The 72,089-nt window shown below is 38.6% G+C and overlaps 1 protein-coding gene across 1 annotated transcript; it reads left to right on the top strand.

Annotated features, from left to right (window-relative positions):
* The first annotated feature begins 18,108 nt into the window (after window positions 1-18,108).
* GRPR (gastrin releasing peptide receptor) lies at window positions 18,109-64,519 on the top strand. Its single transcript, XM_021007471.2, has 3 exons — window positions 18,109-18,957; window positions 56,918-57,269; window positions 64,111-64,519. The coding sequence occupies exons 1-3, from the start codon at window positions 18,542-18,544 to the stop codon at window positions 64,501-64,503; spliced, it is 1,161 nt and encodes a 386-aa protein (XP_020863130.1). The 5' UTR covers window positions 18,109-18,541; the 3' UTR covers window positions 64,504-64,519.
* The last annotated feature ends 7,570 nt before the right edge of the window (window positions 64,520-72,089 follow it).

Genomic DNA, 72,089 nt, shown 5'->3' with positions numbered 1-72,089 from the left:
GAAAGCAAAAATAAATAGTCTGTGTCCTCAAGAAGCTAATATTCTACTGAAGCATTGTAACACATTGACAAAGAAGTGGAGATAGTGGAGGATAAAAGGGCCTGGTGTGCTATGGTCCATTGGTTCACAAAGAGTCAGACGGACTAAACAAAGACAGCCCAAAGTAATTTCAGTAGCAGGAGAGCACTAATAAATGAAAGCATCAAAAATAAAAAAAAGCACTTGTATGGGAGGTGGCACCAAAGCCGACCCCTGATGGAAGCTCGGGATTCTAAGAGGTCAAAGTCAGGAGACGCCACCCTCTCGGGGTGAAGGACAATCAATCACCCCTGCAAAAAGCACACAGGTGGGAGGGCGAATGTCAGGAAACAGCAAGGTCCAACATTTTCCAGAGCATACAGCTTTTAAAAACAGGTCCAATTGGAGCTGACATGATTGACTACAGTATCTTCTTTTTATATTTATCATTTTTTTAAAATTTGGTATTGATTTTGACCTTTGCTCTAGCAACTAGTCAATGATCCAACTGCTTACAGCAGAAATGACTCCCATATCAATGACCTGTCATTTCCTGTCCATTAAGAAACGATCAATTTCTTTTTTTTTCCATGTCTTTTGCTGCTTCCCACATTGAGCACCTTCTGCGGTGAAGAAATTATTCGTGATTTATAAGCATGAGGCTTCTAAGTAGTCACAGGATTATAGATTTAGGGTTGGGGGAGACCTCATAGGTCAACTGGTCCAACCCCTCATTTTACAGATGAGGAAATTAGATCCCCAAAAGTAAGTGACTTTCCCAAAGTCCCACAGGTAGTAAATGACTGAGCTGGGATTTGAACCCAGACCCACTGACTCCAGATAGAGCATTCTTTCTATGGTACTGATGGGGTGTGGGCCCAAGCAGAGATCTTGGCCCCTTGCCCCAAAGGGAATCTGGCTTGCACTTGTCTACAGGACCCAGCTCCTCATCTCCCTTTGAAAGCCTTAGCCCTACCTTTTGATCTTATTCAGATGTGCCTTCACCCCTTGCCCTAAAAGGAATCTGGCTCCCATTTGACTACAAGCCCAGAAAACCCTTAAAGTTTTAAGTTCTTTATCGATTCCCCTCATCTCCCTTTGAAAGCCCTAGCCCCACCTTTTGGCCTTATTCAGATGTCTTTCAAACTTCTTCCTTCCAGTTCCCTTCATTATCTATTCACATTGTCTATTCAATCTCTCAGACCTTCCAAATCTGAATTCTTACCTAGACCCTTTCCCCAGCCCCCTCCTCTGGCCACCCAGAGTCACTTTAGTATATATAAGATCCACCCTGGCCCCCATTCAAATGCTGAGAATCTCTCATGCCCAAAAGGCTGAGCTGTTCTCATGCCAGCTCCTTCTTAAGGGAGTCACCTGGTCTACATGATTTATCTCTAATAAACTTTTCTCTGGCTGGAAGAAGATTTGAGTTGAATTCATTCAGGCAGGGCTCACATCGCCATCTTGGGGTTCCAGCACCCCAAACCTCTAGACCTCTTCAGTACCATGTTATGTACTCTATAATCCTTGTCTGCTTTCATTTCTCCTTTTTGTCATTGTTCAATTGTTTTCAATCATGTGTGACTCCTCATGACCCCATTTGGATTTTTTTGGCAAAGACACTGGAGAGGGTTTGCCATTTTCTTCTCTAGCTCATTTTACAGAAGAGGAAACAGAGTTAAATGACTTACCTAAGGTCACACAGCTAGGCAGCGTCTGAGGCCAGATTTGAACTCAGGAAGACATCTTATTGACTCCAGGCCTTACACTCTATTCTCTGTGTCACCTAACACTGAATATTTTCCAGCATATTTGATGTTCTTTCCTGTATACACCTTTGCATTGCAGTCAAAAGTATAAAAGTGAATGTTAACTTAAGTTAGGGGATATTGTCAAGTTCTCCAAAAAATTGCTATAATTACTCTTTACCCCCTCATCATATACTGATAAATAAGCTACAAATATCTTCATGATGTTTATTTCCTTTGCTCATCCTGAACACTGGACTGTGAGCTCACCATGTGATATTATATTTGTCCACAGGATTAAACCTCTATTTCCCTTTCCAAGGGCAGTCTGCCTGCCACCTTTATATTCAGCTCAAGAGTGTTAGGTAAATGTTTAACAGCAAGTTTTGGGGGGGGAAATGTGTATACAGAACACATTTTTAAGTTTAATTTGAATTATTATTACTTTCTCCATCACTTTCTTAAGTCTGGACATATAACAAAGCAATATTTGTAATGTTTGTTGACTGAAGCCCAGATTTATAATGCTTGCTGATTTTTGAGGTGTAAATATACATACTGAAACTACAAGTCAGCTCTCCCAAGCAGGCTCAAGCTGGCCCCAGCATACCACTGATTTTAATTACATTTTTCTTTATATCATCTAGTTTTCTGGTTCTATTTGTAGCATCAGCTCCCCCCAGGTTCACAAGTGACTCTGAGGCCTCTTGCTACTTTCCAGGCTTCCCATGCTGTTTGGATATAACATCCCCCTTTTTCAAATCCACAGTTCTTGAGACACAATCCAGTGATTCTATAGGAAAAACAGCCAGATGACAAGTGAAATCAGAGAAAAAGCCTCTAGTTAAAATAGGATGCAAGGTGAATTACAAGGAATCAGATCAGGTCACAAATGTTTTTAAAGTTATTCTTTCGGTGAGATGGAAGACCACCAGGCCTTGTCATCTGCTGTGCTACTGCATCCTGAGGTCCTCTGGGCCTTTCCATTGGCCCCTCCCCTATTCTCCAGACTCCAGAGCTCTACCATCTGCTATACTTATGCACCCTAAAGACCCCTGGACCATGCTATCCACCCCATTGTTGACCTCTTAGGACTTGTAGGTTTTTACATCTGTCCTGCAACTGAACTGATTTAGGTATTGACTCCACTAATTAGAGTGTGAATTCTTTGAGAACATGGATTATATGTCACTTCCATTTTTTTCTTTCCCACCACTTCCATTTTCTTTTTTTCTTTCTTCCCTCCTTCCTCCCTCCCCCTCTCCCTTCTCTCTATCTCTGCCTCTCTTTCTCTCCCTCTGTCACTTTCTATCTCTCTTTGTCTTTCTGTCTCTCTATCTTTTCTCTATCTCTGTCTGTCTGGCTCTTTCTCAAGATTAAGTCTCCCTCTTTCTTCCATGTTGTTTCTCACCTCATCCATTTTCTGATAAAATTGTTTTCACCTCCTTGCATAAGGGGGGAGATAAGAGGAGAGAGACAAAGACAGAGAGACAGAAAGAGACACAGACATGGAGAGACAGAATGAAATGGACAGAGAGAGATAGAGGAACAAGGACAGAGACAAAGACAAAGACAGAAGAAGGAAGGAAGGAAGGAAGGAAGGAAGGAAGGAAGGAAGGAAGGAAGGAAGGAAGGAAGGAAGGAAGGAAGGAAGGAAGGAAGGTGCTTTTTTCCCCCTTCTATGTGAATGGAGGTAATTTTATTTACTATAGATGTAAATAACGTAATAAGTATCTAGAGATAGATATATAACACATAAATCTGTTGTAAGCTATTAAAGCTTTGCACTAATATTTTGGGATATCTTATATACACACATATGCAAAATACAAATGAAGCAATAAATACACAAGTGGATATGTAATATTAACAATTTTATTGTTCCATCCCATGATGCAGATCCTAATGCATCAATTTGTCTATATAGATTCTTATCTATATCTTCACATAAATTAACCAGAGTGGATCCACACAACATGTTAAAACCCTTCCTCACTTTCTCCTAAGGCTGATCAGCTGTCATTCCTTACCCTTACCACATGACCAGCCCATCTTTTCCTCCTAGTATATATTTGCCTGAAATATAGATAGATAAATAGATATAACTTTATATAATACACACATATATACAGATATATGTATATAAACACACACATATATAAGGTGTTTATGTATACACACACACATACATACATATATATATGTATATGTATATGTATATATATATATACACACACACACACACACACACACACACACACACACACATAAAGCAACAGATGATAGAGATAGATAGATAGCCAGACAGATAAATAGGTAGGGGGATAGATAGATAGATAGATAGATAGATAGATAGATAGATATTTGGAGGAGATGCTTGGCAATTCTACACACACATATATACAGATTTATGTATATAAACATACATATATGTATATAATCTGTGTGTGTACATACGTACTATATATAAAGTAATAGAGATACAGAGATAGATATTTGGAGGGGATGGCTGGTAATTCTGTCATAATTCACTGTATATTTACTGAATGCAACATCTTCACAGAGGCAGCCCTAAACTCTGGGCATTTGGCCAGTCTTTCCACATAAAAGCACCATTCCTATCCCTTTGAGGTTTAGGGTAAAAGAGAAAGAAGCTGCTTTTGTAACTGTCTTCTGTATTACTAAATTCAAAAGAGCAAAACTCTTGCAGGGCCAAATAATAATTGATAAAAGGAACATTTACAAAGGGAAGGACAGGCTTGGCTATTTTTGTAGAGATGGGAAGAGATCTGTCCAACACAGAAGAGCTTAGCCTTGCTGCTTTAGAAAGGATCAGTAAAGTAGTGGTGCAGAAAGGAGATGGCAAATTAGGAATGGGGCACAGAAGGGGATGGAAAACGGTACATCAAGCTCTGTCAGAGTGCTACATTTAACCATCTGAATCTTTGCTAAGAGATCAGCAGGAGAGAGAGTGAGAGGGAACATGCTCATTGTTGCTGGGAAATAATCACCCTGAAGCCTAGCAATATTTCTGACAAGAAGTTGCATATTTTGCTTCAAATTTCTGTATGGATTTTTTTTTCCTGTTTATTGAGAGAGGAAACTCAGCCTGGATCCTGTCAGTCTTGGAATCTGATGGCTTTCTGCTTTCCCTCTGCTTACTTCAATTTTGAATTAATTATGTATGAAAGAATTTTGATGGAGGCCAGGAGCTGAGCTCAGACCTGAGTGTCCCGTTTAGGAGTTGATATTTCTGGGTGCAGCTTACAAGAAATTTGGGGAGGGAAAAAAAGGCACAAACACACTGTCGTCAAAAACTTTGTTCCTATGGATATGATATATATGTCCATATACACACACATATAAACCCATACATATATACACATATGTGCACATACCCATAGACATATATGTGTGTGTGTGCCATATATAATAGCATTTATATAGCACCTGTCATGTGCCAAGCACTGTGCTAAGAGCTTTACAAATATTAGCTCATTTGATTCTCACAACTCTGGGAAGTAGATGCCTTTATTATCCCCATTTTGTAATTGAAGAAACTGAGGTAAACAAGTTAAGTGACTTGCCCACAGTCACACATCTATTACACATGTGAGGCTAGATTTGAACCCCAGTCTTCTTGACCCCAGGCTCAATATTCTATCCACTATACCATCTAGCTGCCCTGATACATATATACATGCGTGTATATATGTGTGTGTTTGTGTGAATGTATATGCACATGTGTGTATGGCATAAAGATGGCATGTGTATATATGTACAGATATGTTTATGACATATATACATATATATGGCATAGGGATATATTCTAGGAGTTGTCTCCCTGGCCTCCTCAGGAGAATAAGAAAACAGAGAAGGAGGAGGATAAATAAGAATGACCTACTGCTCTTCCTATATCCCATCTAGGCAAGGCAAGTTTTATGTCCTTAGAGGTTTAGGTCAGAGGTAGAAAGGACTTTGGAGATCATTTAGTCCAACACCCCAATTCCACGAGTAGCATCTGAATTTCTCTCACACATGAAATCCCCCAAAGCTACCTGGACGTTCTATGACTCAGCACTTACTCATAATTACAGCTCATGAATCCCACTGATAATGTCAGAACGGGTATGTCAGTTCAAAGCCAAAAAAAGCGTAATCAAACTGCACAGGGAAAAAGGCAACAAGAAGGATTCTCCCTTCCCATACGTACATTCTCCCTCGTATATCCATACATGGGGAAAGCAATTATGGGCACCTGACTGTAGCAACTCATACCTCTCACAGTGAAGATGCAGGTCCTCTGGGGATGTCATTGTGCTATTTTCTACTGCTGGGCAGTGCTTTGTCCATGATGCTCTCTGTTAGGCATCACATTTCTTCCGGGTATTGAGACATCTCTATCTTGCTGTGCTTAGCACCACTGTTCTCCACTCCATCTCTGGACGGCCTCCAGATGCGCTGGTCCCTCAGCTGCTCTCTGCTACCATCTGCTGGCTTTCAGCTATGCAGCCTCTTCAGGGTCCTCTGCTGCTCTCTGTTGTGGTACAGCTGGTTAGTAGCCAGATTCTTGTCATGAATTTTCAAGGATTTCCACATAAGACCATCACATCAGAATTTAGCCAGGCAGCCAGACACAGCAAACAGACTCTTCAGCTTAATATGAAATTTTTCTTTGAACTGACTCTTCCACTGTTCTCACTGAAGGTCCCTGGCCCTAGCCAATTATCTGACTTGTCAGTTGGAAAATTCCTTTCAATTCCCATGAAAACCTTGATTTTCAGTTTGTATACATTCAAATCATTTCAAGGCCTCCCCGCAACACACCTTAGAATGGCTTCCCTTCAGCTGTTATGCACCTTGTTAGCATGTGGAAAAACCAAGGAACAGCATTATAACAATGAGGTAGAGCCACCTGGGTTAACAGCCTCTGCCTTAGATCCTTGGTAATACATGCCTGCCTCATACCTACTGGCAACAAAATCATCAGTCTTCATATAACATTCTTGTCAGTAGCAAACCTCTCTGGGCTCTCTTCAACAAAATGGGAACATTATTTCTCCAGCTTCTTTCACGGACGCTCCCCCCACCCTACTTAGTGATGCAAAAGCTAAATCCTAAAGTGCACCTCTTTCATATTAAGTGGACCTGATAAAGTTTCAGGAATGTTGCCTGATCTCCATCAGGCCCACAAGGCCTCTGAGCACTAATCTGATGCTCTGGTGAACTGGCAAGAATTTTCTTTCTTCACAATTATCTCCAACTCCCAACCGTTTTTCATTCAGTCATTATAAATTACAAAAGTTATTTTTTATCTTTTTCAACATACCTGACTTCATTACAAAGGAATCCCCCCCCCATAAATGTCATTAACCACAGCCTTGCCATTGCATAATCATAGGGAGAGTGTGTAGGGGAGAAGAATGAGAGAAGAGAAAAAGAACAGAGAGATTTGAAAAAATTGCATTTGGGGAAGTAGAGGTTACTACTAATATCCATGATGCCTCTTCATGGAACCTAGCCTTCTCTTAGGACATTGATGATGGAGATTTGAGCTCACTTGTATAGATGGGAAAACTGAGACACAAGAAATTCAGTGATTTACTAACGTCACAAGGCAGGTTAAAGAATGCAATCTTAGTCTCTTGAATGCTTCGGCATATGAACTACAAAGTCAGCTTTACCATAAATCCAGCCTAGTGCTTGTTTTGTACATTTTGGGGAGAGGAGGTCATGTAAAATTCCCCTTCTGACTGGATGATTTTATTCTATTAAAACTTTTCTCTTCCACCAAACTATATTTGAGATTCCCTTCAGTTTAGACTTCGTAATATGATCCCTCTAGCCTCCATCCTGGTTTATTTAGTTTCTTTTACCATTTCCTCTCTTTTTTTCTTCTCCTTATCTCCAGTCGTCTGACAGCTTTGGCTTCTCTGAATTTAAGTTCTGAAATTCTGGTCTTCTACCTAATACACTTCCTTATGAGGTCTATATCTGCTTTAAAATTTCTTTATTTTGTTTTGTATCACTTATACGTCTCTGCCTCACTAAAAGCCATTCCTTAAAATAGAGGATACAAAAATAAAGAAAAAAATCAGTAGAACTAACCAACACATTGACCAAATCTAAACTTACTTACACCAATCAAATCCCACACCCACAGCCCCCCACCTCTGCAAACAAGGGAGGGAGTTGCATTCTCATATCTTTTCTTTGGCACCAAGCTTGGTCATTTTAATTTTCAGTTTCATTTGCATTGTGGCTGTTGTTCTTTCTAATTATATTGTGGTAATATATACTGTTTTCCTGGCTCTACTTATTTCATTTCACATCAACCCATACCACATCTGTTTTCATATCTGTCCATTTCATCAGCTACATACATAGATGCAAAATAAAGTTGGGACTAGTCTCTCCCACACTATATGACTCTACTATGTGATGTTTCAGTTTGGAATTTTTTTTTCCCTGAAGACTAAGTTCTTTACTTTTTGGTCCTCTTTTCTATCATTATAGAAGTCGATAACACCTCTAATGTAAGGAGGGAAGAAAAGAGAAGTAAAAAAAATAAGCTGAACATTTCATGCTTTGATGCTGTCATCATATTCTTCCTTCTTTGTTCTCCCTACCTAATTAAAATCTGACATCTCTCCATTCTGACTCATTTTAAGGATTACTGCAAGCTTTAGCCTAGCTTTCCCATTGTTCAGGTTCTATGAGGAGCCAAAAATCTGATATACATGCAATGTCTGATGTACATTGGGTTTTTTCTTCCCACAACATGACTGATCTTCTCAAAACTCTTGGTTTGATACTCTATGATTTTAAAAATTTTGATTTCATTATTGGCACTTCTGAACTGCAAAACTCCCAGTAACTCCTTGTTTTTACTAATCTGATAATTTTATCTTTCTTTTTTCTTTACTCCTTTACTTTCCCATTTTCTTCTGTTCAACTGTATTGATTAATGCAACGTGCCTAACCACAAATTCATTACCTTCCTGCTGAACATCTACATACTGACCATCTCTCAACAAATCAAACTTGAACAATGGCTAACAAGGGTGTGGTCTTAGATGTGGCCAATTTGAGCTTCTGATGACTGCAGAATTCCATGGGCTTGGGGACCTAATAGATTTACTTTCACATGACAATTAAATCAGTTAGAGGTTTGGATAGAATTCTAACTGCCTTTTGTCCCTTTTTGTGTCACTAAGATGAGGAGTTCTGTGAACTTGACTTCACAAAGGCAAATTCTGTCTGTTGGTTCCCAAGTGGGGGATAAGTAAAGGAGAGTGTCAAGTTTCTAATGACATGGAGGAGGCAAAGCTATCTTTACATAATTATGGGGAAAATTCACTTTTAAGAATAGAGACCCAGGGGCAGTTAGGTGGTGCAGTGGATAGAGCACTTGCCCTGAAGTCAGGAGGACTTGAATTCAACTAAGCCCTCAAATACATAACATTTACTAGCTGTGTGACCCTGGTCAAGTCACTTAACCCCAATTGCCTTGCCAAAAAAAAAAAAGGATAGGGACCCTTTAGCCTACTTGGTGACAATGTTGAGTTTCTAGAAGATAGTGAGGAGGAGTCTTTATTCAAGCTCTGTTTAAGTAGAGGGAAATCTATCACCAGAGGCTTCTAAAGGAGCAAAGATTTGGTATTATCCCCAATTTAGTACTCACAGGAAGGGGAAGATTTGGGGTAGTGGGCTGGAGAAAAATGAATAGGTGATATGATTTGGCATGTACCAGTATCAGCTCAGGAATATATTGCATTCAAAAACCTTATGGCTTAGTTTTCTTGATCCCTAACCTGTGAATAGGGATTGGTGAATATGTGAAAGATGTTTGCACTGCTATGGCCCTACTATTCCTAGAACTACTCCTATTCATTGTCACTGCTTGGTTTTGAGGTGCTTGCTGTGAACTTTCCTTGAGATCATCTCGCTGGATGAAAAACATTTTCAGAAGACTTTTATATATATTTTTTTGTTTTTGTATTTATTTTAAAACATCTTCTCTGGTGCTACCTATGTTAGGCTTCTGCTCAAAGTCAGAATTTCTTTGTAATTTCTCAGTAGCCTGAAGGCTTTCTCAGTGGTGGAAGGTTTCCTGCAGAATGTTTGATATCTTACCCCCAACGAGCAAGAGTGGTAGGAACAGCATCTGTTTGTTGGGATTGGGATGCTTTTTCCTTTAAAATAAAAGGAGTTGTGGTATGTGATTATGATGGAATACTATTGTGCTATAAGAAATTACCAGCAGAATGAGCTCAGAAAAACCTGGAAAGACTTATCTGAACTGATGCAAAGTGAAATGAACAGGATCAGGAGAACATTGTACATAATAACAGTATGAGGATCAATTGTAAATAATTTAGTTATTCTCAGCAATAGAATGATTCAAGACAATTCTGAAAGACTTATGACAAAAGGAGCTATCTATCTCCAGAGAAAGAACTGGTGGAGAGTGAATGCAGATTGAAGTATGATTTTTCATAATTTTATTTTCCTTGAGTTTTTTGTCTGTGTTTTCTTTCATAGCATGACTTACATGGAAACATGTTTTGCATGATTACACATGTATAACCTATGTCAAATTGCTTGCCTTCTCAATGGGGACGGGGAAAGAATTTGGAACTCAAAATTTAAAAAAAAAAGAATTTTGCATTTTAATGCAATTGAGAAAAAGAAAATATTAATTACAAATTAAAAGAAAAGAGAGAAAAAAATGAAGGAGCTTGTCCTTGTGATTTGGTTGGCTTAAAGGATTAATGAATGAATGGTTAGTATTATTTTCTTATCACCCTAGGCATATCAAGCCCAGTCTATAGAAATCTCTTACCTCAATGGCTTAATGAAATTTCTTCTGTCTTGTGGGACATATTCCTGACCCAGTAGTGCTATAATCATGAATGTATAGAAGTAAGAGAACAGTACCTATATTAATTAGCAATTCTATCCTTTTAAAATCTCTTGTTGCAAATAAATTCCTTTTTATTTAATTTCATGGTCCATAAGTATTTCATTGCATTTCAGTTGTTAACTTGAATAAGTTGAGTAACTTGAATGGCCTGGTCAGAATCAGTCTCAGAACAATAATGATACTTCATAAGTGGTCCTATTTAGCCTTTTTCATTCTTTCCTTTACCCTGCCCACTGATATTTGTATGGAAAAACTTATAGTATTTGAGGGAAAAGGGCTGAGAGTTGAGTGAAGTCTCAGAACTTTTGACCCACAAAAGCCCTGTGAAATATGTTGGAAGGGATCTTAGATATCAACAAAGGGCATCTCCAGAATTTTTCAGGTAGAATTCAGGTTGACTATAAGGACTCAGCTATAATTATAAAGGATTTTCTAACCCTTAGTCAAATAGAAGCTTAATGAAGAGTCAGTGATATCAGGTTCCTAGCTATTAGGAAGAAGTGAGTTAAAAGAATAGATAATCTTAGTCTGAAGTTACTCTGTCTGGCTCTTACTTTCTCCCACACAGGAACCAAAATAGCCAAAAGTTGTCTCAAAATGATAAAACTCACAAGCTGGTAGCAGAGTTAAGCTCAGGAATCCTGAAACCAGGATGTTTCATCAAGGAGTAGGTCAAGAACAAAGCAATGTCCAAAGTGGAATAGGGAAGCAAGATCTAAAGAAAAATATAGAAAAAAGAAAAGAACATTCTTCAAACAGATGTCTAAAACAGAGCAGTATTATGACATTGCAAAGGAGCAATAGCAGTCCCATAGTACAAGAAGTATCAGTTGCCAGACTGCACATGTGCCTTTGCTACACATGTTCTCCATATCTATTCCATCCACACATGTGACTTGGGCATAGCATACACATCTATTTACATATGTTCCTTGGTCACACTTATTCTCTGCCCATCCTTGTTTAGTCTTTTATCATTCATTTATGTTTACCTTTTTATGGTTCTCTTCACTCCTGTGTTTGAGCTTAAAACCTCCATAGCTCTGGTCTTTTCATCGGGAATGTTTGGAAGTCCTCTGTTTCGTTAAAAGTCTGTCTTCTCTTATAGCATTGTATTCAGTTTTTATGGGTAAATTATTCTTGATTCTAAGGTTATATCCTTTGCCTTGTGGAATATCATATTCCAAGCTCTTTGATCCTTTATATCAGTGCTGCTAAATCTTCTCTGATCCTGCCTGGCTCCTTAGTCCTTGAATTCTTTGTTTCTGGTTGCATGCAGTACTTTTTTCTCTTTGACCTGGAAGCTCTGAATTTGAGCTACTTTGTTCCTAGGAGTTTTCATTTTAGGATTTCTTTCCAAAGATGACCAGTGTATTCCTTCTATTTCACTTTTCCCTCAGGTTCAAAGGGATCTGGGCAGTTTTCTTTTAAGATTTCTTGATCTAAGCTCACAGGTCATAGCATTCAGATAGTCTAATTACTCTTATTTTTTTTTCTACTTGACCTGTTTTCCAGGTCAGTTATTTTTGTTATGAGTTACCTTATGTTTTCTTCTATTTCTTTAGCCATTAGACTTTTTCAGCCTCTGAATATTTCTCGTTGCATCAAGGAGGCATTAGCTTCTATTTGGTCTACTTCAATATTCAGAGAGTTGTTGCCTGGGCAAGATTTTGAACATCTTGTGCCAGGCTATTAATTGCCTTTCCAATTCTTTCTTCCCCAGCTCTCATTTCTTTTCCAATTTTTTCCACTCTCATTCCACTTAGAAAATTTTTTTTACTCTTGCTTCATTTACTCCAGGAATTCTAGTTGAATTTATACTTAAGCTGGGTTTTTCTCTGAGGCATTGTTTGTAGATATTTTGTAGTCATTCTCTCCTTTGTTTTTGTGTTGATTGTCTTTGCCACCATAATAGTTCATTAGAATGGATTTTTTTTTGTTTGTCCACTCTTTCAGCCTACTTCTTGACTTCGAATTTGATGTTGGGGATGGGCGGCTTTCTTCTGCTGCTTTTTTGAAGAACTGAGTGTTGTGTTATTACAGAATCTCAAAGACAGACTGGGAACTTGCAATCTTGCAGTGCTCCCAGAGTGGTCTGATCCAGTACAAAGTCTGTTTGCTGCCCCCTGGTCTGAGCTCTGTAAGTTCCTGACCTGAATTTGGGTTAGTGCAAAAATAGTCTTCTACTGAACTCTGCCCCTATCAGCCGGCTGGAAAGCTCTGTTGGTTCAGAGTGGCAGAATTATAGGCTCCCTTTTGGGTTTTTCCTGCCTTGGTTATTTCTTTGTAGGCTGGAGGGAGTGAGATTCTGTTCTCAATCTGAGGCCTGAGTCACACCACTGTTGCTGCTGCCAGCTTCTGGACTTCTGCCTTCTTTGGTATACAGCCTAGGGACTTCTTCTCCAAGAGCACCACTGCCCAATGGAGGTACCTGGTGATGGTGCCCTTCATAGTCCACCTTGGGTCTGTGACTCAGAACAGGGTAGTGGGCAGCAAAGCTGCCGGTTAGCACCTGTCTCCTTTGCAATGTCCCAGAATGGGTCTGATGATGCCCTTTTATGGGTCTGGGACCTTTTCTTGCCTTGATGCACAGTTTTTCCTTGCACATTCAAATGCTCCATTCAAGGCCTGCTTCTGGCCTGACCCAGTCCCCAGTGTCCCCAAAACCTTTCTGTCTGTCTGCCTATGTTGAGCTGGAGTGATCAAAACACTTTCTGGATTCTCTCATCAGGATTCAGTCCGGTGCATTTTCTAGATCTGATGGGAGAAGTTTGGGGGCAGGAGCCAATGCACCGCTTCCTATTGCCATATTAGCTCCACCTCCCAAAACGATCTTTTTGTAACTTCCGTGCACTGGTCCTAGTTCTGTACTCTGGGGCCAAGAAAATCAAATCGAATCCTTCTTCCATGTCCCAGCCCTTTGATGCTTCAAAACAGTTATTCCTTCCCCCTCCAAGTCTTCTTTTCTCCAGGTTTAACACTGCCAGTTTCTTCAAGTGATCTTCGTGTCCCATGGCTTTGATTCCCCTTCCCTTCTTGGCCCCCATTCTCAAGTGCACTCAAGCTTGTCATTATCACTTCTAAAATGTGGTATCCGAAAAAGAAGAGATTTCTGATATGCCCTCTTTCTAGGGCAGAGTAGAACAGTCCATCCTTCACTCTGCCTTCCATAATAATCACTGACATTTCTATAGTACTTCAAGATGGCAAAGTGCTTTCTATACATTAACTTATTGGAGCCTTACAACAATCTTGTGAGGTAGGTCCCACAGATATTATTCTCATTTTACAGATGAAGAAACAGGCTGAGAGAGGTTAATTAATTAGTCCATGATCATATGGCTACTAAAAGTCCCAGGTGGGATTTCAAACTGGGCCTGCCTGACTCCCAGAGCAGCTTTGTATGTTACACTTGTATGTTACATGTAGAGCAGCATCTCAGTTCTTTAGTTTGCCATATCATAATGATGAAGCCTGTTGACCTTGCTGTTTTCTAAAACCTCAAGGTTTTTTTCAGATTAAAGATTAATTTCTTTTTTTTTAAACTTTTGTTTTTAAAACTTTGGGTTCCAAATTTTCTCCCTTCCTCCCTCCCCATCTACCCTCATTGAAAAGGCAAGCAACTCGATAAAGGTTATACATGTGTAGTCATGCAAAACACTTCCATAGCAGTCATGTTGTGAAAAACTAAGTATATTTCCCTTCATCCTATCCCTCCCCCTATTTATTCTATTCTCCCTTTTGACTCTGTCTCTCCTTAGAAGTGTTTGCTTCTGATTACCCCCTCCCCCAATCTGCCCTCACCTCCATCATCCTCCTGCTCTCTTGTCCCCTTCCCCCTTATTTTTCTATAGGGTAAGATAGATTTCCATACCCAATTGAACGTGTATGTTATTCCCTCATTAAGCCAAATCTGATGAGAATAAGATTCACTCATTCCCTTCACCTTCCCCTGTTTCCCTTCTACTGTAAAAGCGTTTTCTTGTCTGTTTATGTGAGATAATTTGCCCCATTCTACCTCTCCCTTTCTCCTTCTCTCCATACAATCCTCTCTCACCTCCTAATTTTATTCTCTAGATATCACCCCTTCATCTTCAACTCACTCTGTGCCCTCTATCTATCTATCTATCTATCTATCTATCTATCTATCTATCTACATACATATAATTTTTCCCTCCAACTGCTCTAATCCTGACAAAGGACTCATGAGTTACAAATATCATTAAAGCTTAATTTGCATCCTAAGCCTATACAGCTGATTTTTTAAATCTAAGTTTAGGACTTTATATTTATTTCTGTTAATGTACAACATTTCAACCCTTTGAAATCTTTTCAGACCCCCATTACATTGTTCCTTTCAATTTTATATCTTCTGAAAATTTGACAAGCATAAAACATATATTTTCACTGAAGGCATTGATAAAAATGCTTCAAAGAACAGGGAAAAGGACAGAAATACACCACTACCACCACTGCCACTACACACACACACACATACACACATCATGGTAATACACTAAAGTTATCTCAAAGGCTTCTGGAAGGAAGGAAGGAAGGAAGGAAGGAAGGAAGGAAGGAAGGAAGGAAGGAAGCAAACATTTATTAAGTGCCTACTATGTGCCAGGCACTGTGTTATGTGCTTTCCAAATATTATCATTTGATCTTCACAACAACCTTTGGAGGTAGATGCTATTATTATCCCCATTTCACAGTTGAGGAAACAGACAAAGATTAAGTGACTTGCTAGTGGGTGTGTGAGGCTGGATTTGAACTTGGCTTCTCCAGGTCCGTACTCTATTATCCCACCTAGCTGCCTATAAGAATCCTATTTATTTTTCAAGGTCTGGTTCAAGCAGCCTGTGCCTTTGTGATTGTAAGTACCCTGACTTTTCTGAAGCTGTTCCACACCTTGCTCTGCCACAGTGATTTCTCCCACCTCCAAGTCTGGTAGCATTCATTATCCATTCCACTCATTTGTCATCTACTGTCTGGCTTATCAGTTAACTTTTCTTTGTGCATGTGTATTGTGTTATCAATTAGACAGTAAGCACCTTGAGTTCAGGGAGCTTGTCTTATACTTTATATTTGGCGTAGTACTTGTCTTGATTCTCCATACAGAAATGGTGTTCAGTATGAATTTGTTATCTGGTTGATAAATATCTTCCCTCTATTTAATTTGGTGATATCATAGAAAAAGCACTGACTTTGGAGTCAGAAGACCCAGATCATTTAACATCTCCAGTCGTCAGTTTCCACATCTGTAAACTGGCATCCAAGGTGTTTTTCACCTCTAAATAATGATTCTATGATCCTCTTCTCCCTCTCTTCCTCCCATATAATCTCCACAGTTTCCATCTACCAAGTCACATTTGTCCTCGATTTCAAATCTACTACGAAGTCCAATTGTGTAAAGGGATGGAAATGATTGAGCTCCCTCATGAAAATTGAAGCAAAAGTAACATGGAGCAGAACATGGAGAGAATGATGTTGGACCAGTTTTTCCTTCTCATAAGTCACAGTGTTTGAACATAGTAACCACTTGCTTACGTATGCTCTATCCTATACATATGCTGAAGGCACATAAGGGTCATCTGCTGAACAAACACCTAGGTGTGATTGACCCTGGCAGCATCTGGCACGTCGCCATCATCATGCAAGGAGAGATTGTGTCTAATCAGACATTGTTCCTCTCCCTTCCCCCACCCGAGGGTACTGAATAATATTGATGACGACTATTGCCACTGAGGCGTCAATCCTACACTGGGCAGTGCAGCAAGTGATATGCACTCACGTAGCAGGCAACAGCTGTTGATTTTGTTCTGGGTATTTGAGCAACAGAACTGTGACCTGAGTGTTTATAGCGTCATATTGGAAATTCCCAGGACAATAGTTCCTGTGTTTTCCTGATGGACGCATTTCCTCCAATGGACACAATCTCCAAGAACTTGCTTCTTCTTCGTTCACGGTTGCTTTTGGTTCAGGATGCTAGAAAGTGAGGTTTGCCATAGAAATCCTTTAACAAGAATCTAGCAATAATTGATGGGCTGCTGAAGAACTTCAGGGGATTGTTTGCTCTGCACAAATTCTAAAGATTGAAATAGGGTAATGTAGTCCACTCATGTGCATAAATCACTGAGGAAAGAGCTAATTAATAATATACTTGTCAGGCTAAAGTAGATTAGTGTGTTTTTAGGCATGATTGAGCCCTGCCCTTGGAATCAAGCACATCTGCATTCCCACTTAATAATCTTGTGGCTATGGGCAAGTCACTTAGAGTCTTTTGGTCCTCAGTTTTCCCATTTATAAAATGGGGGTAATAATACTTGCACTATCTATTTCACAGGGCTGTTGTAAGAAAAGCACTTAGTGAAATAAAAAACCTTTTAGGACTGTGAGCAGTGCTTATATTTTTCTGTAAGAGAATCCAAATCTTTTTTGCTCTTAAGTTTGTATCTGATTGCTGGGGCAGCTAGGTGGCCAGTGCATAGAGCATCTGGAGTCAGGAGGACCTGAATTCAAATCCCACCTCAGACATTTACTAGCTGTGTGACCCTGGGCAAGTCATTTAACCTTGATTGCAAAAAAACCCAAAAAAAAACAAAAAAAACTAACAAAAAAAAACCTTAACAAACAAGCAAATAAGAAAACTAAAAAGATTATATCTGGTTCCCAGCACAGGGATCCCATGATAAAGAGAATTTCTTTCTTTGTGACTACAGAACAGGGTTGTTGTAGACTTTGATATGTCTTAGAGCATTTCCTGGGCTTTCAGAACATTAGCTATTAAAGAGTTAAAGCCCTTTCCTGTCACCCTTTGCCCTTAGCTTTCTTGAGGCTGCAGTATGCAATACTAAGAATGATAAACTATGGAACAGGTGCACTTGGCACATTTATTTGACAGAATTACTAGAGTTCTCTTGTAACATAAGTTTCCAGTCTCTAGTAAACTGAAATGGAGAAGGGAAAATGAGTGGACTCTGGCTTTCCCTCAGGACCCCTAGAGAACTTAGAGTGTCTCCCAGATGGTTTCCAGTGCTAAGCTCAGGTAGGCAGTCAACATTTATTGAGTACTGACTGTATGGAAATCATGCTGATTCCATGCTGATCAAGGCTGAAGGTACTGCTGTTACCATAAAGATAAATCAAAAAGGGGATCTGTTTCATTTCTCTCCAAAGAGCTAATGCTTCCCTGGAAAGGGACAGTGGATTGGGCAGTGAAGAAATTGTCCAGTAGGTGGCTGGCATTCTCTAGTCTAGAAGTAGCCCACAGTCCTTTCCAATTGTTCTACTGAGCAGTCTTTCTAGTGAGAGCTGTCACGTGCAGTCTCCTGCCTATAGGATCCGAGGCTTTCCAAGAGCAGTTTCTTTCCCTCACTTTAAACCTGTCTTTTTTAAATACAGGGAGAGACGGAGGAATGAAAGCAGCAGTCAAAAGTTCTGGCATATTGCAATCAGGCAAACTCAGGCTAGTGCCTAGACTGGAATAGCGTACAGAGGAGGTAAACTAACCAGATTGAATTCTGAGCATGTTCTCTGTTTTTTTTTTTTCCTACCCTGGGCTTTCCTCGGATTTTCTTTTTCTTTTTTTTTTCTTTTTTTTTTTTTGACAAACTGACAGATTGATCTGCTTGGTTAGATGAATCTGAAGAACAGAACAGATTCAGGATCAAAAGCCTGGCTGGCATGTCTCAGATGCCATGGTATGTGAGGACTTCTGCCTAATAATATTTTTATTAAAGAAGATAAATTGCCCAGCATAAAACTTAGCCTCTCTTCCATCCAAAGGCTATTACCACAACAATTTCTTCTTCAGAGTATCTAAGAGCACGCTTGAGTGGCACGAATTTAAATGATGGTGCCAAAGGAATGCTTTCTCATGGATTTGGAAGAAGACAACTTCAGTAGTTGCAACATCTCTAACCACAGTGAAAACTTCACTCTGAGGAATGACTGGTTCAACCCAGGATTCCTATATATCATCCCAGTTGTGTATGGGCTCATCATTCTGATAGGACTAGTTGGCAATATTACCCTGATCAAGATCTTTTGCACAGTCAAATCTATGAGAAATGTGCCCAACTTGTTCATCTCCAGCCTGGCTTTGGGAGACTTGCTTCTACTCATCACATGCGCCCCTGTGGATGCCAGCAGGTATTTGGCAGACAGGTGGCTTTTTGGCAGAATTGGTTGTAAACTGATCCCCTTCATCCAGCTCACTTCAGTTGGGGTATCAGTCTTTACACTCACAGCTCTCTCTGCAGACAGGTAAGTGTCCTACTGAAAGCCCAATCTCAGTTTTCGATCATTGTCCTTTTGTTAACTGCCCCCACCCCCGTAATAGCAACTTTCCTGTGTTCATACTAAGTCTTTTGGGAGTCGAGGCTCACTGGCAATTGGGCTGTCTCTTCAGGGTTTACTTCTGAAAGTTCATTGGTAAGAAGTTTCCAGGAGAAAAAGAGTAAGTAATGGGGTGGAAAAGGGGGAGCATCAGGTAAATATACCGTCTTCCAAGGAGACATCAGAAATAGGACTGAGAGAGATGCACATTTAACAGTGGGTTGAACTGATGTATTTCTTCTATGTCATTGCTTTTAACCTCACTCCCCCTCCAAGTTTCTAAGAGAAAACTAATAAAACCTGGCACAGTTTATATTTTAAACAGAATATTCCTTCTTAGAATGTTATTATGATGATATATTATATTAAATATTATATATTATAATAAAATATTATTCTTAAGAAAAGCTACAAAGGAGGAGGTGGCTTGATATCCTTTCTTTTCCAGCATATATTTTCAGACAGAGCTAAGAGCACAAATAAACTAGATTTCTTTGAATTCATTTCTCCTGGACAGCTTGACTTTTTCTCATGGCTAAATTCCAGGGTGAGTTTAGGTGAGTTGAACAGTTTGCACAGTGAGATCTGCTATATGGATATCTGTAGTGAAACTTCACACAAGTTTACGTTTTTGAGAAAGGGATATACAAGTTTGAATTCTGTTTTGCTTTTGTTGTTCAGTTGCATTCTACTCTATGTGACCCCACGGGCTTTGTCCATGGGGTTTTCTTGGCAGAGGTACTGGAGTGATTTCCCACTTCCTTCTCCAGGGTGTTCTATTTCATAGACGAGGAACTGAGGCAAATAAGGGTTAAGTGACTTGCCCGAGGTCACACAGCTAGCAAATGTCTGAGGCCAGATTTGAATGTAGATCTTTCTGACTCTAGGCCCAGTGCACTACCCACCACACCCCCTACCTGTGTCTTGGTAGGAGTGACTAATTTTATCATGTTTGTTGAAGTGCTCCTATGCCCACGGCCTCTGGAATTTAGTCCAGCAAGGTGCATCCTTCTGAGGAAAACTGAAGATGTGAATTTTTTTCCCCACAGGAACTCTATAGGAATTGGTATTCATGCAGCAAATATTTATTGAACACCTAATTAATATAGTTGAGAGAGGTACTTTAAGAAACAGGTTAGGAAACATATATATAGTATACTCAGATTTACTCTTTTTTGAATGGCTTAATGGACTTTGACTAATTAAATATCTGTGGAGAATAGTAACCAGACTTCTCAGAATTTCAAAGTCTGAAATCTTTTTTCTTCAAAATACTATGAGTAGGGCATGGTACCAAATGAAGAAAAATGTTGGTGTGAGGTTTATGGGAAATGCCTTCTAATTTTACCTCCAAATCAAATCTCAATGATTCTGCAGTTACAGAAGTTTGATATACTGAAGAAATAAAAACAACAGGTTAAATAAGAGAGATGGTTCACTTTGTAGATTTCTATCAGAAGGTGCCCTACACGTGGTGCTGGGTTCTAATTTTGTAATCTAATTTGGATCCTAATTTGTTATCTGGCTCTGTGAAGTTTTGTGTAAATGAGAGAGAATGTTGTCTGTCTGGGTAAAGGGATGGACACTGTTACCTGAAATATACTGCTTAATCTAAACAGTAATTTAAAAAAATGATTAAAGAACAGAGGAAAGGAACCAAAGTTGTGACACTTTCCCTTATAGGACAAGGTTTCATTTCTTTGCAATGTAACCACTCCTGTGCACTGTCCTGCTGGGCCTGAATGAGCACAGATGATTTTAAATGTTGAGACCACAGCAGAAAATCTCTTTCAATCCCCCTGCAGAGTTTGTGGTTGAAGGCTGAGGGCCTTCATGAGATGTTAACTACATACAGGGAAAGAAGAGAATTTGCCACCTAGTTGGGAAGGGAATTGGTGCAGCTGCCTTTCTTTTTTTTAAACTCATTCGTTGTTTGCTGAGTAAAACCAAAGGGAAGGGAGAGAATGAGAACAAAACACTGAGCTGATCTCCAGGGTGTCAAACCTTGGCAAACTTTGTCATCGGCAGAAATGAAATCTTCCTTCAAATGTATCTTGGGGTCAAGAAGGAGAAGAAGCCTTAGGTGTATACAGAATGTGGGGTGTGCCTACGTGTGCCAGGACACCCATCTCACCCTCCATGTGTGCCTAAGGAAGAAACTTGGCTCTTGCAGTGTGTAAATGCTTCCCTCTATCTGGAATAGAGGTGGAAACCCCAGTAAGGACAGCTGCTGAGAATATCATTAGCATGGCTATTATGGTAAACAACATGCGGTGAGCTTCAGAGTATACTCTCAAGCTCAGAAACCGACAGAAAAATGTTTTTGTGGTTGTGATTGTTTAGTCGTATCCAGCTCTTCATGACCCCACTTGGGGCTTTCTTGGCAAAGATACTGGGGTGGTTTGCCATTTCCTTCTTCAGCTCATTTTACAGATAAAGAAACTGAGGCAAACAGGGTTAAGTGACTTGCCCAGGGTTACACAGCTGGATTTGAACTCAGATTCTTTTGACTCCTGGCTAGGCAGTCTACCTACTGCACTACCTAGCTGCCTCATAAGGGAGTTAAAGGAGATTATTTACAGAGTACATATTTTAACATTTTATTTCCACCTCATGCAGTTTCTACGTCAGAGATCATCCTTGTTTGCCGCCCTCTCTCTGCTCCTCCAACCTTGAATTCTGTCCCTGGGACTCTGGGCTAATATAGATTATCTCACCTGGAACCAGGCCTCATAGCACATCTCAGCCAGCGACACCACATGTTGCCATCCCTTCTCCTTTTTTAGCTCCCTTGTAAGTATTATCTTCCCTTGTTAGAATGTAAGCTCCTTGAGGGCAGGGACTGTCTTGCTTAGTTGGATTTGTATCCCAGTGCTTGGCACATAGTAAATACTTTATAAGTATTTTTTTTCCATCCAGGTATTTAGTTAATTAACTAGCTACATTTAATGAGCACTTGTTTTTTATATTTTTATATATTTTATTAATTTATTTTGATTTATCAACAATCCCTTCCATAAGCTTTTGAGTTTTAAATTTTTCTTCCCCTTTCTCCCCAAGACAGCACTCAATCTGATATAGGCTATACATATACCTTCCTATTAAACATATTTTCACATTAGTGATGTTATGTTGTAAGGAAGAATTAGAGCCAATGGGAGGAACCACCAGAAAGAGGAAACAAAACAAAACAAGAAAAAAATAGCAAATAGTATACTTCAATCTGCATTCAAACTCCATAGTTCTTTCTCTGGCTGTGGTTAATATTTTCCATCATGAGACCTTTAGAGATGTCTTAGATCCTTGCATTGCTGAGAAGGGCTCAGTCTATCAACCTTACTCATTGCACAATGTGGCTGTCACTGCGTACAACGTTTCCTTGTTCTGCTCACTTCACTCAGCATCAGTCCGTACAAGTCTTTCCAGGCTAGGGTCACACAGCTAGTAATTGTCAAGTGTTTGGTCTGAGGCCTTATTTGAACTCAGGTCCTCCTGACTTCAGGGCCGGTGCTCTATCCACTGCACCACCTAGCTGCCACTTGACGAGCATTTCTCTTTTTTTTTTAATATAAATTTATTTATTTTTAGCTTTCAACGTTCACTCCCACAAGTTTTTGAATTCCAAATTTATACCTCATCTCCCCCCTCCTCCCACCCCAAGATGGCATGCATTCTGAATATCCCTTCCCCTAGTCTGTGCTCTCTTCTATTTCTCCCCCCTTCCCTTATCCCCTTCCCCTTCTATTTTCCTGTAGGGCAGGATAGACTTCTGTACCCCATTTCCTGTGTTTCTTATTTCCCAGTAGCATGCGAAAACATTTTTTTTAAACATATGTTTTTAAAACTTTAGGTTTCAAATTTTCTCTCTTCCTCCCTCCCCACCCACCCTCATTGAAAAGGCAAGCAACTCAATATAAGTTGTACATGTGCAGTTACGCAAAACACATCCATAGTAGACATGTTGTAAAAAACTAACTCTATTTCCCTTAATCCTATCCTGCCCTCCCATTTATTCTATTCTTTCTTTTGACCCTGTCCCTCCTCAGAAGTATTTACTTCTGATTAGTCCCTTTCCCAGTCTGCCCTCCTCTCTATCATCCCCCTGCTCTCTTATCCCCTTCTCCCCCTGTTTTCCTGTAGGGTAAGACAGATTTCCATACCCAATTGAATGTGCTTGTTATTCCCTCCTTAAGCCAAATCCCATGAGAATAAGATTCACTCATTCTCTCTCACCTTCCCCTGTTTCCCCTCCACTGTAAGAGACTTTTCTCTTCTAGTTTTTTTGTGAGATAGTTTACCCCATTCTACCTCTCCCTTTCTTCTTCTCCAAGTATAATCCTCTCTCATCCCTTAATTTTATTCTCCAGATATGACTCCTTAGCCCTGTGCCCTCTATCTATCCATCTACATATACATACATATAATTTTTTTTCCTCCAACTACCCTAATACTGACAAAGGTCTCATGAGTTACAAATATTTTGATGCGCATTTCTTAATGAAGGATGTCACACTCCATCCTTGCCAAAGCCTCAGTGGCTCACAAATACTAGGTGCCTTCTGAATGTGTGTTGAGTCAAATGACTTGTTCACACAACCAGAAAATGGCAGCTCCAGAATTAGAATTTAGGTCTTTAAATTATTTAGCTCGGTGCTTTTCCTATTATTTTGTATTATCTCTACCTCCCAGAATCCCTAGTTTCCTCCAAAGCTACTCAAATGCCATATCCTGCATGAAGTATTTAATCATCGGTTGTTAGCCCCTTCTCCCCTACCCCCACCCACAATAAGCTGGGTTGTATTTATTTATATACACATACACATATGTGAGGGGCAACTAGGTGGCATAGTGGAAAGAGCACTAGGCTTAGAATCAAGAAGACTCATCTTCCTGAGTTCAAATCCAGCCTCAGACACTTACTAGCTGTGTGACCCTGGGCAAGTCATTTAACCCTGTTTGCCTCACTTTCTTCCTCTGTAAAATCAGCTGGAGAAGGAACTGGCAATCCACTCCAGTATCTTTGCCAAGAAAACACTAAATGGTATCATGAAGAGTCAGACATAACTGAAACAATGGAACACCAAAAACACATCTCTGTATATGTGTGTATACATGTAATCTCCGGTTAGAGTGTAAACTCTCTGAGTACAGATACTGTTTTATTTCTGTCTGTGTATGCTCATTGTCTAGCACGATACCTGACACACTGAAGGGCTTCATGCTTGGTGATTAATTGATATATATTTTTTTAGACATCATGTCAATTAGTTATTTTGGATTGTGAATCTTACCAAGGCAAAGAACATAATCCTAGGGAAATAGTTTTAAAGATGAATGGGCTGGCTTGCCAGTAGTCTCCTAATATTTCATATCATTTGGGTTTGCATCATGGGAATGAGATCAACATCCATAAATGAGACTCTAAGCTAGATATATTCATGTAAACTTCAACAAAGTTCAACTTCAGCCAATGTTTAGTTAGTGCCTAATGTTGGAAAAATACTGTGCTAGGTAGTGGGAAAGAAACAAAGATTTTATAAAAGAAAATTTTATAAGATGTAGTTCAAAAAATACTTATTGACTACAATGATCCCGCCTTCAGGAAGCTTACACTCAAATTAGGCATATACGACACAAACATATAAATAGCAATAACAACAATAATATTTATTTAACATTTTAAGTTTTGCTAAGTGTTTTACTTTCATTATCTCCTTTGACCTTCAGAACAGTCCTGTAAGGTAGCTGGTTATTAGTATCCTTATTTTACACTGGAGAAAAACCAGGCTGAGAAAGGTTAGGTGACTAACGTAGGGTCATGCAGGTAGAAAGTATCTGATTAGAATTAGAATTTGAGTCTTCCTGACTCCAAATCTGGCACTCTGCAAAGAGATACTTGAAGACTATGGATGGTGTAAAAGACCCAAAAGGAAAGGGATTGTGGCTACCTAGAAGGATTGGGGAAGGTTTGTTAGAGGAAGATGCACTTAAGTTAGCCTTAAAGGACAATTAGGATCTTAACAGATGGAAATGGAGTAGAAAATATTCTAGGAATATGGAAAAGTGTGAGCAAAGGTATTGAGGCTGGAATACATGGTGCATTGCAGAGGGTAGCAAGTGGTTAAATTATCCTGGAATGTAAAACATGTGAAGGCGAATAGTAGGTGAAAACATGACACAGATTAAGGGGCTTTAGATTGTGAAATGCCTAGAATCCCAAGCTAATTGTTTTGTGGCTATCTTGCATGCACTTTTATGCGTGCATGTTTGTCCTCCTTAATATAATGTAAGTTGTTTAAGTGAAGGGACTGTTCCATTTTTGTCTGTGCCTGGCACACAGTAGGTAGTTAATAAATGCTTATTGTTTGATTAATACTGAATTTTATTTTGTAGGCAGTATGGAGCTATTGAAGGATTAGATTAGATTTATGATTTGTAGATGATTAGATTTTATTATTAGATTTGTATATCAGGATAATTATTCTGGCAGTAGTATAAAAACTAGATTGGAGTGGGGGAACAGATGAAGCAGGAGGCCTGTTTTTTTTAAATATATTTTTTCAATTCAATTTCATCTTTTTTTTCAGTTTCAAATTCTCTCCCTTTCACTCACCCATTAAGAAGGCAAGAAAAACAAAATCCATTACAAATATGTAGAGTCATGTAAAACACATTTCTGCCTTAGTCATATTAAAAAGAAAAGAAAATATTCTTCAATTTGTACTCTGAGCCCATCAGTTTGTTTTGTTTTTTTTTTTTGGAGGTGGATAGCACTTTTCATCATGAGTCTTTTATTATAGAGGGTTACTAAGTCTTTCACAATTGATTATCTTTACAATATCATTGTTACCAGTGTAGATTGTTCTCCTGGTTCTGCTCATTTCACTTTGCATCAGTTCACACAAGTATTCCCAGATTTTTTCTGAAACCATGCCTTTGTCATTTCTTACAACACGGAAGCATCCCACCACAACCATATACCAAAATTTGCTCAGCCATTCCCCAGTTGTTGGGCATCCCCTCAGTTTCCAATTTTTTGCCACCACAGAAAGAGCTTCTATAAGTATTTTTGTACATATGTCTCCTTTTCCTTTTTCTCTGATCTCTTTGGGGTATATACCTAGGAGTGGTATTGTTGGGTCAAAGGGTATGCACAGTTCAAAAGCTTTTTGGGCATAGTTCCATATTGCTTTGCAGAATGCTTGGAATAGTTCATAGCTCCATCAACATTGCATTGTTCTTCCACATTCTCTCCAGAGTTTGTCATTTTCTATTTTTGTCATCTTAGCCAATCTGATTAAAACAATAACAGTTGTTTTAATTTTTATTTCTCTAATTGTTAGTGATTTAGAGCATTTTTTCTAGATAACTGTTGGTTTTGGATTTCTTCCTCTCAGGAAGCCTATTAAGAAGCTATTGTTAATAGTCCAAATAGTGAGGGCCTGAAATAAAGTGGTGGAAGTGATGCTGTAGAGAGGAGAAGACACATGAAAGATTGCAAAAGGCAGAAATGGCAAGGCTCAACAAGCGATTAGATGTGGGAGGTAAGAAAGAAGGAAAGATTGTATACAGCATGAAAGTTGGGAATGTGGGTGACTGCATGGTGCCAGTGACAGAAATAAGAAAGCAAAGATGATGTTAATTAAGTTGGCAGGGAAAAATAATTTCATTTTGGACATGTTAAGTTTAAATTGCTCTTGTGCTATCCAGTTGGGGATGGTAGTTTAAGATGTAGGTCTGAAACTTTGTAGAAAGGCAGAATTAGGAGTCAGCTACATATTGGTAATGGTTGAAGTCATGTTAGTAAATGGGTTCATGAAATTTGGGCAGAAGAAGAGACCAAGAATAGGACCTTGGGAAAAATATCAATATTAATGTAACAGAGGAAAAATGGTTAGAGAGATAGAAAGAGCTCCTGGAGAAGGGTGTCTCAAAATTCAAAAAGGGTATTCAAAACTGCAAAGGAGGTTGTCAAAAGCAATAAAAGAGGCAGAGAGGTCAACCAATCAACAAGCGTTTATGAAGGGCACACTTTGCACGGATACTGTTTAATATCCTAGAGACAAAAATACAAAGAATGAAATAATCCTTACTTTTAAAGAGTTTACTTCTATCATGAGGACTGAAGAAAGACCCTTGAATTGGATGATAAAAGGGTAACTGGTGACCTTTGAGGGAGCAATTTCTTTTTTCTTTTTTTAATTTTGCACTTATGCATAAAAATGAATACTTCCATACAAAAAATGGAATAGGAAAAAGAAGATTGTATAGGAAACAGGCATATCCAATATGCATTCTGCTTTTTTTCAAGTGTATAATGATTTCAACATACTCTTTTCAAAGCTGTCTTGGTTGTGTTTCCTTCTGAATATCCTTCTGCTCTCTTCTATCCATTTTCTTTTAAATGCTTCAGTGACCCTCTTTTCTTGCTTTTTTGGGGGCAATACTATTGCTGGCCCTCTTTTTGTTCCCCAAAACACCCCTCCTTCAATTGAAAAAAAAAACAACTCATAACAAATCAGCACAAACAAAATAAATTCCCTAACGGCCACATCTGGGGCAGCTAAGTGGAGCAATGGTTAGAGCACTGGGCTTGGAATCAGTAAGACTCAACTTCCTGAGTGCAAATCTGGCCTCAGACACTTACTAGCTGTGTGACCCTGGGCAAGTCACTTAGCCTTGTTTGCCTCAGTTTCCTCATCTATAAAATGAGCTGGAGAAGAAAATGGCAAACCATTCCAGTATCTTTTCCAAGAAAACCCCAAATGGGTTCACAAAGCATCAGACACGACTGAAATGATTCAACAGTGGCCACATCCAAAAACCATATGCTTTGTCCTGCACCTTGAATTTATCACTGCTGTGTTAGGAGGTGGTAGCAGGCTTTATCATCAATTCTCTGCAGTTGTCATTGCATTGATCAAAGTTCTTAAGTCTTTGAAAGTTGTTTTTTCTTTAAAACATTGTTGCATAAATTGTTTTCCTGTTTCTGCTTACTTCACTCAACATCTTCCCAGTTTTCTCTGAGACCATCCCTTTAACCATTTGGAGCAATAATTTTGCATTGCATTTATATACTGTAATCTGTTAAGATATTTCCCAGGTGATGGGCACCCACTTAGTTTCCAGTTCTTTGTCACTATAAAAAGAGCAGCTATAAATATTTTGTACATACTCATCCTTTTCCTCTTTATTTGATTTCTTTGGCATATAGGCTTAGTAGCAGCATTGCTTATTTAAGGAGTATATACATAGATTAGCGACTTCTGGAACGTAGTTCTAAAATTCCTTTCCGGAATGGACAAATTCACATTACACATTTGTGCTGCACATATATATGTCCCACAGCTTCTTCTCTCCCCTACTCTCCATGTCCTCATCAACCTTTCATGTTTTCACCATCTATGCACATCTGAAGGGTGAGATATGAAAAGGGTTGTTTTAATTTGCATTTCTCTAATAATGATTTGAAACATTTTTTAATACAGGTATTACTAGCTTTGCTATTTATTTTTTTTCCTTTTGAGAATGGTCTGTTCATTTTCTTTCATTATTTATTTATTGGAGAATCACAGAGAGAGCAGTTTCAATACAGTAATGTAGAGGGCAAACTAATTTCCAAGGACTAAGGTGTGAGTGAGTGATGAGGAGATCATAACAAGCACAAAATATTTTGCAAAAATCTTTCTATGATAAAATTATTTCTGTCAGGGCTGTATGTTCCATCAGGTTGTGCAGAACTGTTCCAGTTGGAACAACATTGAGTACTTGTCAATGCTCCAAGGACATAGTCTATGAATATTGCCCTTAAAAGAGTTAAGGAGGCTTACAAACCTTTTATGTTCACACCCAGACACACACACATGCACACACTTACTCACACAACGTGCTCAGATGCCTGGAGAATCTGGCTTATGATATTTTAAAAACACATAAATAAACTATATTGTTTGTCAGATACATGGTTTCTTTTCAACTTAACTCTCAGGAGTTTAACCAGATGCTTTCTTCTAAATCCGAATTAGAGTCATAAACCTGTATCATAGAAATTGTGGAACATCGTGGAAAGAGCACTGGTTTTAGTCACAGAATTTGGGTTCAAATCTTGTGGGACTTTGGGTACCTCATTCAACCTCTCTTGGCCTCAGTTTCTTTATGTGTAAAATGAGGGGTTGGACTAGATGGCCTTTAAGGTCCCTTCCAGCTCTAAATCTCTAATCCTATTAAGTCTCTTGTTATTCAGCCCTGTCTAATTCATCGTGACCCTATTTGGGGTTTTCTTGGCAAAGACAGTAGAGTGGTTTGCCATTTCTGTCTCCAGCTCATTTTGCAGATGAGGAAACTGAGGCAAATAGGGTTAAGTGACTTGCCCAAGGTCATACAACTAGTAAGTGTCTGAGGCCAGATTTGAACTCAGGTCCTCCTGAGAACAAATTTTGCATTGTATTTATGTACTGCAATCTGTTAAGCCAGCTCATTGGCTGGTGGTTTATCCAATATGCCGCCTAGCACAAATAATGCTTCATTATTCATCTATTCACCTAGAACAAATAATGCTTCATTATTTCCTATGGTATGCAATACATTATTCAACAAAAAGCAAGAACTTGATGAATATTTGTTGATTAATTGATGACTCTGTCAGTTCATGGAAGCATAAAATTCTATCCAGCTTTCTATCCTCATTCATTCATTCAACATATAGCTCTGAATCACTCTCTATGCTTAGTGAACTGTGCTAGATTCTGGGAAAACATGAAATTTAGATGACTCCATCCTGACCTTCTTGGAGCAGCATGGTCAAACAATGATGGGCAGCAATAGCATTTAAAAAAAAAACACAAATGATGAGACAATGGTAATAATAACTGTTTCTCACAGTTGCCTAGGTCCAGAAAAACTTAAAAATAATGGGGGTTTTTTTGCAAATATCACCCTGCCAAATGGTTCAGGCTACATGGAATAAATAGATTTTTAAGTATACAGTTCTGACAGAGAAGATCAAAATCATGTGGGACTTTTGACAAAGTCAAGTAGTGATTTGTATCAGGACCATCTCTTCCTGAACTCCATCAAAAAAGGATGAGATGAGATAATGATAATGGAGAAAGAGAGAGAGAGAGAGAGAGAGAGAGAGAGAGAGAGAGAGAGAGAGAGAGAGAGAGAGAGCATTTATTATTTATTAAGTGGCTACTAAGTACTAGGAATACGAACACAAATGAAAATAAAGATAGTTCCTGTCCTCAAGGAGCTTACATTCTAATGGTTGTGGAGAAGTAATAGTGTGATAATAATAACTCACATTTACGTTGTGCTCTGTGAGTAATTTAACCTGATGGTCACCCTGCTTGACTAGGAGGCTTTAAAAATGATGTTCCCGTCAGTTGTTCATAATTCTGATATCCAGTTGGTGCCCAAGGCTTGTAGACATTTCTAATGGGAAAGGCAGCACAATGGACCATGAGTGTACATAACCAGCAACTATGCCCCTCCCTGCTGTCCCACCAAGTACCTCTAGAAGCCTTGTAGTATTAGTAACAACCTCTCTTCCATCATGCCAATCCCTTACCCCATTAAGACGTGGAGGAAATAAAATGGGTCCTGTCCTTAGAAAAGATCAGGGAACTCAGCTCCAGAACATGAGACAGGGTAAATAGTGTCAAAGGGAAGTTTCAGGGAGGAACAAACACAGCTGCTGAGTTCTGGACATGTAACTGGTAGTGACTTTTAGCATGACTAGGGTTTGGAGGGACCCTCCATAAAATGGTCCCAGTTTACATTTCCAACCTTATTTCCCTCTACTTATCTACATGTATTCTATATATCATCCAGAAAGGTCTACTGAGAGTCTCCTAATCACATTATTCATATTTGTACCTTTTCATATACTACTCCATACCCGAAATACTCTCTCTTTCTTCTCTGCATACACAAATTTTTTGTTGTTGTTCAGTCATATCTGACTCTTCATGACCCCATTTGGGGTTTTCTTGGCAAAGATACTAAAGATTTGTCATTTCCTTCTCTAGTTCATTTTACAGATGAAGAAACTGAGGCAAAGAGGGGCAAGTGACTTGTCCAGGGTCACACAGCTAGTAAGTGTCTGAGGCCAGATTTTAACTGAGGTCTTCTTCACTCCAGGCCCAGCATTCTATGTACTGTGCCACCTAGCTGATCATGATCCTTACTTAGCCTTAAAGGCCCAGGTCACTTCACTCCTTTTGTGGAGACCTCAGTAATTTTCCCCTTTCTAAATTCAAGTATTTCTTCCCAGAAGGATCCATTATTTGACCATCAAACATATACTACCTTGGGGAATAACTTCTATTATTATCATTTTATTATATCATTATTTAATTTTTTTCATATTTTTAAGGCTTTGTATACTTATTTCTCAACAAAACTGTTGCTGCTTGAGGGCAGGGATCACAACTTGTGCTACAGTGCCTAGTGTGTTCATTTATTCATTCATTCAACAAAAATTATTAATTAAATACCTACTATAATCTGGTCTTTCCCCAGGCCTCAGTTGCCTCCATTGTCTGAGACAACACCCATTCAATGGCTAAGGGCTAGTTTTCTTGACTTTTTTATTGTCACTGGACTCTGGAGCAGAGTAGTAAGCTGACAACTTTAGGCAGCTCAGCCTCACTTAAATCCAATTCACTGGCAAGTCAAGACATCACCCTTGTGGTGTCATCGGTCCTCTTTGAGAAGGACAAGCAACAACAAATTATATCTGGGCCCTGTGCTAGCATTGAAGGAGAAAATTCACATTTACTTAGTTCTTTAAGGTTCAAAAATATTTTCCTCATACATAGTCACATTATTTAGGAAAAAAAGGAAAATGGAAGGAGTCCTTTTACAGGTATGGCTATGGAAGGAATTCTTAACTGCACAGAATAGAGATGATCCTAAAAAATAAAGTAGTCTGATTGCATAAAGTTAATATTTATTTACCTACTAGTCAATAAATACTTATTTACCTACTAGATTCCAAGCACTGTGCTAAACACTGGGAATACAAAGAAAGGCAAAAAACAGTCCCTGCCCTCATGGAGCACACAGCCTAATAAGGGAGACAACAAACAAATATGTACAAAGAAGCTATATAGGATAAATAGTGAATAATTAAGAAAAGGAAGGCACTAGAATTAAGAGGAGTTGAAAAAGGTTTCCTCTAGAAGATGGGATTTTTATCTGGGACTTAAAGGAAGCCAGGGAAACCAGTAGGCAGAGATGAGGAAAAAGAGCTTCCCAGACTTGGGGGATAATCTGAGAAGATGCCTGGAGCAGAGTCAGCCTACCAATGAGAGCCTCAGAGTCAGGAAAGCTTGACTTTCAAGTCCATCTCTGAAACACGTTGACCAGTCACTTAATTTCTAGGCAACTGTCTAAGCTTATGAGTTACTGAATTATGTTGATAAAGGGAAGTCTACCCATTAGTGAGGTCACAGATCCAAAACTTCCTCCTTCCACTTATCCCCCAAAATGAGTTTTGAGCCTTGTTAAATACATCCTTTTCCCTACTCTTACTAGGCTTCCTACACACACACACACACACACACACACACACACACACACACACACACACACACACACACACTTTTTTTTTAACCTAGAGGAACCTTATTTATCCATGAGTTTCAATGAAAAACAAATTGGATCTAAATCCAGTTAGATTTCAATTCTAATCTCAACATTGATACCCTCCAGTGATATGACCCTGAGTATATCTCAACCTCTCTGAGTCTCAGTTTTATCTGTGAAATGAGATCATAGTATTTGCGCAATTGACCTTAAAGTGTTATATAGAAAAGGTTTTATAAATCTTAAAAGTGAGTTGCTTTTATTCTTAGGCTGTTAGCTTTTCCCTTCTCAAATGAAGAAGAGGAAAGATGGTGCTATAATGTATAAAAAGTTTGAGAGACATAATTTTGGTAATTAATCATTTTATTAATTATGGCTAGCAAATAATTAATAAAAGGCTGATCATTTGGCCATTTCTTATGACCAAAGACAGATCATGGTGGTCTATTGATGCTTATATGCCCTTGGAAGAGTGGATGCTCCCTACAGATGGCAATCAAATCTGGTTGGTTAATAATCAATGAGAAAAATGAATATTATAATGAGAGGTGGACTATTCTAATGAGGGGCTGGGAGGTATGACTTTGATTATATCACTCTTACTCCCAGACCACCACCCCCAGTCCCTCCTCCCAGCAATCTAGACAAAGGATCTATACCTCCCTCATACCCTCCTTGCCCCCCAAGCCTGAGTAGAACACAATAGGCTTCCCCAGTTGGGTAGGATCTGAACAAGATTGAGAATGTTAAATCCAATCTCATTATCAGCCCTATTCTTCAGGGGCTTATTTAACCTAGTAGAGAATGAGAATATAGGAAGGGAAAAAATCCTGGATCTCTCCAATAGTTACTAATTATCTCAGTGCTATTGAATCAATTAATTAACAAGTACTTATTATGTGCCTACTCGATGGCAGACACCATGCTGGGCACTACATCATACCATGCTCTGTCATGGAAAAAGCCTATTCCAGCCTTGGTGGTCTTGATTTCTTCTTTCCAAGATTTCCCTTTTCAAGATATTGAGTGCATATTTTATAGAATCTCATGTGACCAATTAGTGATTACTCCTGCCAATTTACATGATTGTGGGTAAAACATGAAAATTTCATGGTAGCATCTGAATTGTGGAACATTTACTATAGCACGTGCCAAAAGAACTCAACCCCTTCAAGGGCTTTTAAGAACTACACACTTGCCTCCACATCCATCACACACCAACTGGGATTGTAAGCTCTCTTGATAGTATTTATATTAGGAACAGTGCTTGAGTTGAGAAAGAGTTTATTCTCTTTCCCTTTTATAACTTGTTTTGATCTGTAATGATTAATGATATCAACATTTACAACTACCTGGTAGGGTTGCAAGGCATTGTACTGTAGTGAAAGAAGCATTACTTGTGAAAGTCAGAGGATCTGCCTTCCTATACCAGCTTTGCTATTGTTGGCCTGTGTGACCCTGGACAAGTCATTTAACTCCTTTAGGCCTCAGTTTTCTCACCTGAAAAAATAAGAGATTGGGCTAAATGATTTATAAGGTCCCTTCCAGCTTGAAATCCTATGATCCAATTATATTTGTCATGTAAGTCTATGAAGACTGCCTATTTCCTCCTAGACACTGTGCCTGTGATTTTATTAGAGGCCTCCAAATGAATGTGGTGCCGTGGTACTTAGATGTCTTGCAGGCATGGATAATTGATGGAGGGCACATGACTTTATAAAAATGGAGAGATCACTGAGGGTCCAAGGTAGAAGTGAGATGAGCTGTTAGGCTTTGAAGGATGAATAAGATCTGAATGAGTCCATATGGCACTGATTAAAATCTAGAGAGCTATGCTCAAATCTCACCCCAGTCACTACAAACTGCCTCAGTTTCCTCATCTATAAAATAGAAATGGTATTACTTTCACTGCTTCCCTTGTGGGGTTATTGTGAAGAAAGCCCTCTATAAAACTTGAAGGAATATACAAATATAAGCAGTTATTATTATTATTGTTTCTCTATGAAGATAAGTTTACTAAAATAACAGCATATATTGTCTATTCACAATGAGAGAAGAGAGAGTCAAATAAAGTGTGATCAGGGCCCTTGCTCAATTCTTGCAATCTGATAGTAAGAATGAAAAGTAAGCTCACATCATGCATTCTAAATCAGGTATATTTCAATTCCTCAAAAAGCTTCTCTATATAGAAATACATAGGTATGTATTTATACCTATGTATTTATATATACATACGTATGTCATAGGTCTAGTTAAGGTTCTGCAAGAAATTTTCTATTAGTGACCCTACTATTAAATATGAATTTTGCATGTATTGAAAATACTGTGTGTATTTTTTCATCAGAAATAAACTTAATTTCCTCTGTTGCTCCATAATTTCCTTGACAAAACATTATCCCTTGGATTTTCCATAGTCTCATACCATCCAGTCCAGAATTTTATCTATCTCTTGGGATAGAAAGATCTCAATCTTTTTGTAATTCTTTGGGCAGCTTGTGAAATGCTAATATAACACACTGTGGTTTATAAAGGTTTTTATTCACTATAATGCCATGACAAGCATTATTATGCCTATTTTATAGAGCAAGAAGCTTAGGCTCAAGTGAGACCAAATGACCAAAGTAAGTGTGAGAGCTGGGACTTGAAATTTTCTGATCTAAAGCCTGTGTTCTTTATAATACAGCTAGGTTCCAATGAGGGTCAATAATGAAAGGATCACATGCATTTGAATTCATACTACGTGAAGTTATAATTATATAAAATATGGTTATTCAGTCCATTGCAATGGAAATATGCCTTTTGACTTCCAATAATGCAGCCATTTCAGGGGGATTCATTATTTGCACCAATGGGGACCTAGCTATATACCATGCAACCTCTTCATTTGATTCATTGTTCTAACTTAAAGAGTTATAAAGTGTAAGGAAAGAGTGAATCCTCTCAGGCTAAAAAAATTTTTATTTCATCTGGAGTAGATGTCCCTGACAGAGAACAGTAATAGTGAAGGTGCCTAATCTGAGACCATTGATAGTGTCTAAATCAAAAGCAGTTGACTGGGTAGGGCAGTTTAAAAGATGGCAAAAAATCTAGCTGCTTCAACTGATCACTCTTTCTTAAAGGGTCTGGTACATTAAGCCTTAGGCTGAGTTTGACTGAGACTAATCAGTCTGAGTTAGTTCCCCAGACTAAGTAAGGATCATGCTTCTTCACCTTGCACCCTAGCTTCACAATTACTGATCAAGACTGTGAGACAATTCAAAGTACCCACCCCTTTATTACTCAAGTAAGTTCACCTTGAGAATGCCTGACTCCCAGGTGGCACCATTAAATAAAACAAGGAACAAGACATAAAAGAAATATAGCCTGCGGGTACATATTTGGCACTTCCACCTTAAATTTAACTCATCATATGTTACTTAATAAAAGCCTTCACATGCACTTTGTGGCGATAAAAACCTTGAGCCTACTCTATAGATTCCAGAAGCATGACATACTACTAGAAGCTTTTCAGATTTCTCCCATTATAGCTGTCAAAAGCTAGAAGGAACATTAGAAACCATCTAGTCTAAACCCATCATTTTATAGAGGAAGAAACTTAGGTCTTAGGGGTATTAAGTGACTTGTCCACGGTCACACAGTGTCAAAGATAGGACTTGAAATCAGGTCTTCTGATTCCAAAGACAGTACATTTCTCTACTATACCATATTGTTTGTAAAATAGGAAGAAGAACTATTTTTCTCTAAATGTTCCTTTTCTCTGGGTGGTGACTATGACTGCAGTAAGCCCCTAAACCTTAAATACACTGGAGAAAAAGAGGGGGAGTTAAACACATGGTCTATTTTTAAGACGTGATGGTCTTATTCCATTCGATAGCAAGTTTACTCTGGCAAAAATACTGTACTTCACTTTTTCCCTTCTCCTTCCACAACTATATCTGTATAGATTAACTAAAGTTTATATTTTTAATGCTTCCATCCCACCCCCAGCTCCTTCCTTCCTTTTCCCCAAGTCCACACCTGCCACTACTTAACTTTGTTTTAAAGATTTCGTGTGATCTTTTAATGGGGTCAGATTTTTTCCCTCTTAAACATTTTAAAACAACTTAAAAATAACAGAACAGTTTGTTTAAGCAAAAATCTAAGAGTGATTTATTTATAATATCATGTAAAAGTAAGATAGATGAAAACTTTTTTTAATAAAATGTTACCCTGAATATAATTAGTGACGTCAAGGCTGCTCAGAGTTGAAATTCACTGCTTATGCTGTCAAATAGATAAAATTTGAAGTTTAAAATACAAATTCAGTTTTTGAGTAGACTTTAGGATTGTGGTTAGGAACAAGTAGGATGCCTTTGTGGGACACTAAGGAGAAAAATTTTAAATTATAAAAATATTAATTATTAATTTTTTGTTTACTTGTTGGTGCATGGAGATCAGTATGTAAAGCTCTTATAGAAAGAGACCTGAGAGCCGTGGGGCTAGAGTCAAATTTAGAAGTGTGCTCTTCTAGGAGAGGACACTGGGTATTGGATGATAAGCTTAAGAGATGGAAGAGACCTGGATGATTACACTACTCCAGCCCTCTCATTTTGCAGATGAGGAAACTGAGGCCCCAAAATGTTAAGTGAGTTGTCCAAGTCTAAGCCACTAGTAAGAGCAAGATTCAGACTCAGATCCTCTGATTGCAAATTCAGTGTTTTCTAGTGCCACTATACCAAACTTACTAAACTGGGTTGTCTAGGAATTAAAACATAACCATAAGTACTCTACTTCAGCATATTTATCACTGCCCTTTTCTCCAAAATCCATTATTTTTATTCCCACCAAGAAAACTTCATATACTACACATTACAAATATATAATCTACATTACATATATGCGTGTATGTATATATATGTAATATACATATTATATACACATATGTAATGTGTATATATACATGCATACATATATGTATACATATACATGTATGTATGTACATAAACACACGCATACATATATGTACATACACGTGTGTGTATATATATACATACACATATGTATGCATGCGTGTATGTATGTGTGTATGTATGTGTGTATGTATGTATGTATGTGTGTATTTGGCCTACTCCCCTTCATGTTAATGGTTCATAGCCCATTCATCGTGTAAGGCTAAGAATAAATGTTTTGCAGTCTTCCTGGTAACTCACATTGAACCTTGCCATAACCTACCCAACACAGAACTTACATATGACTAATTAGGCAAAAACAGGAAGGGGAGGGGAAGAGTAATCACCAACCTGAAGGCATAGCACAAAGGGCTCCAAAGTGAGAGAAAAGTAGATGTAAATAAAAAGATATTGGGTGGGACCAGTATCCCACCAAAATACCACAATTCAAGGCTAAAGATGAGCAGAAAACCTGTCTGCAGGAGCAGAAATTTGTATAAGAAAGTCTGGAAGCATTGTGGCAGCTGACCATTTAGCTTACTCATCAATGATTCCCTAAGACTTGAGTCTTTTTGTGATGACTGATTTTTTTTCCCCCTGACTCCAATCTTATCCTGACTTATCTGTGTTGTTATGAGCAATATTCTTTAAACTTCCTTCAGAAGGAGCCTGTAGACTCATGCAATGCTGTTCTTTCCCCTTCTAACCACTTAACTGTATTGATTCAAATATTGGCTATAACCCTAAAATGTGATCTTTCTTGAAAAGGAAAGAAATAGTTCTATAATGAGAAAAACTACTTTAAATTACCACATAAAAATAGATTTACTGTGACTTTTTTGCATTTAACTTGTCTTGTCATACAAATAACATTTTTATTCATCTTTATTACCAATGATCTCCTTGCCTTTGTTATTTTTGCCATCATTCACTTATGTCATCTTTACTGCCATTCAAAAGTTGTTTGAAAAGCAGCAGTTTTAAAATTCATGGATGTTAGATTCAGGAAATATGTTTCCCAAGAAGTTATAAAAACTACCAAAGCGCTCCAACCTTCCACCTGGCTCCCAAGGGTCCCACATGAAAGCAATACTTCTCCATCTATGGCACTGAGTGGGATTATAGATTCTACTTACCTTTTACAAAAACCATATTTGTCAGGTGAGGGGAGAACACAGCTTCTATTTGAACTGATTTGGGCATTATCTGAACCATGAAATTAACACTTGATTCTATGCTCTCCTATTTCATAATTGTTTGGGTTCTTCAATTTTCTACTGTCTATCTATATATAAAATCTGGTCTCATTTATTAATTATTTTATTGGCATTTATCTTATCTCCCTAACTAGAGTGTAAACTTCTTGTGGGTAGAGGACATGTTTTCTGCCAATTTTGTATCCTGTATCACCTAATTAATGCTTAACAAATATTTGTTAATTGATTGGCTGATTGCCTGAACAAATAACTTTCTTCATCTGGCTATTGCAACAGCTTCCTGACTGGTCTTCCAGGCTCTATTAATCTTCCTAATGCACAAGTATGATCAGACTTTCCCTTAAAGACACCATATCTCTAGCTGCTCTCATCAAATGATTTTTCATTTTTTCTTCCCTTGTCTCATAGGCATAGGAGATGAGACCTTGGACTACTTGTTCCTTTCTGACACTTCAGGGTGTTAGTTTTACCACCATCTCTCAATGGTCATGAAGTTAATGTCAACTTAAAATACTCTTCTCTCCCCTTGTTAATGTATCATCTATCAATGTCTCAGTCACTCTCCCACATTTCTGCATGACTGGCTCAATCTTCCTCTTTATTTATTCTTCTGCCATCATCTGCAGAGATCTCAATACCCATAAGATAACCATTGTAACAATCTGCCCTCATACTTCCTTGAATTCCTCAACTAGACCTATGACTCTGGGCAAGTAAGATAATCTCTCTGCTTCAGTTTTTTTATCTTAAAATGATAGAGTTGTACTCAGTGATTTTGATTTTCTCCCATGACTTTGGCCTAAGGAACAGAAGAGATCTAATAAGATAAAAGAAAGATGGCCAAGTATAGTCCTTATTTTCAAAACATTGAGCAAGGTAGATTCTTTAAATTACATACTAGTGAACTTGATTTTGATCCATAAGAAAATTCTAAAGTCAACTATAGTTAGTATGCGATTGGCATGAGCATTGAATCCCATGAAATGGTAGAATGTAACAGAATTTGTGTTATTTGAAGTTATAACAATGTAAAATATGGCCATTGGTTCCAATGGAAATATGTGGCATAAATTTGAGATAATGTGACCACTTTGTGGGATTATTTTTTGTATTAATGGGGACATAGTTATGTATGGTTTATACATATTTAGAAAGGGAATGTTAATATGTTACTAAACTGATATGTTTACAATATATTCACCTCTGCCAGTTTAGCTCCTGGTTCTTAGGAGTCTAAACTGTCAAATGCCAGTGTGCTATGGCAGCCAGAAAGTGAATGTGATGCTCTACTATATTAATCAAAGTGTCATGTCTGGAATGAGGGAAGATTTGCTTTCACTATACTTCCCCTTCATTAGACCACACCAGGAGTCTTGTATCCAGTTCTGTGTGACATATTTTAGGAAAAATTTAGACAACCTGAACATCAGATAGAATGACCAAGATGGCATGCCATGAGTTGGGATGTTTATCTTGGACAAGACTTGGTGATACGTGTTCACTTCAAATACTTAAAGAGGTGTCATAGAGGAATATTCCTTATATGTTTGGTACAACAGGGCAGAGGTAGGGCATAAACTGTAGGAAGAAAGACTTTTATTCACTATGAGGAGAATTTCCTAGCAGTATTAGCCATTCCAAAATTGAATGGACTACCATGGAAAGAAGTAGTTTCCCTATCACTTGAAGTCTTCAAGTAGTGGCTGGGTAACTGTTGACAATATTATAGAAGGGATTCATGCTTCAGGTAGGGTTTGAACCAGATAATTTTTCAATTTCTTTCCCATGAAAATTTTAACTCAACAGACTTTTATTAAACATTTACTATTTGCAAAATACAGTGCTAAGTGCTAGGGATTTTTTTTTCTTGGACTTGTGATCTCACTGATGAATGAAGAAAATCTGGAGAGGAAATTTCTTCTAAAAATGCAGATTGACACCTGCTCTGCAACTTATAATCTTAGTGAATTGCTTAGGAACTCTGAGATAAAAATGATAAAATCCTTGCACTCAAGGTGATGTTGATCTACTAAAAAGAATGTATATGTATACACACAAAATATGTCCCAGGATAGAGAGGAATGAAGGTTAAGGAGAGATCTAAACAAAGCACATTAGGAAAATTTGAGGAGGGAGAGAAAAATTTTGGCTGATGGGATCAAAGAAGGAGTGATTGCCTGAACTGAAGCTTGAATGGAAAGAAGGATTCTGAGAAGCATAGAGGAGGGAGTGGATTCCAAGCATCTAAGCAAGGGAGACAGCCTGTTTCAGTGCTTTGGTATGTTGAGTACAGGAACATGTTGTAATCTAGGTTGGTTGGGATGTAGAATGTTGGGAAGAAAGACTGTAAAGAAAATCTTGAAAAGTAGGTTGGAGACAGTCTGTGGGTCTTAAAAGCCCCATTGCAGTTTGTTTTTTATCTTAAAGGTAATAGGAAGCCACTGAAGGTTTTAGAGTGATACAATCAGATTTGCAATGTGGGAAGATTGTTTTTGCAGCTCCATTCTGCTTTGGCTGTTCAGCCTGATTTCAGTTTCATGAAACAAGATACCCTTGTCGCCTCCTTTCTCCTACCCGAATTACCTCCAGATTTTCTGCCTCCTTTTGTGTATTATCTCTCCCCATTAGACTGCAAATTCCTTGAGAACAGGGATAGTCTTTCTTTTTTATTAATTATGTCCCTGGCTCTTAGCAAACAGTAGGAGCTTAATAAATATTTATCGGATAGGATTATATTGGATTGACAGATATGTGAAGGAGAAGTAAGAGGGTGAAATCAAGAAGTCAGATTAGGGTATTACAGTCTAGAATACTGTAATACAGTAATAGTGTTGAGAGCCTCAACTAGAGTTGTGTTCATTCAAGTATCAGGAATGAAATATATGGGACAGAGGCCAAGTGAAAGTAGAACCAGTCAAACCAGAAAGTTGTTTGTGTACAGAAGATGAAGAAGGAGAGGAAGAGTCAAAAATGGCTCCCAGATTTCAAACCTAAGTGACTGGGAAGCTGCTATGCCTTGGCAAGAAAGGCTCGGGGTTTCTGATCCCATGATTCCACAGGTCCACAGTTCTCTATTTTTGAGTCTCTGCTCTAGAAAGATCAAAGAGGTTTACAAAGGTTTTCTCCCTTGAGGGTTGTTGCTGTCATTCCTGCGGGCTTTACTTACTCTTGTTATCACTGCATCCCAGGCCAGACTCTTCCTCCTCTGCAGCATCCTTCTCCAAAGAGGTTTCTCTGTCCTCTTTTTTAATCATGTTTTATGGACTTAATATATTTTGTGGGTCAGGTTCTAATGTGAGTTCAAAAAGTCTCTGAAGGTGGTCTCTGAATACAAGCGGGAAAAGTAAGGAAACAAATAAGTTAGGGACATGAGCTTCTGTTCTTTGGCCTGTAAATATGTTTAACAATTGATTTTCTCTCTGCTCTTCATTTGTCTCCCTGTCTCCCTCACTCCCTCCCTTCCCAATCTGGAATAGCCTATATTTCTTGGAGCTATAGTACTCTCCTCATAAGACTGTCTAGTAAAAGTAGTTGTCCTTCCCCCTCCTCCCAGTTAGATGTGTGGTGCAGTGGAAAAAACACTAAAGTTGAAGACCCAAGATCTGAGTTCAAATCCTGACTCTGTGACCTTGGACAAAGTAACTTCACCTCTTTAGCCCTCAGTTTCCTCAGCTGTAAAATGAGGTGATTGGGCTAGACAATTTCTAAGTTCCCTTTTAGCTCTAGATGTAGGATTCTATGGAAGGCAGAAAAAAATTGAGCAGAGCCCTAGCAGGGTGAGGTAAGGAAAACTTAAGGATGCCAAAGTATGGGCAGGAGTAGAAGTGAAATCTTTCAAGCTGGGGTCAGTGAGAGTCTAAAGAAAGACACCATGAGGCCGCAGATTCCAGAGGAGAAGGAGATGGGAGAAACGCAGTTCTTCCAGCCTACGGTATGGTGTTAAGTTCATTAGATTTGGAGACAGAGTATTTGCGTCCCTATAGAACAGGAGACAATCCATTCATCTTCTCTGAGCTTCTTCTTACTTACTGTAAAATAATAATAATAACAACATAGTGTGATGTATGAAAAGTTTGAGGGACAGAATTATTGGGTAATTAATCATTTTATTAACTACGGCTAGCTGATAATTAATAAAAGGGCCATTTGTCTATCTCTCCATTCAATGCTTATATGCCCTTGGAAGAGTGGGTGTTTCTGAAGGTGGCAATCAACTCTGATTGGCTAATGAGTAATGACATAATGAATATTATAATGAGAGGTGGGCTTATTCTAATGAGGGTCACCTGAAGGTGATTACTCAATCTTTGACAAAGAGGCTTATCTATACTAGACTACCCCTTGGCTAGGGCAATCTAGACAAAAGGAGGAATCCACTTCCAATAAAACCTGTCTGACTAAAATACAATGGTCCAGAATTCACCACTTCCCCTAGATTAGACTTTTTTAGCTTTTGATCAGATTTAAGTTTTTCCAGTTGGGTGTATCTCACAGTACTTCATTTTATCATCAGCACTGCCCTTCAAAGATTGGATAACCTACAGGTACTGATTTCTGAATGAGGAAATAGGAAGGGAAAAAACCTTAGTCCCAATTCAATAATTTATTATTAACATAAGAGCGAAATAATAATTTTTTTAATAGCATTTATATTATTTATTTTATATCTGCTATTGATATTTATTTTAGAACATATTTATTATGCAAGTGGTATTTATTTATTTACTTTAAAGTTCACAAAGCACTTTACAAAAATATTTTATTTTGTCTTCACTATGGCCCTGGAAGGTAGGTGCTATAATTAATTATAATTAATATAATATAATTAATTATATTTATATAATTATAATTAATATAATATGATTAATTGTATTTATATAATTATAATTAATATAATATGATTAATTGTATTTATATAATTATAATTAATATAATATAATTTTTAAAAGATAATTTTTAAAAAGTCAGATTAGGTGATCTTTAAGATATCTTGCAAATGGAAAAAAATCTTATGATCTTATAACTTCCCCCTTTTTTTTTATTTTCTGGAAGCAATCAGGATTAAGTGACTTACCCAGGGTCACACAGCAAGCATCCAAGGCTGGATTTGAACTCTAATCTTCTTGACTCCAGGGCCAGTGCTCTAACCACTGCACCACCTACCTGTCCTTTCCCCTTCCTTTTAAACTAAATTTCATCAACCCAGCAGATTGGTCATACATGTAGTGTTCACCATCACTAGAAACTGCTTCATTTCCAGGATCCTGAATTCTATTCTTCTCTGTAATCAAAATGTCTTGTCCTTCCACCTTTCTTGCTTCCTTCTACCTTTTCTTCATCTCATTATGACTTGTCATGCTTGGCTCCTTGATGCTTCTGTAATTTTTTAAAGTTGAGCAGATGTCATCTTACATCCTTTTCTTACCCACTCTAGACTGGGTCAGTGATTTCAATACTGCCTTCTCCTGCTCTCGGGAATCCTTCGTCCTTATTTATGTCCTTTAGCTGTTTCTGATCAGCTCATGATACATCCTGACTCCCCCTTTTTTTTTATTACTCCCCTTCTTCTCCCAAGCTACAAAATGTTGCTAGAGGAAAACATAAAATCGTGTTGCTGGGCACTCCCCTACAAATTTATGCTCTTCAGTCATGGCTGGGCCTTTATTGCTGCAAGCGTCCTTTTATTTATATCTCCACCATCACAAGTTCCAAACTCTTTTTTCTCTCCTCAAGCCCCCAGCTTCAACTCCTCCCACCTCACTCTCAATGGACAGGCTTGTCTCCTAGTTTTCCCCGGGCAGGTGAAGACATCTGACTTGGAGTTCCTCAGCTCCCTTCCTAGATCTGAGAAATGATATATTTCTACATTGTGGGGGTTTCAATCTGGAAAATCCATGTAAAATGTTTTGGTCTTCCCTTCATGCCAGAGAAGAAGTCTGAATTATTATGGCATTAAAAGATAAAATATGTTGATGTTATATGATACTATACAAATATTTTATGCATTTCTGAGTTTCTAAACTTTTTATGTATCATCTGCTGGCCTTTGCATGTCACCTGTAGCTTCCTCAAAACTCCCTTAAAATTCCCATTTAATTTCTTATGCCTACCTGTGATAGATCGAAATCACAATTAGGAAAGTTGTGATGTAGATGGGGCAACTGCATTGCAGAGTGTAAGACATTGGACTGGAAGGCAGGAAGCTCTGGGTTCAAATGCCACATCAGAAGCTCATTCACTCTGTGGCCCCACACAAGCCGCTTACCTCCTTTTTGTCTCAGTTTTTCTCATCTGTAAAATGACAATTTTTAAGCTTTAATGATTTGAAACTGCACTGGCTTTTGGGATACCACCGTACAAAGTTGGCAACATTTTTGTTCATGTTCCCAGAAATGTTTTTGAATGTAGGCTTTAAATTATTAACTTCCTTTCATATTACCTCACAGTTAAAATTGGAGCCTGGGAAACTTCAACTCTAACATTAACTTCCCTTCTTAAAGATTTTCAGAAATCTTTAAGGGCTAGTACTAGTACTCATCATTACTAGTCTTCAAGAAAAAACTGATTGTGGTCTTTTGTTTTTGCACCACAGTCATTCCCTAACATCATTTCCCTATTTCTAACTCTGCTTTGTACATAAAAGAGCTGAGCAAACAGCACAGCAAAACTAGCAACATAGCAAATGAGTCAAACAATGTATGACACATCACACATTCGTAGTTCCCCCGCCTCTCTATTGAGGGAAGGGACATGTGTTTCATCAAATATTCCATAGGGCCAAGAGTAAGTCTGATATTAATCAGAATTGGCTACCTTGCAGTCTTATTGTCATTTATATAACTGTAATGATTTATAAGGCAGCTAGGTGACACAGTGGGTAGAGTGCTGGGCCAGGAGTCAGGAAGTTGTGCTTAAATCTGGCCTCAGAAACTCCCTACCTGTGTGACCCTGGGCCAGTCCCTGAACCCTGTTGGCCTCGGTTTCTTCATCTGTAAAATGAGCTGGAGAAGGGAATGGCGAACCACTCCAGTATTTCTGCCAAGAAAATCCCAGATGGGTCACGAAGAGTCAGAAATGAAGGAACAAAAACATCAACAAGAAATTTTACATATATATAGGTGTGTGTGTGTGTGTGTGTGTGTATGTATATATGTGTGTGCATGTATATATGTATGTGTGTTATATACACATGCATACACATATTGATATTTATGTATATATACATATTTATTTTATATATTAGTAAAATACATATTCATGTTTTATGTGTATGTATAGAGTATGTATATACACACATACATATACATATATACATATGCATATAAATATATACACCTATATACCTCTCTCTATATATATATATACCTACATATACCTGCATGTGTCTGTGTGTCTCTGTGTATATATATACATATTTCCCTCCTTCCTGGTTCCTCTTTATCCTAAATCAGTTCAAATAGGAATTCCCATGTTTTCTGAATTCCTCACCTTTGTAATTTCTTATGACCAGTAGTATTCTACTATATCACATCTTGTTTAGCCACTTCCTAATACACGTAGACCTTGCTTTATTTCCATTTTCTTTTTGCTACCATAAAATATTGCTCCTACTGTTTTGCTGTCGGTGAGGATGAAATGTTAATTAAAATGACATCATGTTCCCATTAGATGTTAAAGTAAAATTTTAATACATGATAACAAGATCTCATCCTTAATTTTATATTTTATTTGAAGAATACAAAAATCAAGACAGAGTAGAAGCCTTGGGTTTTAGTCTGTGTTTTGCAACTAACTTGCTATGTGACCTCAGTTCCTTCATCTGTTGAAAATAAATGGGGGGTAGGATATGAATTAGATAATCCCTAAAATCCATTCCAGTCCCCAAATTCCATTTTTCTAAATGATAATCAGTATTTCATGATGAGATCTTCTGAGTTTTCACACGTAATTCTTTATAATGCACTTTCCCAAAAAGTATTTTCTGAAGATAATTAAAAATTCAATTTAATATCCTCAAACTTTAAAGACATTTTTGTTGAATTCAAGAAAAAATTAATTCCACTCCGATGCTCACTTTCATTAAATATGTAATTAGGAAAATATGTCATAGCGAGATATTTTAATGTCATCAAAACTTGAAATGTGCACTTGTGTTTATTTGTCTGCATCTAAAGGTATATGGGATTTATTTACTGAGTTAGTAGATAGTGTTTGAAAGATGGTTCATCGTGATGTGAGGGTGAGCCTGGGTTCTTGGAGGTTATGCTGGCAGAATAGCAGGACTGGCCAACGACACCATGAACTTCCAGAAGCCGGCTCACCAAACATATACACTTCCTGGGGCCTCATTAGTCAATCCCCCTGCAACACTAGCAAAAGCACAAGTGTTGGTAGGTTTCACTCAGCTAAGAAGACTCCTTTTATTATCCCAAGAATGACGTCTTCTGCCTGAAGACCAGCCACACTCAATATGATGAGAGTCATCACCAGAATATTATTTGTTTTATCGTGAATTCTTCAGCCATTGAGATTCATGAAACAAAAATAGAAAATGACCCTTGGTCCTGTGTATGTCCCTTCTCTTTCCACAGTTACATAGTAACAATTTCTCCTTCTTAAGTAGAGAGTTGGAAGGCATTGTCCACTCAATGTTATATGTGCTGCTGCTCTTCCTGGTTTCAAGTCTATGGAACAAGATGCCTCTTCTAGGAGAAACTTATCACTTCTAAACTGCCCATCCTGCTGCTAACTCAAGCCTTAATCGATACCACCTCCCTCAGCCTTCTCTCCTCTCTGGTTGGAGGCCTAAGGGCTGTGTATCAAACTCCCCCCAGTGCCTTCCTTTGTAGAGGGCAGAAATTAGACACTCAGACCACTCCACTTTGCATCTGCTATTCAGCCTAGTTTCAATTCCACACAACATGCCTCAGCACCAGATTCCCCCAGTCCTCCTCCTTTCCTGCCTTCTTTTGTGTGTTGTTTCCCCCTTTAGATTGTAAGCTCTTTGAGGGCAGGGACTGTCTTTTTATTAATTGCATCCCCAGTGCATAACACAGTGCCAGGCACATAGCAGGTGCTTAATAAATGTTTGGATTGGATTGGATAGGAAGTAATGACTAATACAAGTCAGTCAGTCAGTTATAGTACCAGGCACTATGCTAAGTGAATGGGATACGAAGAAAAGCAAAAGTAATCCCTGCATTCAAGGGGCTCCCACTCTAATCCTAAATAACTAGGATTTTTGTATAGTATATGGAAGGTAAGCTCATAGGCGAGGTGTTAACCCTTAGGGTAGAACGATGAGGGGAGAAGCAAGAAAGGCCTCCTACAGAAGCTAAGTAAAGAGGGAATGACAGGGAGAAGTCAATGAAATGTCAGAGAGAGAGAAGAGATGGAGTTTCCCGTGCAAGAAACTGCAAATAAGCCAATGTTACTATATCAAAGAGTGAGTGAACTGGAAAGGAAGGAACAGGCCAGGTTGAAAGGAGCTTTAAATGCCAAGCAGAGGAGTTCACATTTGATCCTGGAGGTCAAGAGCCTGACCAAATCTTGGCAGAGAGGACAAGACCAATCATTGATAGGGGGGTCATTTCAGAATCAGTAATGCATGTGCAGTCAAATCATTGAAATCAATATTCCTGTAGTTAAAAGGATAAAGATTAAAATGTATACTATGAACAATGATAATGACACCAACCTAGCCATTTGAAACAAGCTTCTTATTTAGAAAAGGAGGAAATGGATTAAAATTAAAGAATTACACTCTAATATCATGTCTTAGAAAAGTTTAACCGATATGTCACCACATCAAAAAGGACAAAGATCCCAGAAACAACTAAAGGGAGAAAAGACCTGATCATTTTGGCAAGTGAGGATACATGACAAGACAAGGCAGCACCAACTTAGAGTACAAGCTCAAAGGGAACATTACAAACCTTACAGAACAGACAATGAAAGATCATTTTGCCTCTCCAAAACAGCAATATCAGTGGAAGAATAAGCAAGTCTGCAGAATGCTGGGTCTGAGACTTCACTATGTCAAAGCAGCTGAAGAACAACGATAGACAAAAATGGAAGGGGGACAACAAATAGACATGTGGAAGCAGAACTACAACATTGGCCTCTAACATCTCATTGTCAGGACTTCTGGAAGTGGAAACGGACTGTGGGGGGAAAAGGAAGAATGGCTGTCACTCCAAGGACATGCAAAAGAAACTCGTGGTGGAGGTAATACAATTTTAATGGCTCTTGAGGATCCACTTCCAAGACACTTCAAAGTGAGGAAGATTTCAACAGAACAGAAATCATCACGGCTGATATCATTGCTCACAAAGATCAGTGAATTTGACCTTAGTAACTATTGATGCAGTACCTATTGAAAGCCATCCTCCATTCTTATGTCTGTGGCATCTACTTTGAGACTATTCACTACATGTATTGAGTATGAGCTTTATAAAAGAATGGAAAAGGCATTTTTGTCACAGATGGTGTTTACTATAGCAGACCATACCTTCACAGACATGCAGTTGACTGAAAGAATGCAAAATTCTATTGTATTTCTTGTTTGTTGATTTCAAAAAATATATTGTACTTGGCAAAACAAGATAAAAGCTCACCTTCCACAAGAAGTGTCCTTTGCATGTGTTAAAAGCATACAAGATTCTGTGAGAAAAAAGCAACAGAGGAAACATTGTTCCAGGATCATGTGATTATTGTTGTGAAGAGAGAAATGAACCTGTGCTTGACAAAGTTGTTTGCCAGGATCACATAACAGGGACTAGACTGAAAAATAGGCAGAAGAAAAGTCCTGCTGATGACATCACCCTAGCAAATGTGATGATGCCAACTAGTGTTTACATGATTTAGAGTTTGTAAAGCACCATACATTATCTCACTTGACCCTCACAATCCTGTGAGGTAAATACTACAGATAGTATCATCCCAATTTTACAGAAGCCTTGTCCATGGTCGTAAGGCTGGTTAAGTGTCAGAAGTGGGATTTAAATCTAGTCCTTCTTCACTCAAATCCAGCTCTCTATCCATTATGCCGTGCTACCTCCCAGGAAGACCCAAATAAATGAAGAACATTTATTTCTCATACGGTGAGATCCCATTGGATAGGCAAGTTACTAAATCAGAACATTCACTGTGGATAGGCACTGGATCCTTTAAGTATAAATACTCATTGTATTTTCGGTATTCTTGATGAAGCAAGTAAAGCACTGTTCAGGGTTGTGGAAATTTTGCTACTCATAAATTTGCCGAAGAAACCTAACAAGACTTTTGTAATTTGTTTTCCCTCTGACATTTTTTGAGGCATAGCCAATAACCTACTTATACCTCAATGTTTGCACCCTTTCTAAGCCCTAACTTATTTACAGAGTTTATTCTTTTCTATTTTAAGCATACTGACGAGAAGCTATAATATTTCATATTAGGTACGCCTAGTCTCAAGAGATCACTTACCAACTTAGTATTAAGTTCTAGAATTATGTCATCCTACCGAGATGGTGAAAAATCTAAGCTCTTTTTTTATACTTGACTGGTCAGTGGTTGCCAAATGACTCAACCTCCTTCAGCATCCAAAGGTAATGTGGGAGTCTCTTCAAATTGATGTCTAAGTTTCTACCTCCCCTTAACTCTGCATGTTTGGGAGCCAGGGTGTTGTCTTTAATAATATTAATAGCTGTAATAAAAATAAATAATGTCTTTCCATTTACATCTTTAATGAGGACAAATATTTACCGTGCTGGCAAATAGCTAGTTTATGCCCTTCTTTGTCTCTCTGCTCCCCCTCTCCTGAGGCAGAAAGGGGCTTCAGAAAAATTTGAATATCCAGGCACCAATTTTCAGAGTCAGCATGACAGGAGTACAAAGAGAGGAGTGGGTTTGACCTCATATTCAGAAGGAGACAGTGGAAAGTGCAGACCTTTTTGCAGGTCACATTTCCTACAACTTGGGAAGTCAAAGTCATCTGTGAGTGAGACAAAAGGAAATCCCAATTGGGGGATGCATATAAAAACAACCGAGAAGATGACAAGAATATGGTGAGGATGATGGAGAGAAGAGAAGAAGCAGTATTATTTCTGCCTGAGGGGTTTCTTTTGCTATAACTTTAGTGAAGTGGTAAAACATGGAAAAGAATAGCTCTCACACCTGAATTATCTGACTGTTTTTTTCTCCTCCCCTACAATATTACCACCCTAGGGAAACCTCCAGCCTAAAGCACTCCTCTCCTGACTGCTGACTCCCTCCCTGGGACCACCTTTTCAGGAAAGACTCTAGCTATGCTTCACTTCACTCAAGCCTGGACTCCCCACTCCTGAATCTTCTTCTTTCCCCTTGCCTGGCCTGTTTCATTGCTCCTGCACATCTTTTCCTGCCCCCACCTCACCTCCCTTGCATGTGCTGTCTTTTGCCATTAGTATGTAAATTCCTCGAGATAGGTATGATTTTATTTTCTTGTATTTATAGCACAATACCTAACATATAGTAAGTACTTAATAGATGCTACCTATCTATTATCTATTTATCATCAATCTATGCCTGTGTCTGCCCATCACCTATTATTTATCTATCATCTATATTTATCATCTATGTCTGTTGATCTCTGTCTACTTCTATCTATCCTCTATGTCTGTCTGTTTATCTAGCCATCTAATACACATATAGCTCCATGGCACATGGTTCTGGATAGATCCCAAAAGAATTGATTGCAAAAGAGAATTATCAGTAGCATGCAGACTATTTATCTGAAACAGAAAAAGAAACAGAAGAAAGAAGAAGAGGAATGAAGCTTTTCTGGGCCAAAGAGAAGTGTGACATCTGCACAAAGCAATGGCCACAGAGATGGGACTTTAGTTGCTGATGGCAGAAAGGTCACTTTAGAATTGAGCTATGACTACCAAGGTAGAGCTGACTGTGAACAACTCTACCTGAGTCTCAGTGATTGATATCTAAAGAGCCAAAAAATGGCTCAGATAACAGTTCCATCAGTAACCCAAGGTAGAACTCTTACCACTGTCTTTGGAGCACAAGTTTCCTTCTCAGGGATTTTTTTCCCCTTTTCTCGACTGGAGCAGAAATCTGTGAGAGAAACTGTTTCTCATTGCACAGATTCATTAGGTTTTGTTAGTATAGTTCAATGAAATGCTTTGTGATTTAATTTCTAGTGATTTGCCAGATCTGTAGATAGAGTATTCATTGGTCTTGGGCCAAGTTTTGAACTCTGTACACTATAACATATTGTCCTGCTAATGAGATTTTGTTGAAGTAGGCAGTAGTGCATATTTTGGTTATATGCCAAGATAATCACTACTTTGCATTCATGTAAGTCCATTCTTCAAAAAACTTTCCTTCATTTGTATAAGTCCTTCCTTCAAAAATTTTTTCCTGGGGGCAAAAAGGCAAAAAAAAGGGGATTTGTTTTGTTTGCATAAATAGTTGCAGGCATAGTTCAGTATTCAGAGGAGCAAGTTTGTTTTCTCCTTAATCTAACACACACACACACACACACACACACACACACACACATATGTATATATGTATGTATGTATGTATTCAGAGAGAGAGACAGAGACAGAGAGACAGAGAAGTTACATTCTCTAGAACTTCACATTCTATGTAGAGCAAAGATAAAAACAAACAATTAAGAAGCCTACTGGCTTCAGCAAGGAATGGCAGATAATTAAGCAAGGAGGGGTACGACCTTTAATAATGATGCTTTGCATGTAGTAAATACTTAATAAGTGCCTTTTCATTCATTCTGTCAGTCAGTCATTTTATACCTAAAGGTCCTAGAACTCAGCCTGGAAGAAAGCCGATTCCTCTATTTCTTCAAGTTTTATATAATAAAAAGCAAAGCAGGAATGTTTTTAAGGAGAAAGCATGCTCTAATTAACCTCCATTTCATGGTAGGTATAGGTATACAATAGGATCATAGATTTTGAGCTGGAGGGGACCTCAGACTTTATCCAATACAACTGCCTCATTTTATGGATGAGGAACTAAGCCCAGAGAGGGAGAGTTGTTGAAAGGAAAATTCTTCGTTTGGGCTTTCACCCTGATTAATGAGGCAACACTCAGACAAAGAGAATTAAAAGCAGTTTATAATAAGTATGTCAAAGTAGCAACACATTAAGGGCGGTTCACTGAAGATTAGCAATGGCTTTAATGTGGTGTCAGCTTTTATAGATAACTTTAAGATAATTCAGATAGGCAAAAGAGATTGAGCCTTTCCATCTCAGCTCCTCTCCAAGGTAGCTAGAATGTGACAATTTGCAGGTAGGGGTACAAAGGTCACAGGTGGGGGGGTGACTTGGTGTATCAGACAACTGGGTGACTCGTCCCTAACGCTGATTGACAAACAAGGCTGGGAACAATGGGTCACTGAATCAACACAATTTTCAATAACTTATCCAAGGTTACTCTGATAATAAGTGGCAAAGCCATAATTAGAACCAGAACTTCTGTCTGGATATATATTACTCTTCCCACAGTACCATGCTGTGTCTCATATCATTTCTTTATGTACTGCAGACATAATAATAAGTGTAATCCCAACTGAACAAGTCCGTAAAGTTGGACTTGACTTCCTATCTGTAAAAATTTTAGTATGACAGATCTCCTATGTTTATCTCTTATTACCAAAGGTTCTTATTTCTGGACTGTGAGAAGAGGCATGTTGTAGTAGACATAGAGGCCACTAAACAGCTGGGCTCAAGTCATGCCTCTTATTCATACTGACCGTGCGATCCTGGAAAAGTCATTTAACTTTTTAGTGATCTAGGGAACTCTTTAAGACTACAGATTGAAGAGAAGTTGTCAACCTGCATTAATAGAGGAAGTTCTCTCAATTGGGAATGCCCTATACCAAAAAAATCACCATCCATTATCACCCTCATTTCTCAAAAAAAAAAAATTCAGATAAAAATCTGACTCCTCATCCTGTATTTTGCTTTCCCATTCACATCTCCTCATTTATCCACAGCTAATAGTTCCTTCCCCAAATTGCTAAAAGCCCACCTGCTAATGCTATTGAAGGCAGAATGATCCGAAGTAGGAAAATACACATATTTTATTAGTCCATAGTATAGTTTGGGTTAGAAAACCCTGGTATAGATAATAAATGTTGGAGAGTTCTGGGGAAGAAGAGTCTAAAGTGGTAAGGGAAGGCTTCAATGAAGAGTAGAACTTCAGCTTGGTGATATACAAAATATAGAATTCATATAAACTGAGAGGAGGAAGATAACATTAAAGGTGGGGAATACATTGCAACTGAATTGCTTTGTTCAAAGTATCATGAATAAATAATTATTGGTCCACTCATGGAATGATCCTTGACTGTTATTCCCACAATCCTTCGTAAGGAAGTGGAAGATTATTTATAGATATATAAGAAAAGAAGAAAACTGGCTATTGGACTTTTCTAGATGTCACTTAGTCAGTGATTCCCAATTTTTTTCAAATAATATGGTTCCTTTTTAATGTAAATTTTTTGCACAACCCACAGGATAATCAGAAACTAGGAATTCTGCCTTCTGGGTCAATTATAATTAATGAAAATTGGTGATGGGAATAGATCAAAAGAGGAGGTTAAGGCATGAGCTAAACAGATGGCATAGACCAGAGACAAATAATGGGTGTTGAAAAGTTTGAGGAACTTGGAAGCTAGAGTGTTTAAAGGGAACAGGGCTTAGAGTGGAGAAGAATGCTGATAGGAGGTAACTGACCTAATTAGGAATGAGGGACAGTGGTCCACTTAGATGGAGCCACCTTGGTATAGCCACAGATGGCTACACCAAGTATCTTGTCTAGGGTGGAAAGAATTTTAATGAAAGTAAGGAAAGGGCTGAGTGAAGAAACAGATGTGGGGAGAATGCAACTCTTCTTCCTGGCCCTTTGTGCCATAGAATGTGTGAAAAGGATCAGTTGTAGACAGTACCAAGAGATGTGGCATATTCAGGAGAAAGCTAAGGTTCAATGAGCATGGAAGATGTGGAGGGACTGTGAGGAGAAAATATGAGAAGATGAAAGAGAGTTTATAACAATAGATTGGGCACTGTATAAACAGAGGTCAGAGGAGAATAGAAAAACTAGGAATTGTGGCTAGGTTGGACAGAGAGCAGAACATGGGGAGATGTAGCAAGGGAGTGGGTTTTACATAGGCAAAAAGCAATTTTAAATTATAGGATAAGACGAGCTGGGAGTAGGAACTAACTAGCTAATACATGGAGATTTCCAAGTATAGAGAAGCTAAACTGACTACAAGTTTAACCTAACAATGTTGTGTCAATGCCCATGCAGATCTCGATTCTGAGGTAGAGCCCCCTCAGTTCATTACAACAGGTGAAGAGGGAGTCGCTGTAAGGACAATGCTAGTGGATTGATTGTTTATTTTACCCAAAACTGAGCTCTGATTCTGTTCTGGGTGCTGTCCTTGGTGACCAGCTGCTGAACTGTGAGACACTCCTTGTCTCCAAGGATTTTACTGCGGTTAAGGATGTGGGAAAGGAGGGAGACAGCAGCCCAGGTAATATCGTTGCCATCAGCTCTCCTTTTTGCTCCTAGACCATAAAGCACAATGGAGTCAGCCCTGAGATAAGAGAGACTCTTCTCATTAGACCATTACACCCTTGTCAGGGAGGTGGATGGTTATCAAACTTCGACTGAACCAATGAAAGGTGCTGGTTGGACAAGTTGATCCTATGCCAGTGGTAGAAGCATCACCTAGATCTTAGCACCTCAGGGTAAAGACTTGATCTGTCAGTGATGGGTCTGACTCTGTTAGTAGTAAATGAAGAATATCTATTGAATGAAAAATTACTGCTATGAATTCAATAATTCATAGTACTTGCTTTCCATCTTATCTAAAATTAATTTTGGAATTCATTATTGAATCCATAGTCATTTCTTTCCATCATGTATTTCCCATCAGAGTGTGAATAGACACCAGAAAAATATCAGGCTGCCAATATTCACAATTTGAATATTAAACATGGCATCTTCTTCCCATTATACTAAGCAAGCAAGAAAAAAAATTGTGATGGAAAGAAAGCATACAAGAGGGAAAACTTACATTGAACTAATGAAAATTGTCAAGAGAAAGTAAAATAAAACATACTGGATCTGCAATGCCATAGGGGGAGGAGGAAAAGGAAAGGGAGGTGCTGTGCTATAAAGTACCGTGATAGATAAGACAGCAGTAAACTCCCTTATCCCCTATCATCATTGAAGCCATACCCAGAACTGATAGATCAAGGCTTTATCCTGGCATGCCAACTTCCAGGGTGCCATGCTTCTACCCCGACATAGATAGCATCAAGCTCCAAGTTGTAACCATGGTACTCCACCTTCCATCATGGAGCAGATTGTGCTAATGGTAAGGTTCTAATGCACCATGGAAAAAGTGATGGATTTGGAGTCAGAGGACCTCAGTTAAAATCTGCCATTTAAGATCTGTGTTATTTTAAGTGACTCATTTCACCTAGCTAGACCCCAGTTTCTTACCTGTGAAGTGAAAGAGCTGGACAGGATGACTTCCAAGGTCCTTTCTACCTCTGAATTTATGATCCTACGGTCATGTATGACTTACTTGATTCAGTATTCTCTCAAACTCAAAGGGCAGTTTGCAAATACTAAAATGATATGCAAATACTTAGAATTTGCCTTAGGTTAAACAAATATTCCCTCTCCCTATTTCCTTTATAAATATCATATCTATACTTGTTTTAGTAGTGGTTTAACATAACCAGCATTTTCAAGTTTTTAAGTTTTGCAAAACATCTTACAGACATTATCTCATTTGATTTTATTATCATAACAACCCTGATGGGATCAAGAGGCAAATATTATTATCTCCACTTTATAGATGAAGTGACTGAGGCTCAAGGAGGTTCTGTGACTGACCCATGGTCACACCCATGCAAAGGCAAGCTTTGGAGTCTTTCTGGACTCCAAGCCCAGCACTCTGTCTGCCACAAAACCCTGAAAAGAAGCGCTCTTGTCGTTGTTTTTCTTAAAATGACTTTACCTTCCACAAAGTATGCAAATGGGATGTCATTGATGGATACTTTGTGATGAAGGTGCATGGCATAAAAGTAAAAATAAAAAGACAATTCTCAGAACATGAATGTTTCTCTTTCTTGGCCCTAGGTATAAAGCTATCGTTCGACCAATGGATATCCAAGCCTCCCATGCCCTGTTGAAGATCTGCTTGAAGGCGGCTTTTATCTGGATCATCTCCATGCTGCTTGCCATTCCTGAAGCCATATTCTCTGATCTGCACCCTTTTTATGAGCAAAGCACCAATCAAACCTTTGTCAGCTGTGCACCATACCCCCATTCCAACGATCTGCACCCCAAAATCCATTCAATGGCTTCCTTCCTGATCTTCTACATTATTCCTTTGTTCATCATTTCAGTATATTACTATTTCATTGCCAAGAATTTGATCCGGAGTGCTTACAATTTGCCAGTGGAAGGGAATATACATGTCAGAAGGCAGGTAGGTTCTTTTAAGATGCATTTATTTCTCACTAGGGGTGTCTTTGGGCTATGAATTGGATCTCTTTGGCAACTAATGAATAATGTATAGGTGGATACATACCAGGTGGTTTCATACCAGGCAGATGTGATTTTTGGATGAATGGTGCAGTAGGTAAAGGCTAGATTATATGGTCCAAGTGGACGCAAAATTTTTAGGAAGCATTGTCTTATGTATAGGTAACCTAGGTACCTATAACACTTAAAATTAGTTCAGCCTCTTTTAAAGATATGATAATTAAGTAACTATTATATTCATCTAAGAAGTTGATGAGACATGAAAGATTTGTTTGTGATTTTTTTTTATAAAAGAACTGTTTAATTTCAACCTGAGATTTAGGAGGTGGTTGACAAATATATTGGTTACTCCCCTTCTCCTAACATCCTGAAAATGTAGTGAGGCTTATTCTTAGTGTCTTACTTGACACTGTGTGAAGTATTGATGGGAACAGATAATCAAATTATTGTGATAAGTATTTATTTTTTGGAAGGAGAGATTGTAGTAGAGGGAAGTAAAGAAATAATAATAGCTAATATTCACATGTAGCACTTTACAGTTACAAAACACTTTACCTATGCCATCTCTTTTCATCTTCATAATGATGTCTATTCCACAGATTTAAAAAAAAACAAAACTGAGGCTCAAATTAGTTAAATGGATTTCCCAAGGCCACATAGTTTGTGGTGCAGTGGGAAAAGTGCTAGATTTGGAGTCAGAGGAACTGAGTTCAAATGCTGGATTTATTTATCTGTAAAATGAGGGAGTTGGACTCTTGAATCTCTGTTTCTTCCTATTTCTAATCTGGAGTGTATGGGTGTTCAGAGAAGCCTAGCACCTCTGGTGTGAGGGCTTGCTGAGCCCTTTTCCAAGCTGCCCCTCCACCTTTGGTGACCACTTGTCACCCAACTCTCACCTATGGCTCCAGGAAGCTGTAGCACGTACATTAGCAGTAAAACCTGATAAAATCGTTTTGGCAGCTAGACTAAATGAGGCTGAGGGTAACCAGCAGGCCTCAAACCCTTCAGTGAGTCAGGGGGATGTCTAAGAGCTCCCCCATCAGAATGGGCAGATGAGAACAACTGGTTCCAACAGCCATGAAGGCAGCTGAAGTAGGTGCTGTGGAGTGCTTAGAGCTTGGTCAGACATTGAAGACGCCAAGGTCATCCATGTGCATTCTGGGCCGTTGCCAGTTGTCTTGACTTCGGTCTCGCCACTGGACTTTGATGAGTCTGAAACAAAGAATGAAACTGACAACTCTGTGCACCTCTGCCTTCAATCCAATTCATGTACAAGCCAAGCGGTCACACTATGATGTCATTGATCCTCTTTGAAAACGAAGGATGAACAGCAATTTCCAAGTCATTAATTCTCTGATAAGTATCAGGGCTGAGACTCAATCCCAGCTCTTTTTGAGTTCCAGCTCAGGGTTCTTTCACCTTTAGAACAGTTAGTTCTAATACTTAGTTGCAAAGAAGAAATAGCCCAATATATACATACATTCAGATCCATTATCTCGTGTAATCCTTTTGGGGTGAGTACTAAACTTGTCAAAGTACTTGAGGTTCAAATCCTGGCTTTGCTATTTGCTACCTATGTGACCTTGAGTGAGTAGCTTAACCTTAGTTTCCCCATTTGTAGAATGAGACGGTTGAACTACGTAACTTCTACATCCCCTCCAATCCTTAATTGACGATCCTAAATTGATGAAGTAAAGACAGTCCTGTGAGGAAGGGAATAAGATGAATGAACTGACTCCTAATATCTCCCTCCTCCCTCCTTGACTTTGCCATGTATCATCAACCAAGAGGCTGGATCCACTGAAAGAGCCTGAACTCCTATGTTGGGAGGGAGGCTGGCTTGGAAGAATAATCCACCTTGTCCTGCATAATTGTTCTTTAACAGATAAGAGCCTAGTAAAACACTTAAGGAAATTATTCAAATCGTCTTTCCACATTCATGTGTGCCCCACCCCCACCTCCCCCTGCAACATGCACCAAGACCAGCTACAGAAAGAGAAGTCCACGATTTCATTCCTGAGAAGAAACTGGTAAAAACTGAGATCCTGCTGATGAGTGCTATTCTCCTTACCCCCTTTCTTTACGGCTTAGATGTATAAGTTCCAGCCTTCAGGGCAGAAAAGAATACAGACACCACTTCAGTAAAGAGTTGGCTCAATTGCAGGCTTCCCCTTACAACATTCAATTTGTTGTCAAGGTTATGGAGGTGGTAGGGTCGGAGGGGAGACTTCAATGAAATTGTCCTCTGAAATCGCTCCTCAGGGAGGAATATCCATTTCCTTCCGTTGTTCTACCATTAGAAAAATGGCTTTTCCTCTTACAACAGAAGCAAGACAATCATATTACTTGAAACTGTTTTCATGAAACCATATATTGAGGTCATGTGAGGCAGACACCCCTTCAGATCTTTAAGGATAACATTCACTAATGATGATGATGATGATGATGATAATGTTTGATAATAATATTAATAATAATAATATTTTATTTGTAGTGTATTTTTGAGGGGTTTTATTTGTTTATTCTGGTCCAAATCTGTGATTTCATCTGTATAGGGCAGCAGTTCTCAAACTTTTTGGTGTCCAGACCTTTCTACACTCTTTACAATTATCAAGTTCCCTAAAGAACTTTTTACGTGGGATTTATCTATCCATGCCTAATGTATTAGAAATTAAAACATCTTGGTATTGCTATGAAAATGCTTTGACCTCGAAGACCCCCTAAAAGGGTCTCAGGGTCCCATACCACACTTGGGTGTAGAGATCTCCTTGTAAGGAAATTTGTTCTACCAATGCAGGTCAGCACCTCCTCTGTAACTTATCATAGAGGGTTACCTAGGGCACTGAGAGGTTAAATAACTTTCCCCTGATTACATAGCCAGCATATGTCAGAAATAGGATTTGAACCTAGTTTTTCCTAAATTCCAAGCCTGACTGTCTATTCACTTTCCATGCTGCCACTAATGTATTTTAAATTAGTATATTTATATGCCTAATTAACCATCAATAGCCAAAGTAGTAGGGGAGAGGGGAATCAAGACACTGCCTCCATTTCCATTTACCCATGTGCCAATCCAATTCTTCTGGAGCAACCCTGAAAATAAAGGATAAAATCAAAAATACCCTGTTTTGCCCCTTCACCATGAAGAGCCCTCTCAGTTAAAATTCAGTCTAAGCAAATTATGGAAACTGATCTTGCCAGTCTAGAGAAAGTCACTTGATTGGGAGAGGGAGTGTCGAAAGTAAATCTAATAAGTGATATCTCTTTCTTAAATGTTTACTATCAATATATATTTTATTCAATCAATTTGAATACTACCACCTGTTAAGGAAAAACTGCTTGAGCCTTGCATTTTGTTGCAAAGTAAGGAGAGAGGCTGAAGTGGAAGAGACCATAGTTGAAGACGCTAAAAAATTAGACTTCCCTTTATCTCCCAACCTCCTCCCCCCACAAAATAAAGTTTCAATCTATAGAATTGTGAGAATATCCATGCAAGCAACACACCAGTGGCCTGGCTTGGGTAGAAAGGCTCTGTCTAGGGCATAGGCCTTGAATGTGATTTGAGGATACTTATAAACCCAATCAAAGAACCCAGCAACTAGCTGTCCCAAATGTGGGACATATAGTATTTGGGGATGACGTATAGTCCAGGCCCCCAAAAAGATGCATCTAAGTCATTTCATAAAACAGAAAGCTGTCCACAGGGTCAAGGAAAACTGCCCATGCTCTTTGAAAAGTGTGTTCTTTATGTAAATTATTTCAAAATAATTTTTTATTATAAGCAACCATTTAAAAGTAAAATAAACAAAAAAGAGAAAACCACATGTAAAATAAAAAATTTCAAATTATTTAGTTTGCTAAAGGGACAAATATTATGTGCAGTTTACCAAAGTGATATTATTTCTGCTTTTCTCACTCTTTTTCTTCTATATAACCATATTTTATTGTTGATTCTTTTATAGTCAGTGGGCTATAATTCTGATTCTGCATTCTTCACTCTGAATCACTTCATATAAGTTTTTTCCATATTTCTCTCTTTCCTCTTTAGTCTTTTTTATGGTACAATAATATTTCATTATATTGAAAGACTGCAGTTTATCCAGCTATTTCCCAATTCCTAAATATATCAGGTGTTTACACTCTTTTGCTATTTTATTAATAAAGCTCCTATAGGGGCAGGTAGGTGGCACAGTGGATAGAGCAGGGGCCCTGAAGTCAGGAGAATGTGAGTTCATATCTGGCCTCAGACCAAGCACTTAACACTTACTATCTGTGTGACTCTGGGCAAGTCATTTAACCCAAATTCCCTAAAAATAAATAAAGCTCCTATAAATATTTCTACATAGGTAAGTGGTGGTTTTTTTGGTTCCTTTTAATAGCATTCTTTTAATATGGTCCTAGTAATGGGATCATTGGCTCAAAGGACATAATCATTATTTCATTTTTATTTTTTTTTACTTTTTGGTGAGGCAATCGGGGTTAAGTGACTTGCTCAGGGTCACACAGCTAGTCAGTGTCAAGTGTCAGAGGCTGGATTTGGACTCATGTCCTCCTGACTCCAAGGCCAGAGCTCTACCCACTGTGCCAGCTAGCTGCCCTTAGGGCATGATCATTATTGTAACTTACTGAGTGTTGCCAGTTTCTGTCATTCTATCAACAATTTAATAGTGGGCCCATTTCTTTACAGCCACTACGCTGAATTTGATTATTTTTTTTTCTACTAACATTGTCATTTTGATGCATGGCCTTTTATATAAAACTCCAAGTCATTGAATCTAACATTATGTCCAAAGATTTTTACATTTCTGAAAACTGTGTTTGTAAAATGTGGGTACAGTAGATTCCATATAAATTGTATGGGAAATGGTATAGGTACCAGAGAGCCTCATCCAACCCAAAGAGATGCAAAAGCAAAACAATGTGTTTCATCAATAGAGACTGCACCTGTGATTTAATTGATCTAGGAAACTCTCCAATGTGAAAACTCCCTCTACAAAGACAAGCTGGCACCTTCTCTGTGACTTACATACAGTCTTACAGAGTTGCCTAGAGCACTGGATGTTTATGTCACTTTCCTGGGGTCCTATAGCCAGGATGTGTCAGAGGTGAGACTTGAACCAACATCTCTCTGGCTCCAAGACCAGCTCTCTATCCACTGTGTCACAATTCCCTCTTGTGAGTCTATTTTTCAATGGACCAAAAAGAGTGAAATAGGTCATTTCCCACACAACTTACTTTGAAACTGCTGTCCCTCCATGCCACCCTACCCCACCACCTCCAGGGTTCAGTGCTCACACACAGCTCCCCAGTGGAGTGGGTCAACTAGACTTACACTCCCCTACGTCCCACAGTCCAAAATTACCTCTCCTTTTCTCTTATCATCTATCTATGATTTGATTAGAATTGTTGACCAAGGAGGAAATGAACCTGATAAAGTAACTTATGCTAAATTAATGATTAACAGGGATTAATTAGTTGATTCTCTGTTTTAAAGAACAACTGGTTGCCAACAAGGCTTTACTTTAAAGAACTGAATGGAGTGTGATGGAATTCTGGGCCTCAGTAGCCAAAGAGTTGCAGAAATAGTTTGAGAAAGAGTAGTCTACCCATATAGGTAAAAAAATGTATAGAATATTTTTTTTAAAGTAAGGTCATCCCTACTCTTGGGATCAAGTCAGTGGTGAAGGCCAGCATCAGGGCATAGTTCCCTTATTCTGAACATCACCTATGCCACTTATGTAGTGAATGCTATCAGTAACTAATTCCTATCAAGTCATCCTTCCTATACTTGTATTCAGTTGTTTTCAGTCATTTCTGACTCTTCACGACCTCATTAGGGGTTTTCTTGGCAAAGATACTAGAGTAGTTTGCCATTTCTCTCTCCAACTCATTTTACAGAGGAGGAAACTGAGGCAAAAGGATTAAAGTGATTTTTCTAGGTTCACACAGCTAGTGTCTGAGGCCAGATTTGCACTCATGAAGATGAGTCTTCTGTACTCCACTCTATTCACTGTGCCACCTAGCCTCCCTCTTCCTCTACTGTTAATGTTATACTGTGATTTACTTGTCTTAGAGATAGCAACATGATATAGTGGAAAGTATGCTAATTTTTTTTGAGTTAGTGAACCTGGGTTCAGAACCCTGCTTGGTAAATTAATACCTGTCTACCATTGGACAAATCACTTAACCTCCTCAGGTCTCAGTTTCCTCATCTGCAAAATAAGGGTGGTAGGGAGTCAGATCAGATGGCCTCCAACGTCCCTTTTACCTATGGATCCAGGATCCTATAATGTAAGGAAGGCATGGACACTCACTACCACAATACCCACTGTCTTACCTCCCCACTTGAGGCTGTCACTGGCATAGACCCATCAGCAACACAGATGGACTTGTGTTCAAAGAGCAAGAGGTAGGAAAAGGTGGGTTTATCCTACTTCTACTGCAAATCCTGCTGAATGGTCAGAATGTGGAACTTGTCAAGGAAACAGAATAAGAGACACAGGTAGAATCCTAGGTCCGGCCATGTGACTAGCCAACATAGCGGTCTCATGGTAGCTTTACAGGAAATGAATATTTGGTGTGGAGTAAGGAACCGCAAATGAGCAGAGCCAATAAACCCTCCAGGGCCCTTGTCGCGATTGCTACATGTAATCCTTCAAGCCGTGTACTCAGCTTTGTTTTAAGCCCTCCTTGTGGCTGATACATTGTCATCCTTTTTCTGTCTTAGTGAATTGCATTTTAATCCCTGGGCTTCTGCTTGTCTGTCTCTCCTTTGGTCTCTTCAGATCGAATCCCGAAAGCGGCTGGCCAAGACGGTGCTGGTGTTCGTAGCTCTCTTCGCCGTCTGCTGGCTGCCCAACCACATCATCTACCTGTACCGCTCCTACCACTACTCGGAGGTGGACATCTCCATGCTGCACTTTGTCACTAGTATCTGCGCCCGGCTCCTCGCCTTCGCCAACTCCTGTGTGAACCCCTTTGCTCTCTATTTGCTGAGCAAGAGTTTCAGGAAACAATTCAACTCCCAGTTCTCCTGCTGCAGGCAGGGACTGCTCAGGAGGTCCCAGAGTACCGGCAGGAGTACCACGTGCATGACCTCACTCAAGAGCACCAACCAGTCCATGGCCACCTTCAGCCTCATCAATGGCAATCATGTCTGCCATGAGGGTTATGTGTAGAATTGCCCCAAGAAAGGTAGCTTTAGATTGGGCTCTCACTCACCCTCGAATGGTCCATGAGAGCTTTCAGCTCCTCTCACCCCTTCCCCCCCCCCAATCCCCAGTTTGGGTCTCCATGTTGCAGAGAACACCTGAAACCCTTGAGAAGCTGGTTTTGGACCTGGGAATGAGGGACTGAGCTGTGGGTATTTTGAAGAGATAACAGCATTACATTCCTATCTTCTACTGTAATTGACCCAGGGAGATGTTTCAGAAATATGAATGAATGGAGGACATAGCCCTAAGCTCTAGTTTGCAGGCATAGCCAGCCTTCAGCAAGTCAAATAGATGACTTTGGTTTTCCAAAGCAAAACAAACAAACAAACAAGATGATTGTTCATTTTTATCAACTATTTCCTCTTCAGTGTTTCTTTACACTGGGAGGTGGTTTACTTAAAATGTGATTGATTTATCTTTTCAGAAAAACATCTATTGTCCCCAGTGAAGAGTACCTGTTTGTGAACCAAACATGAGAAGTATGTTTGACGTGCATCTCTCTAATGCTTTAGTGTTCAAGCTGAGGGACCTTCTTAAATTAGAAAACCCTGACAAAATGAGGCAATAAAAATTGCCGAACATTTATTTTCCAAGGTAGGCACTGTTTTGTTTTCTTTGTCTTTATATCTTTCATGCCTAGCAACTTGCCCAGTACATGATAGGAGCTTAAAAGTTCTTGTTGACTAAGTCCACAGGTAAAGCAGACAATTTAGAATTATCTGTACTTGGTTTCTCCTTTCTGTGTATGTGAATACATAGCTTCATAAGACTGAATTCTTACTTGATGGCAGTCTCTTTCATTTGGCTGCCAGAAAAGACTAATTGCTAAGAAATAATGTTTGTCACCAGGGGAAGAAACACTAAGGAAGAAACACTTAAAACTTTTACCTATTTCCTAGAACTAAACATGTGTGTGTGTAATATAGTATTTATTTATACTGTAAATTTCTAAATGTAAAGAGTGATATTTGGGGGTTGAGGGAGGGTGGGTGGGTTATTGTGTTCTGCCTCATAAAGGCAATTAATTTAAATGTGAAAGCAGCCAAGTGAATTTGATTAAAAATGTGTTTACAGTTAAAAGTAGTTCACCTACTTTCCCCTCCCTAAAAATCATCAAAAACTCTACTTGTTACATTTCAGAACATGGATTTCTCCTAGAATCTGTATGAAAGAGTTGAAGTATGCTTTTCAGGTTTGTTTAATGGCAAACACCTTTATTTTGCATTGCCTCTTGAAGACAGCTTTGGCCATACTCAGAAAAGGTCTATCTGTAAAGTGACAGGTTCATAGAATTTTTTTGAAACTTCATTTGTCGGCATAAAGGGTGATACAATAAGCAAATTAGGAGAGCAAGGAATAGATCACCTGTCAGATATATGGAGAAGGGAAGAATTTATGACCAAACAAGAGATTGAGAACATCATAGAATACAAAATGGATAATTTTGATTACATTAAATTGAAAAGTTTTTGCACAAATAAAACCAATGCAACCAAGGAAAGTAGAAATATGGGAAACAATTTTTACAGCAGGTGTTTCTGATAAAGGCCTCACTTCTCAAATGTATAGAGAACTAAGTCAAATTTATGAGAATACATCATTTCCCAATTGATAGATGGTCAAAGGATATGAACAGGCAGTTTTCAGATGAAATTAAAGTTATCTATAGTCACATAAAAAAATGCTCTAAATCACTATTGACTAGAGAAATGCAAATTAGAACAACTCTGAGGTAACTACATCACACCCATCAAATTGGCTAAAATGACAGAAAAGGAAAACAATAAATGTTGGAGAAGATGTGGGAAAATTGGAACACTAATGCATTGTTGGTGGAGTTATGAATTGATCCAACCATTCTGGAGAGCAATTTGGAACTGTGCCAAAAGGGCTATAAAACTGTGCATAACCTTTGACCCTGCAATACCACTACTAAGTCTTTATACCAAAAAGATCATTAAAAAGGGAAAAGGACCTACATGTTCAAAAATACTTACAGCAGCTCTTTCTGTGATGGCAAAGAGTTAGAAATTGACAGGATGCCCATCAACTGGAGAATGGCTGAACAAGTTGAATTATATGTATGTAATGGAATACTATTGTGCTATAAGAAATGATGAGCAGGCAGACTTCAGAAAAACCATGAAAAGACTTACATGAACTGATGCTGAGTGAAGTGAGTAGAACCAGGAAAACATAGTACATAGTGAGAGCAACACTGCAAAATGATCAACTTTGTTAGGCTTAGCTCTTTTCAGCAATGCAATGATCTAAGACAATTCAAAAAGGCTCGTGATGGAAAATGCTATCCACATTCAGAGAAAGAACTATGTAATCTGAATGCAGATCGAAGCATACTATTTTCTCTTTTTTATTGTTGTTTTTTGTTTTTTTCTTTCTTGTGGTTTTTCCCTTTTGCTGTGATTCTTCTTTCACAACATAACTAATGTGGAAATGTGTTTTTCAAAAAAGAGAGATTTCACCCCACAATCTTGACTGCTTTGAGATCATGTTCAAGTGGGTTGCATCATCTTAATGATAAAATTCAAACCAAACCATAGTAACAGTGCAACAGGCTTTCTTCCTTTAGCAAAGACAATTTATTGGACAAGCAGACTTAATTAGCATGAATTTATGTTCCTGAAATGCCTTGTAAAACTTAGTGCTGTAAAATTGTCAGTGATGATGATGGTGGCGGTGGTGATATAATGACAATGATGACAATGATGATAATGATAATGGTGATGATAAATAAATGAAAAACTATTTATTAAAGAGTCCATTATGGACCAGGCACTATGCTAGGACACAAAGGTACAAATGATACAGTCCCTACCCTGAAAGACTTAAATGAACTGATGCTGAGTGAAGTGAGCAGAACCAGGAGAACATTGTACACAGTAACAGCAACATTGTTCAATGACTGACTTTAATAGACTTATCTCTTCTCAGCAATACAATGATCCAAGACAATTCCAAAAGACTCATGATGGAAAATGCTGTCCATATCCAGAGAAAGAACTATGGAGTCTGAATGCAGATCAAAGCATACTGCTTTCACTTTTTTTTTGCATTCTTATATTTTGTGGCTTTTCTTTTTTGTTTTATTTCTTCTTTCACAATATGATGAATGTGAAAACATGTTTACATGATTGCACATATATAACCTATATCAGATTGCTTGCCATCTTGGGGAGGGGAGATGGAAGGGAGGAAAGAAGAAAAAATGTGAAACTCAAAATCTTATAAAAAATTTATGTTGAAGACCATCTTTACATGTAATTGGAAAAAATAAAATACAATTTATCCCAAAAAATTCATTTTTCACTTTAAAAAGCCAAATAAAAGTGGGGTTATAAAATTAACTTGATTGTAAGCCTCAAATCAAGCTTTCCTTTGTACCTGGGCAAGCTCCTTCTGTCAAGTTGCAAATGGGCTAATACATTCTGCACATGTACCTGAACACATTCCTATCCTTTGAGTTCTGAGGTCATGTCACTCATGATGTTCATTATCCTTGTGAGAAGGGATACCTGAAAGATGTGGCGTGATCTGGCCCTTATTTCTTCAAGGCCCAATTAAGAAATTTATTCTCCCTTGATTTGAGACAGGAGTTAGTGTTTTCTAAGATTAACAACTTGTGGGAAAGAGAAAAAATTAACATGGTCTGAAGGAAGTCTGTTCAAGGTAATATTTCTGGAATGAAAGTATGAATGAATGTAGAATGAATGGAGATGAGCATTTTCATTTCCAATTGCTGTATTCCAGGCTCATCAGTTTGCTTCCATCTTCTGCGAGGATCACAGCTGTGTCACAGAGCTGTGCACCATTGTGTTCTTGGAGACTTTTTTCTTTTCTTCTCCTTTTTCTTTTTATACCATGCACATAATTGTTTCAATTCAGCTCACCAAACAGCAGCTGGTTTGGAATCTTGTTGTCAAATATGGCCCATAGAGGTCTAGACCTGCTGACAAAGTCCATTGGTTTCAGGGGCTCCTCTGGAACTCTTCTTAAGAATAGGTTATATTGGCAACCTTCCAGTCTTTTGTTGCAATGGCCATTTGTGACAATAGGTCATACAGATTTCAGTGGAGGACTCCAGTGTGACTCCCTTCAAAACTCAGGGGCTGCTGCGTGAGTTCTGGTGATTTTTTTTTTATCTGTATCTAGTTTGTAATTGACTAGATCATTTGCTTTTTACCACTCTTTGAGTCAAGCACTTCTGATCTTTCAAATACAAAGGCTATTTAAGGAGACTTTTTAAGAAAAGGGTAGACTAAGGATCTGTACTTTATGAAGAGGATATTAGGATAATTGCCACTCCTTGAATAGCTTTTTATCAGAGAGATTGGAAATCAGAGGTGCAAGATCAAACAATGATAAAAAAAAAATACCATAGTATGATCTATTGAACAACAAGATGAACCACTAGGACCCTTGGAGACTACCCCAGACTTCTGAAGGAAGTCAAGGATGCAGGCTGGAATATACATTGGTTTAGGAGTCAGAAGGTCTGGATTCTTGCTGCATGATCTTGGTCAAATCATTTTACTTCTTTTGTACTCAGTTCCTTTATCTGCAAAATGAAGGGTGAAATTGATTATATCTAAGGTCTCCTGAAACACAAATATTCTACCAGCTTTTTATGATTTTACACATATTACACTTTGATCATCATGTTATTCCTTTGGTTGGCTTCCCTTTTCTGTAAATTTGAAAGGGACTCTCAATACTGAATTTTTAGTCCCTTACAAAGTGTTTGTTGAGTACTCTTTGACAGTAGCATTTTAAGGAAGTTTTGAGTTTATATCTGAAAAACTTATTTCATGAGATAGAGCAAATTTATCTAAATATGCATTGCTTCCATCTTGGTAGCTCACTATTTCACTCATTTGACAGACATTTTGACTACATTGAACAATAATAGGCACTGAAGAACAGGGCTTTCCTGTTCCATAGCAATCTATGTTTATGAAATGCTTTCTTCACAATAACTGGCAAGGATAGGTAGTGCATGCTGTATTATCCCCATTTTACAGGTGAAAAAATTGAGGCTCTGAGAAGTGAAGAAAACTGCTTAAGGTCTATGGGCAACCACTAAATTCCAGTTTAGGGCTTCCAAATCCAATCCCCAAACCCATTTCCATTGGTCCCTCAGAAAGACATTTCTTGTTTTTCAGTCATTTTTTCAGTCATGTCTGACTCTTCATGACCCCATTTGGGGGTTTTCCTGGCAAAGATACTTTGTAGTTTGCCATTTCCTTCTCTAGCTCATTTTACAGGTGAGCAAACAAAGGCAAATAGGGTTAAGTGGCTTGTCTGAGGCCCAATTTGAACTCCAGAGTTCTATACACTGCACCACCTAGCTGCCCTCAGAAAGATAGATATGGACAAATTCAATTCAACAAACATTTATTATGCAGCTACTCTGCGAAATACTATACTGGCACTAAGAATACAAAGACAGAAATAAAATAGTGTCCTGCCTTCAAGAAACTTCCATTCTACTGAAGAGATACAACACGTATAGTACAGTACAAGTAGAATTAGAAAGGAAAAGAACTCTGACAACTGGGAAATGGGGAAAAAATTAAACAGGCAGCAACAACTTGAGCCTTAAAGGAAGATAAGCATTCCAAGAAGTAGAGATGAGAGTGGAATTAATTTCTGGAATGGAGGATAGTATGTGAGAATGCATGAACTGTAGTAGAAAGTTCAAGGAATGCCTAAGTAGTCCAGGACAGTTGGAAAGCAGATTTTGTGTAGGGCAATAATATCAAATGTCTGGAATGGAAACCAGATTGCGTAGAAACTTGAAAGCCAAGCCACAGGGTACAACAATACCAAGCATCAGACTATGGCTGAGCCTTGGCTTTGGTGCCAGACAGCTACTCAGTGATCTTGATAATCTCTCACTGATGTAAACTATGAGACCCTGGAAAGGGTGACTAGGTGGACCCATATCTAGAAGTGATAGCCTTGGGACTGGAGCACCGTACCTGGCCCAGAGTAAGTGGCTTCATAAATTCTTGTTGACTGACTAAAGTCACAAATGAATGGGACTGTCCTGCCTGGGGACACAGATAGTAATGGCTCCAGAGTCACCATAGAATGAGATGCAGGTATACCTGAGCAAACAACTTACTTAGGGACCTAAAATTCTTCTCTTTAGAAGAGGTGGTAATTTGAGGGTAGTTCCCAAGTAGTCATAAAGCCCTTCTTAAATAGTCAGTCCTAGCCCTCCCAAGATTCCCAAAAGTTCCAGTTTGGAGCCTCCAAGGCTCCCAAGAGCCATCTTTTTACACTGGAGGGACACTAAAATTGTTCATGCCTGGCTTCCAGAGATAATCACATTTAGTGCTCATGTCTTTGAGAAAAAAAAATCAATTTTTTTTCCTGTGAGGGAAAAAAAGCATCTGTGTTTATTCAATTGACAGGCACTACCTTTCAATCTATCTTAGACCAAGCCTCCCTAAGGCAGACAACTCAACAGTGATAGATTAAGCAATAAACAAACCCCAGCCTGCTGAGGAAGAAGGAACAGCTGCTTTTGTGAGTCTTGCACCTCCTAAGGCCCCCAGCACAATCCAGACGAAGAATACCTACTGAGAAGAATATTCAGTAATTTAGAGATTTAAAAAAAAAACCGCTGCAAGTAAGCCCCTCTCTATGTGCCTCACTCCACTATTCCGCTGAATTTGCCCAGTTGCATAGAATTTAGCTGTGTTTGGATAAATCTGGAACCTTTTAGGCAGATGTGAACTAGCTGTTCAGCTTGGAAAAAAGCTCAGGTTGTTATGGTAATCAGCCTTTCGTGAAAGGGAATTAATTTGACAGTGGGTCATGGACTCTACCTTGCATACCAAATGCCTTATTTCTGCTGAAAGTTTAAGCAGGCTAATTGATCTCTGAGTCATTTTATGCACAGAATTAGTGCTTCTGGTTTATGGGTGACCTTCGATTGCATCCTAAATTTTGAATGATATTTTCAGTCTCGGTGCTCAGTCACCTTTGCTCTCTGCAGAGATTAGAATGATTTTACTACTAGACACTCTGAAATGATTTGTATGGGCTTTATTTGTATTCTAACATGAATGGGAGATGCCAAAATTTTATGCTTGGTCTTTTTACCCATCTGTTCCTACCTCAACAGTATCATGATAGATACAGTGGTTAGAAAGAAACGTGTTTATAACATCCTTGAGTTGCTTGATGAAAAGAGCATGTTTTATGTATGTCCCCATAAGCACTGTAACTAGGGCAGGGCAACTGGGGCTTTCCCCCCAGAGTGCTGACATTTGCTATTTTTTATCTGTGTAGTAACTCATTGCAAAAGTGGTTTAAAATAGGAAGTTTCCACTAGTGGAAGTCCTTTCCACAAACCCTTTCAACTAAGGATTTCTTTCATTACACTTGCCCTGGGCATGATTTGTGGTCCTTGCCCCAGGTGGAAAAAATCCTACTTAAAACTGGAATCTATAACATGGATTTATTTAGAATCATGGGCCTTTAGGACTGGAAGGAACCTTAAACTCATCTAGTATAGACCC

This window comes from Phascolarctos cinereus, unplaced genomic scaffold (assembly GCF_003287225.1).
Source record: "Phascolarctos cinereus isolate Bilbo 61053 unplaced genomic scaffold, phaCin_HiC Scaffold_726;HRSCAF=1367, whole genome shotgun sequence".
NCBI lineage: Eukaryota > Metazoa > Chordata > Mammalia > Diprotodontia > Phascolarctidae > Phascolarctos > Phascolarctos cinereus.
The sequence above is the reverse complement of the archived record's forward strand: the minus strand, read 5'-3'. Positions and strand labels throughout refer to the sequence as shown.

What these genes read in the sequence shown, in the direction of transcription:
- GRPR (XM_021007471.2), top strand. Translation starts at nt 18,542, where the DNA reads ATGATGGTGCCAAAGGAATGCTTTCTCATGGATTTGGAAGAAGACAAC. An exon ending in ACAGCTCTCTCTGCAGACAG is followed by an intron (nt 18,958 to 56,917) that starts GTAAGTGTCCTA and finishes TCTTGGCCCTAG; the next exon opens with GTATAAAGCTATCGTTCGAC. An exon ending in ATATACATGTCAGAAGGCAG is followed by an intron (nt 57,270 to 64,110) that starts GTAGGTTCTTTT and finishes TGGTCTCTTCAG; the next exon opens with ATCGAATCCCGAAAGCGGCT.